The 72,089-nt window shown below is 41.1% G+C and overlaps 1 protein-coding gene across 1 annotated transcript; it reads left to right on the forward strand.

Annotated features, from left to right (window-relative positions):
• Positions 1-20,100: 20,100 nt before the first annotated feature.
• Positions 20,101-48,814, forward strand: HPCAL4 (hippocalcin like 4). The gene is made up of 4 exons (XM_075195281.1): positions 20,101-20,314; positions 39,804-39,981; positions 40,916-41,131; positions 47,345-48,814. The coding sequence occupies exons 2-4, from the start codon at positions 39,820-39,822 to the stop codon at positions 47,540-47,542; spliced, it is 576 nt and encodes a 191-aa protein (XP_075051382.1). The 5' UTR covers positions 20,101-20,314; positions 39,804-39,819; the 3' UTR covers positions 47,543-48,814.
• The last annotated feature ends 23,275 nt before the right edge of the window (positions 48,815-72,089 follow it).

Consider the following 72,089-nt stretch of genomic DNA (forward strand, 5'->3'; position numbering starts at 1 on the left):
TTAGTGCATTGTCTGGCAACCTGGATTGGTGTGTGTCTGATAATAGAATGCATCCCCGGTGGGGGGGGGGGGGGTCAGCGCTCGTTGCCATGTATAAGCTGTAGAATTACCTCACTTGTCCAAGAAACAGGTGGAGCGATCAAATGAACCATAACTGGTTTCATGATCCAAGGACAATTCCATCTTGCCCCACTTTTCTTTTCTGCCACTGCTGTGTGTCAATTTGTCCTAGATGTGGTAAGAAACTGCAATGTATTTGAGTAATTGCTCTGTCGCTTACCATCCAGCCAGATCGCTGCAGTATTTGTCCAAAAGTGTATGAAAATAATATTGTGATCTCTGAGGTGGTCAAATTGACTGCAAATTACTTTAAATTAGTGTTATTGAGGTTAATCATAACGTAGGATCAAAAAAAGAGCAAAATTCTGTGATTTTAGCATATTTTAGCAATTTTTTTTAAAAAAAAATACAGATCCAAAACCAAAACCGAAACACACGAGGGTGGTTTTGGCAAAACCAAAACCAAAACACAAAGCTAATCCAGATCCAAAACCAAAACCACTTCAAGGGGGTCAGTGAGCATCTCTAATTTTCGGGCACCCCCGGCTCAGAAAGCACCAGGGGCACATAACACCTCGGGCTCCAGGCAGACTGCCTTTTGGCCAGAGGACCAGGTGACGGCCCATCGCTTACAGGGGGCGCCTTTAAGCCCACTACTGTGTACATGGGCATCTATACCTGATCGTAGCCAAAAGGCCGAGAAACGAACAAAGACTCATGTTCTAGAGATGCCTCCTGTTCAATGCCCTCACCATCCCTCTGTCTTACTGACATGATTACATCAGGCAGAATTGAGAGCACACAATAGATTTGCATACTAGGCATAGATAATGATTGAATTGGAGGATCGGTCACAAATCAAATTTTATAAAGGTTAATTCATCTCAAAGTCCAATCTCCTTAAAAAATTTAAATAAAATTATGTCACATCAAACAATTTGACATAATGAAAAACTAGCGGTCCTTAAATTTTATGCACACATTTTTATCTTGTCATGTCTGAACAAGTTGCACTGTTTATGATGTCATTTCAATTATATTTATCATTTCATTTTATAGACAGTGATATTTTTCTGCTGGTTAGCTTTACATATTCATTATATAGTAATTATTCCTATTCCACAAAAGTTTTTTTTTTATTACATACTTATACTGTGCACAAGGGTACATTAGTTGGGGATGTTTATTTCCTTCTACTCGAGTCATGCCTATATAAAATTATGTCTGATGAGAGGGGGTTTCTTTCCACACCTCTGAGTTAATGTCATATGTAGTACTGGGCTTATTTTGGGTAGGACGCAAGTTTTAGCATAAAATACTTTTACAGTATACTGTGTATGTGCACCAAAAATGTGTATCCTTGATTCCATATTACGCTTTTTGCGTATCCCTAACTTTCGCCTTCTTGCATATGGAATGGCAGAACGGGGGAGGGAAGGGGTATTGTTCTATAGTTAAAGGTGGACAAAGCCGCTGATACACCTGTCAAGCGATGTACCTATTGTGAGTGCACTACTGTGATGATGATGAAAAAATAAATACATTAGCAGGGATATTTAAACTATTTTTTTTAAAAAGCTAAATTGCCATTCATTAACAAATAGATTAAATGTATCTAAATGCAGATGCATTTTCGTGTTTCTTTTGAATTGCACATATAAGTAAAGGTATATTTTTGCAACATACACTTTACACATGCAATTTTGTTGCTCTCTCTCGCTCTATAAATATGTGTATATACATTCAGTGGCCATTTTATTAGTTACATCTGCTTGTTAATGCAAATATCTAATCAGTCAATCAAATGGCAGCAACTCAATGCATAAAATCATACAAAAATGGTCAGTTATTGGTCAGACCAAACACCGAAATGGGTAAGAAATCTGATCTTAATGACTTTGATCATGGAATGATTTTTGGGGCTGACTGGGGTGGTTTGGGTATCCCATAAACTACTTATCTCCTGGGATTTTGACTCATGTTTACAGAGATGGTGCACAAAACAAAAAATATCCAGTGAGCGTAAGTTCTGTCAGTAAAAACACATTGTTATTGTGAGAGGTCAGAGGAGAATGGGTAGACTGGTTGAAGCTGACAGAAATGTGACTATCAAGGAATCACAAAGGAACGATAAGATTCTAAAGTCAGCTTGGTTTAACTCCACCCACCCCAGAGTCTAACGTGGTAAAGGTTTTTGGCAGAAACCCCCACAAGGAGGTTTGATATTTACTACTTCACCACACTAGGCGAGACTGACTGGAGAATAAGATGTTAAGCGACAAAGGGAGACCATCATCACCATCATCATCATTTATTTATATAGCGCCAGCAGATTCCGCACCGCATTACAATTGGGAACAAACAGTAATAAAACAATACTGGGTAATACATGCAGAGAGGTAAGAGGGCCCTGCTCGCACGCTTACAATCTATGGGATAATGGTTTGATACACAAGGGCAAGTGCTACATCATATTGAATATTTGTTTTGTGTTAGCTGTGTAGAGGGTGGTAATAGGGTAACCTAGGGAGATTAAGAGGGTGGTAGAGGAATACTATAAGCTTGTCTGAAGAGGTGGGTTTTCAGAGAATGCTTGAAAGTTTGAAGACTAGACGAAAGTCCTGTGGTGCGAGGGAGTGAATTCCATAAAGTGGCTGTAGCCGAAGAAAAGTCCTGTGACTGAAAATGGGAGGAAGTGATGAGAGTAGAAGAGAGACGCAGATCTTGTGCAGAATGGAGGTGTCGAGTTGGGAGTTATTTAGAGACAAGTGAGGAGATATATGTTGGTGCAATTTTGTTGATGGCCTTTTATGTTAGTAGAAGAATTTTATATTGGATTCATTGAAAAACAGGCAACCAATGTAGAGACTGACAGAGTGACTCAGCAGATGTAAAACAATTTGCAAGGAAAATCAATTTAGCCGCTGCTTGCAAAATAGGTTGTAGGTGCTTGAGTCTGATTTTGGGAAGACCAGTAAGTTTTTGAAAGATTGAGTTTGAGTTGGTGAGAGGACATCAAAGATGAAATGGCAGAAAGACAGTCAGTAACGCAGGACAACACAAATTGTGAGAGATCAGGAGAGGATAGATAAATTCATAGAGATGATACTGAAATCCAAAGGAGCTTATTAGTTTTCCTAGAGAAGTGGTGTAGATAGAAAATAGCACAGGACCTAGGACTGAACCTTGTGGTACTCCAACTGATAAAGGAAACAGAGTGGTGGTCGTTCCAGAGAAATTTTACACTGAAAGAGCGATTAGATAGGTAGAATGAGAACCAGGATAGGACAGTGTGAAGACCTAGGGATTGTAGCGTCTATATGAGGAGAGAGTGGTCACCAGTGTCGAATGCAGCAGAGAGATCCAGTAGAATTAGCAGAGAGTAATAACCTTTATTTTTAGCTGTGATCAGATCATTGACAACCTTGGTCAGTGTAGTCTCTGTGGAGTGTTGAGAGTGAAAGCCTGATTGAAGAGGATCCAATAGGTTGTTTGCAGAAAGGAAACGTGTGAGGCGAGTGTAGGCAATTCGGTCAAGAAATTTGGAGGGGCATGGGAGCTGGGAGATGAGGTGTAATTTGAGAGAGAGAGTTTGGGTCAGAATTTAGTTTTTTAGAATTGGAGTTAGAATTAGAATTGCACTGTGTGCTTGAATAGTGATGGAAAGCTACCAGTATAGAGAGATAGTTTACAAATTTTAGTTAGACGTGGAATGAGCACTTGAGACAGGGACCTACCAATTTGTGTGGGTATGGGATCAAAAGAACAGGAGGTAGAGTAGGAAGATAAGAAGAGAGTACAAACTTCCTCTTCATTTGTGGGATCAAATGAAGAGAGTTTTAGAGGATGCTGGGAAGGAATTGAGCAGATTGCTAGTTGAGGGAGATGATACCATTTCAAGTTTGATTTTATCAATCTTGTCCTTGAAATAGGAAGCAAGATCCTGGGCACTGATGCTAGTTGGAGGATTTGGGGTGGGAGGATTGAGAATAGATTTAAATGAGTTAAGAAGGTGTTTGAGGTTAGAAGCCTGAGCATAGATGATATATTGGAATAATAATTGTTTAGCAGTGTCCAGAGCACTTCGATAGGAGTGGAAGATAGCAGTATATGCGCTGAAATCATTAGCGGTACAAGATTTACGCCAGTGATGTTCGGCTTTATGAGAACATTTTTTGTAGATTTCAGGTTATTTTAGTGTGCCACGCCTGACAACGAAGTCTGCGTGGAGTATGAAGAGTCGCTGTAGCCACTTGATCAAGGGCAGTTGCTAGGTTTTGGTGAAAATGAGGAACTGCCATATCAGGGGACCATAATAGAAAGGCCAGGATACAAGTATAACTTGAAGGGTAATGGATAGAGGATGCCAGGATTAGCTGTATAGGAACAGATACCAGGATAAGCTGAGAAGCACTTAGCGCTGGATACCAGGATCTGCTGAATAGGAATGTATAAAGGATACTAGGATTATCTAAGCATATAACACTGGATACTAGAATCTGCTGAATAGGAATGGATACCGTAATACCTGAATACCAGGATTAGCTGAGACGCATATAACACTGGAGACCAGGATCTGCTGAATAGAAATGAATACAGGACATGAAGATCTGGCGCCATGTTGCCAGAACAGGTGCCTTAAAGTCGTGGAAGATGAAGGGGAGTGAAAAAAAATGAGCAAATGACAGAAGAGAGAAATGTATAAAAGACGGGAGTGCATGCGCACTCCCACCATCCAAGATGGTGGACATCATTGGAAGATGGGGCCGGCGCATGACAGTACTCTCCCTCTTAAGGGTGGGCACAGAACACCCTACAAATGGTTTATTCTGAAATTTAACATAGAATTTTTTCAGAAAAGTTGGAGCATAAATATCAGAGGAGGCAACTCAATGTCTGGAATCGAGGATCTGTTGAACTTCAAATCACATTAGACCAAACAGTAGAGAAAACCTGACACAAAGAAGAAGAAGGTAACCAGTTAGTGGGATGAACTACCTAGATAGTATTACATTTTTTACAGTGTTGAAGTTCATGGCAATGTGAGTAAATGGTCACACAGGAATAGGCAAAGGAAGAAGAGGGCCAAAGGCTGCTTGACGAGGGATCTTGTGTTGAGCAAATTCCCTTACTTCCAGACAGACGGTTGGCCTCCAAAAATTGCTTGATATGAACTCCATAGTTTTTTCGAGAACCAGCATGCCCAGGAAAGTGAGAAGATTGCACCCATAGTAAAAGTTTCTTCCAAACTTTGTAAGGAACAATGGTCTTGCCGGTATATGTCATCCACAAGGAGATCCACAGAGGCAGAGAGGATGAATTTGGGATCCAGAATAGGACAATACTCTGGCTCTTCATGATTCTGATCATCTTCAAATGCTCAAGAGAGTTAGAGAGCGAGAGCGCATCAGCTTTCTTGTTCCTTTCATCTGGTCTAAAGGAAATATGAAGATTAAACTGACAGAATAACAGTAACCAGCAGGCAGGGGCGGATTGGCCATGGCCAATGGCCTCAGGTGGCCGCCTGGAATCTTTTTAGAGGTTTTTTTTTTTTACAAAAAAATAAATAAAAAAAGTATGTGGGGCGCCCCCTCCCCACCCGGATCGGAAAGGGAGTGTGGTGCGGAACTTGCCACCCACCTTAATGTGGCCGTGTATCCCTCTGCTGATATGTCTCTCCCTCCTATCCAGGAGCGGGCTGGACCGGGGGGCAGCGGGCCGCACAGTCTAACGGGCCGGCCATCCGTCCCCCCCGTGGATGCAGTAATAGCTTAATTTTACCGGCGGCCGCATCACTTGTCACTTGATGTGGCCGCGTCAGCCCACAGGCGGCCGCATCACGTGACACGCGATGCGGCCGCGTCATAATGACCGCCTGTGCGGCCGCCTGTGTGCCCCCCGGGCTGAAACCTGCCAGCCCGCGCCTGCTCCTATCTCTGTGGCTGCAGTCTCCGTACAGTTGTCACATGGGACATGTCACACGACAGCTGCTGTCCCATGTGTGCAGTGAGCGAAGTCTGCAGCAGGAGCAAGGTAAGTGTATGACTGCTAAAGTGTGTGTCTCTGCTAAAGTGTGTGTGGCTGCTAAAGTGTGTATCTCTGATAAAGTGTGTGTGTCTCTGCTAAAGTGTGTGTCTCTGCTAAAGTGTGTGTGTCTTTGCTAAAGCGTGTGTGGCTGCTAAAGTGTGTGTGTGGCTGCTAAAGTGTGTGTGGCTGCTAAAGTGTGTGTCACTGCTAAAGTGTTTGAGTCTCTGCTAAAGTGTGTGTGTGGCTGCTAAAGTGTGTGTGTGTGGATGCTAAAGTGTGTGTGTGGATGCTAAAGTGTGTGTGTGTGTGTGTGTGAGGGGGACTACTAAAGTGTGTGGGATAGGAGTGGGGGTTGCTAAAGTGTGTGTAGGATAGGAGTGGGTTCCTAAAGGGTTAGTAGTAAAGGAGGGGGGGCTGCTAAAGGGAGTGTAGGATAGGAGGGGGGCTGCTAAAGGGAACGAGGGGGGCTGCTAAACGAATGGGAGGATCTTAATATATTGCATGATATGAGGGAAGGGAGGGGGGCTGTCTTAATAGTTCATGGGTGAGAAGTTGGGTATTAATTTAAAGGAGGAGTTTAGGTTGGGGCTAATTATTTAATGGGTGCTATTATTTTATATATTATATTTGTGGTGTGATGGTGGGGCAATTTAATTTATTGCTGGGGCAATTTCATTTAATACTGGGGCTTATTGAATTAATATGGGGTGAAGGGACCTTTAATGCTGGGGTGGTTTGGGGCTATTGAATGTGGGGCTGAGCTATTTATTAAATGTGAATATTAATGATTTAATGCTGTAATGTTTGTGGGAAATGGTTATATTAAACGTAAATGCTATTAATTTATTGCTGGGGCTGTTTGGAGGGAGGGACATAGGTTTATTTATTAAATGGGAATTCTATTACTTTCATGTTGGGGTTGGGTGAAGGGAAAAAGATATATTTATTACATTTATATACTATTAATTTAATATTAGGGCTAGAGGGAGGCCTTAATATTTAATGTGGGTGCTAATGATTAAATACCAGAAATGATTGGAGTTTTCTAAATATCATGTACCCATTTTTTTTTCCAAATAGGGCTTCCAACATTCCAAGATCCAGAGAAGCAGCAACTGATCCAGCTGCCACAAGTGGTGAAAGTGACAAGAACAGGTAGGAGAGAGCAGGATAGTCTGCGAACTGTCCTGAATCTGTTGGGGCAGTCCTGAATTTGGTTGACTGTCTCGCTTAGTCAAGATTTGGTCCAACTACTAGGACAGTTAAGAGGTAAGTCCTGCTTCACACTGTGCTGCTCGTGAAGGCAGAGCTGCGTGTAGCTAACAGTAGTGCACACAGTTTTGCCTGTGTATTTGTCATAAATGATAACCCATCTGTCTTAAGTGCCCCAGGCCCAGGGGCCTCATTCCAGCTCTAGCTATACTTTAGTGGTCCTTGCATTGATTCCATTGCCTGCCTTCTACATTGCATTGGTCCAATTCTCAGATCACTTTGTTGAACATATGGCCAGTCCCCATTGCACTGACAATATCATTAATCCTTCCTCCTTTGCACTTAGTATATCACCAGCAAAACCTTGGAATAGCTCTCTCCTTCACTTATACCATTGTCTGCCAACCCTTCCTGCACTGTTATTAAATCAAACCACCACCACCAATCACAGGGCACATTTAGGACTCATACACAATTGTTACAAAATAAGTGTTTTCTTGCAGATGCTTGAAGCATTTTACCTTTGGGGTGATCGCACTGAATAGCCATTTATTAGAAGGATTATTTTTATTTTTTTTAAAAGTTTTATTTTTGAGAAGGTCAATAATGAGCATCAGTCCAAGACAAAATCTGTTACAATCAGGTTATACACATTCAGGGACTAATACAAACATTGTGTATCATAATGAGAATATTGAGATTGACCAAATTTTAGCTGTAGGGATAGAAGAAGAAAGAAACAGAAAGGAGGCCAGTCAGAGAAAAGTGGGCAAAATAGATTAGGAGGCGGTGTGGCAGACCGCCAATAGAAGAGAAGAGAAAGAAAGCAGAGCAAGAAATAGAGAAGTGGGGGGAGGGGGGGGGAAGGTAGCGGGTTGAGGAGGGATATCAAGTGGAGTGTTTTAGAGGAGTCATAGGGCAAAAGGAATTTGGATTTGAAAAAAATGACATCCAAGGTTCCCAGACTTTATTAAATGATTTAGAGGTGTTGCGCAATATGCATGTCATAAACTCCATTTTGTATGAGTGCCAAACTCTATTAATAATTCTCTGCATAGTAGGTGCGGTGGGTTGTTTCCAATTAGTGGCAATTTGACATAGTGCTGCAGAAACTATGTGGCGGAACATTTTTGTTTGGTGTTTAGTTGCGGATGGAATTCTAAGTGGGAGAAGGAAAAATCTGGGAGAGACCGGGATGTCAATCTGCAGAATCTGAGATGTGAAGTTCCGTAGTTCCGACCAGAATGGGGCAATCTTGGGGCACTGCCACCAAATATGGAGGAAGGACCCTTCTGACGAGCATCCTTTCCAACATGAGCTGGATGAGTCCGGAAAGATTTTTTGTAATCTGGTCGGGACCAAATACCATCGATAAAGAAGCTTATAGGCATTTTCTTTCAGCTTCACACAGATTGAACTAGAGGCCGTGTTGGCTTTTATTTCATCCCAATCTTGCCCACCCAAGGGACCCCCCAGATCCTCCTCCCAGGCTCGCTCATGGGAATCCTGGGTGTCTGAGTCAGGGACTCTCAGCTCTCCATATAGCCGAGATATAAGGCCATTGGTAGAAGATCGCCGGAGGAAAAGTGACTCGAATGAGGTCAACGGCCTGATTCTTAAAGATAATTTAGTGGTGGAATGAAAGTTTCTTAGTTGTAGGTATTGAAAAAAAAAAGTGTTGGGAATATTGAATTTGGTTTTTATGTCTTCGAATGAGGGAAAAGAAGCGTCTGTAGTGATGTTATTAAGATAGTAAACATCGTTCCTTTTCCAAAATTCAAAGGACGAGACTATTCGACCTGGCAGAAAATCTGGGTTATCAAAAAGAGGAACAATTGGACTAGGAGCCGGGGCAAGATTAAACTTTGTGTTTGCTCGGTCCCAGATAGAGAGGGAATGCGATACAATTGGGTGATTAAGAGCGGACTGAGGACGTTTAGTGCGAGGGAGCCACAGGAGAGAGGAGGCGGAGGAAATACCCAAGCTTTCGGTTTCGATCGAGACCCAAACTCTGGAGGAGCCCGGGGAGTTCCATAAAATACATTGGGCAAGTTGCGCTGCCAAGAAATAGTTTTTAAAATTGGGGACTCCCAGACCGCCCTCCCACGTCGACCTTTGTAGGACAAGGAGCCGAACTCTTGGACGTTTTCTACCCCATATGAATTGTGAAGTGTAGTGTTGCAAAAATTTGAATACATAAGGGGGGATGCGTATGGGAAGGGCTTGAAAGAGATATAGCAACCTGGGCAAAATGTTCATTTTAACTGAATTGATTCGTCCTATCCAGGAGATAAGGTTTTTACTCCAGGTTTCTAAATCAGATTTAATTTGGGATAGTAATTTAGGATAGTTAGCTTGGAAAAGCTGACTATATTGTTTAGTTATGTAGATACCTAAATATTTTATCTTTTTATGGTGCCATTTGAAGGGGAATTGTTGAGTGAGAGAAGATCTCATACTTTCTGTAAGATAGAAATCAAAAGTTTCTGTTTTTTGTGGATTGATTTTGTATGCTGAGATGTAACTGTAGGTTTTGATGTCTGCAAGAAGGGGAGGAAGAGAAACAGCGGGATCTGAGAGAGTCAAAAGAACATTGTCAGCATATAATGATATTTTATGTTTGGATTTCCCTGTTTTAACTCCGCGTAACGCCCCGTTAGATCGGATTTTTGCCGCTAATGGTTCTATTAACAGGGCAAAGATTAAAGGGGATAGTGGGCATCCCTGCCGCGTCCCATTGGAAATTGAGAAGGGGGAAGAGGCGACTCCGTTGGCCACCACTGTTGCTCTAGGAGATTGATATAAAGCTAACAGGCCATCTAGAAACTTTAGAAGGATTATTTTTAATGCATTTTTTGAAACACACAGTATACATTTTTATATATTAAAGAGAGATATTTGACTGGTAGTTTACAGCTCATGATGTCAGAGAGAGATGCAACAGTGCGGTGAGGTGCTTATATGCTGACTGATCAAATAGGATTCTGCAAACAAGTTTCGTAATAGTTAAACTTATTATACAAAGTCAGATACGTTTCTATGAAGAGAATTTTGGAAGGATGTGTTAGTAGGCAACTAAAAATTTTTGCCCTGCTTTGCTTTAGAAGTGACCCGCTGTGTCTTAAGTCATCACATCCAGGTTTTCCTAAATGTTATTACAACTGAATTCCAGTAGTTCTAAATCCCGCCTACTTTTGTGTTGGCCCCACCCACAGTTGATTTGGACCCGTCCACATGAGGCCACATTTCAAGAATTTATTCTAGGGCCAGTTTAAGTTTCCAATCTGCCCCTGCCAGCAGGCTTGGGAGGGTTTAAATATTGTGCAAATTTGAGATACAGCAGATTTTTGTGATCAGGAAAGCGAGAACCTTCAATTAGATATCTCCAAGCAGCAAGGGAGAGTTTAATGGCCAGAAGTTCCTTGTTCACATTTGTGTCACAAATCACCCTACTAGTTTAGTTATTAGAAACTATTGTAGATGAGAGCTTCAGCTTAGCAACCCCCATTCCCATGGAACCAGATATGTTTGCCAGTACTTGATTATCCCCAGGACTTAATCTCGAGTAGTGATAACTTAAATCAGGTAGGTGAGCACCACAGAAGACTTGGTAGTGGGATGCAGAGCACCTGGACCAGGTTTAGAAAATATACTGAGTTGCAATAGAATGTAATACCAACTTCCACCAGCATAACAGCTTGGCAGTGTAGACTAAAGAATGGATGTGTCACGGTTGGCTATACTGGAAATAGATCCCTAGGCTCTGCTGAACATAGCTAGGCCCACCCACGGGCGCGGAATCTAATAGGTAGGTGGTTTTCACCAGGAACCCCCGCAAAGAAGTATGGTCTTAGCAACACCAATCCTGCAGGTCGTGGTCCCGTGAGTGAACAGCAGAACGATGTGGAGGAGCCAGGTGATGCAGGAAGTAACGCTGGAACCCACAGGTAAGTGGTAGAGACACAGGAGCAATAGTAATATATGCTGATGGTCACTAAGGGAAAGGGAACACAGGAGAATAGTGGTCAACAGCTGATGAGTCACTGGAGTAGTAGGTGCTCTGCAAGGTAGCGGTGAGAGAACCGAAGCTGTCTCAATGGTGTACTCAGTAGTTGGTAATAAAGATACTGGAGCAGCGGTAGTTCGACACAGGCCACGAGCTGAGAGCAAACTGAAGTAGCGGAGGTAACTCGGAATAACAGCTGAAGAATCACAGAAGTAGTAGCGGGTCTAAGAGGTAGCAATGAGAGATTCGAGGCTGTCACAGTGAAGTACTCTGGAGATGGTAATAGAGGTACTGGAGCAGTGATAGTTCAACACAGGCCACGAGCTGGGAGCAGACTGAAGTAGCGGAGGTAACTCGGGACAACAGCTGAGTCACAGACGTAGTAGCGGCTCTGAGAGGTAGCAATGAGAGAACTGAGGCTGTCACGATGAAGTACTCTGGAGATAGTAATAGAGGTACTGGAGCAGTGATAGTTCAACACAGGCCACGAGCTGAGAGCAGACTGAAGTGCACGCTATCCACAAGGAGAACAGGAACCAGAACCACAGGCTGCAGGAAGTGAGCTTGAAGAACCAGCATCAGACAGGTGAATCCAGGAGGTTTAAATAGTGCTCCAATAACACTTAGCCAATGAAAACTAGGGAGGAGGTCCTGAAGTGCAACAGTCCTTGCACCTGCGCAGATCTGACAGTAGCTGAATGAATGGAGTGAGCCTGACGCTACAACATGCCAGTTTCCAGATCAATGAGATGCAAGTAACGAGACAGGTACCCGTTTGCAGGACCGGAGTGTGACAGTACCACCCTTTAAAAGTGGCCACTGGACGCTTAGACGGAGTCTTCCGTGGAAACTGAGCATGAAATCTTTGGAGTAAAGCTGGAACATGGATGTCAGACCCATGGATGACCCAAGAGCGTTCTTCAGGACCAAAGCCCTTCCAGTCTACAAGATACTTAACAGTTCCTCTGGAGATCTTTGAATCCAGGATCTGTGTGATCTCAAACTCCTGCTGATGAGAAAATTTGGGTACTGTGGAGGTGGGTACCGGAACGGAGAACCTGTTGATAATGAGGGGTTTGAGAAGAGAAATATGGAAGGAGTTGGAAATATGAAGGGAAGCAGGAAGCTGAAGTTTATAGGAGACTGGATTGATGACCCATGGTACTTTATAGGGTCCAATGAAGCGAGGAGCGAACTTCATAGAAGGGACCTTGTGTTGAATATTTTGGGTTGATAGCCAAACCTTGTCTCCCACTTTGAGTGCTGGAACAGCTCGAAGCCTCCTGTCCGCAAAAGTCTTATAATGAGAGGAAGTCTTTTTGAGATGTGCAACCACTTTGGTCCATATGGCAGAATAGTCATGAATGGTGTCCTTTACAACCGGAACATGGGTCGGTGGGAGGAAAGAGAATTTGGGGAGCAGAGAATGAAGCCCAGTAATGGTAAAGAATGGATTGGCAGCAGTAGACTCATGAAAGAGATTACTATGTGCAAACTCGGCCCATAACAGAAGGTCAACTCAATTGTCCTGGAAGGCAGAAGAGAATAATCTGATGAATGTCTCCAGGTCTTGATTCATACTTTCTGTTTTATACGTATAAAAATGGTCAGGTTCTGGGCGCTTGTAAAGGAAAGATATATCAATTTAATATGGATAGGTCCACAATGCGCTCCGGCCGGGACGAAACTGCTTAAATGTGTTAAACAATAAACATGCATCAAATGACAATGCCAAACAATGATAATGATAATGGTGATAAAAAACAAACTCTGTATGATTGCAAATGGGGTTAGAGTGCACTTGCACGTTAATGTAATATGCAATGACAATTGATATGAACCGCAAAAAAGAAAATCAAAAAAGAAAATATAATGTCCAGAGTTATAAATCAAAAATGTTAGTGATGATGAAAAGTACAAGCAAGATAAAATTGGTAGCCGTTACTCACATGAAGCAGGAATGTCTGGCTGTCTGTGATGCAGACAGACACTTAGTAACGGTCCCAGAGTCTGTGCTGATGAGGTTAGATATAGACAGATCGTTGATTTCAATGATAAAAATGCACCCAGCAGAATGCCAATTGTTAAAACAAGAACGAAGAAGGTACTTCTAGTCCCTAAAAGGAAATCCTCTCCTTCTTATTGAAAGAAAAATGATCCCGCTCAAATAAGCGTGTGCACACTGCGGGATATCTCCGTGTTGAGATTAGGATGTATAGATATCTAAATGTCTCCAATAATGGACAGGTACCCAGCAGGATATAGATGGTGATGATCCAAATGTAATCCTCCTAATCCCCAAACGTAGTCTCTCTCTTTCTCATAAAGTTGAGGCTAAACAGGGGAAGCAGTAGTGCCGCTGCAGATGAGCGCATACAAGCTGCGGGCTGGTCTCCACCTCTCCAAGGTTTATGAACTTTGCATATTCCAAAAAACTGAAGTTTAGTGTGGTCATGGTTATGATGTTTAAGAAAATGAGATGATACGGTATGATTATCTGACTGATTAGTGATGTTAGAATTTCAGAGCACCTTCGTTATAGTAGAATAACCTTGGATAAATTGTCTGTAGTAGTTAGAGAATCCTAAAAAGCGTTGCACCGCTTTAAGGGTGACGGGACGTGGCCAATTCAGGATCGTCCAAACTTTCTCAGGGTCTATTTGGAGCCCAGAACCGGAGATGATATATCCTAGAAATGGCATGGAAGAGGCTTCGAAGGAGCACTTCTCTAATTTACAATACAGTCGGTTCTTCTGAGTCTGGACAGGACCTCAATGACATGTTTGTGATGTGAATTAACATCCTGGGAAAAGATGAGGATGTCGTCCAGGTAGACCACCACACATGAGTAGAGCAGGTCTCATATTTCGTTAATGAAACTTTGGAAGACAGCTGGGGCATTACAAAGTCCGAAGGGCATAACTAAGTACTCGTAATGGCCATCACGGGTATTGAATGCTGTCTTCCAATCGTCTCTGGAGCGTATGCGGATAAGGTTGTAGGCCCCTTGTAGATCCAGCTTAGAGAAGACTTTGGCCCCCTTGATGCGATCAAACAACTCGGTGATGAGAGGGATGGGGTAACGATTCTTTACTGTGACCACATTAAGACCTTGGTAATCAATACAGGGGTGGAGAGATCCATCCTTCTTCTTGACAAAAAAGAAACCCGCTCTGGCTGGAGAGACAGACGGCCTGATAAAGCCCCGATGGAGATTTTCCTTGACGTATACTGACATGGCCGAGGTCTCTGGCTGGGAAAGTGGAAAGACTCATTCTCTGGGAGAATTCTTGCCCTGGAGCAATTCTATCGGACAATCCCACGGGCAGTGGGGGGAGAAAAGTTCAGCCTGGACCTTATCGAACACATCTGCGAAATCTTGATACTGAGGAGGTAAACCTGGAAGGAAAGTTTTAGTAGAGGAGGATAGAATCCGTACCGGTTTGACTTGAGTTAGGCTACTGGACTGACAATGAGATCCCCAGGCCAGAATTTTAGAGGTATTCCAATCCAATATAGGGGAATGTGCACGTAGCCAAGGAAGACCTAGGATGACAGGAGTGGTGGAGTGCGGTTAAACAAGAAATGAGATTCCTTCGGAGTTGAGAACTCCAATACGTAAAGTGAGTGGCTTAGTTTGGTAGTGAACCACACTTCCAGGGAGTTGGGAACCATCAATGACAGTGATGGTAACAGGTGCCTCTAAGGGTAGAATAGGAATAGAACATTGAGACACTAGAGACCAAGAAATAAAATTCCCAGAATCCACTAGTGCTTGTGAGAATTTTTCGGAAGAATCCCATAACAAGGAGATTGTGAGAAAACAGGCGAGAGATGGGAAGGTTATATGTCCCCAATCTGACCTCCCTGGAGCAGACTAGGGCCTGGCATTTCCTGACCTGAGACAGGTAACGAGACAGGTACCCGTTTGCAGAACCGGAGCGTGACAGGATGTAATGCCAGAAGTGGCCTGTGTGGAGAGTAATACAGAGTGCAAGGGAAAATGTAGATCCAAGATTGCACTATAAATCTGAATGAGTATCACAGCCGACACAGGAAAGTCCAATGGAGCAGAGAGCAGGCACCATGATCATGTGGCTGGGAAGTGTTTCACACACAATAGGCAGTCAGAAACCAGGCAAAAGGGTCAATTCAGGCAGCAATATACGTATTCGGGAATACAAGCAATAAGGTCAATCCAGGCAACTATCAGGAGTAGTCAGGTCACAGGCACAGTTCAAAACAGAGTATTAGACAAAAGCAGAATAGCTGTAACAGGCAATGGTTCAGTGAACCTGACAAGTATTTAAAGCAGCAGTGACCAATCAAGGCAGGTTTCAGATTAAGTTGTGGGTCAGTGGAGTTCATGTGCCATCCTAAGCTATGAAGCCCTGTACCAGCCAAAATAAAAACAGCAATTACCTGCTGCTCCTAACGAATTGTATAATTTCTCTGGCTGGGAGGAATTTTTGAGAGAAAGAAACCACAAAAGTGCAACTTCCCCTTTGAAGATCTTTGAGATAGAACGACTCATACACAGACTGAGGAGGAATCAACTTCTAAGAAGAAAGGAAAAGAACTGTCCGGTTGTTTGAGGACATGAGCTAAATGGAATACCACTTTGAGGAAAAAGAACGCTTCTGACGCGCCTGTGGTCCGATTCTTAACGTCCACTTCTTTTATTAGTGAGAGAAGTAATGAGAGCGTCTAGAGAGGAGTATCCCTGAATAAACTGCCTGTAATAATTGGCAAAGCCAAGAAATAGTTGGATGACTTTGACGCCTACAGGTTCTGGCCATTCCAAGATGGCACAAACCTTTTCAGGGTCCATTTGAAGACCAGAGCCAGAGACAATATACCCAAGAAAAGGCATCTTAGTAAGTTCAAAGAAACACTTCTCTAATTTACAGGAGAGTCGATGTTTGCATAGACGAGATAGGACTTCCAAAAATTGAAGGCGGTGAAAGGCAAGATCTTTAGAAAAAGTTAAAATGTCATCCAAATAGACAACAGGAGTAAAGTAGATCTCTGAATATGTCAGACACATAGCTCTGGAAAACTGCCAGGACATTGCAGAGGCCGACGGGCATCACTTAATTCTCATAGTGGCAATCTCTAGTATTATATGTTGTTTTCCACTCGTCCCCATTTTGGATACGAATCAAATTTAGGCACCACAATGATGGCTCCTTGGATGTGATCAAATAACTCAGTATTGTGAGAAATAAGGTAGTGTTTAGGCCACGATAATCAATGCAAGGGTGAAGTGTTCCATCCTGTTTCTGCACAAAGAAAAATCCAGCCCAGGCTGCTGAAGATGAAAGTCTATTGAATCCCTGCTGTAAGTTCTCTTTGATATACTCGACCATGACTTGAGTCTCCAGGAGAGAGAGAGGATGAACAGGTACCCATGGAGAGGACTACCTGAAAGAAGGTCAAAGGTGAAGTCCCATGCCCATTGAGACGTCAAAGTCTTGGATTGTTGTTTGTTGAAAACGTCCTTGAAACTTGAATATTGCGTAGGAAGGCAAGAAGTAATAGCCGTAGTCTAGGTAGGTAACACTTGTAGAGGATTGACCTTATGTAGGCAGTGATACATACAGGAAGGACCTCAAGCCAACAGCAGGGAAGAAGACCAATCCAGATAAGGAGAGCATAGTTGGGACCAGGGGTGGCCAAGAATAACAGGACTGGTGTTACGAGGTAAAAAAAAAAAAGAATAGCTGTTCTACGTGTAAGGCTTCCACTTGACAAGTTAAAAGAGTACGATGATGAATACTAGAAATACGACTGCCTTCAATGGCGGAAAGGGACCTTCAGAAGAGAGGTTGGAAAGGAACACTGGTTCACAAGAGTGGAGGAGATGAAATACTCTGCTGCTCCAGAATCAATAAAAGCTGAAGTGGTCTGTAACCCAGAAGGACAATGGAGAATAACTGAGATGGAACAGTTGTTTGGATTGTGAGAAGTAAGAGAGTGCTTGGAGGAACCTAACCAGACCTCGAACAAGTTAGGATGAACACTTGTGGAAAGCCGCGTGGAGTTGACCTGATTCAGTACAATAAAGACACAGATTATTCTTCAATCTCCTCTCCCATACCTTGGGAGAGAATTGGGAGTAATCATAGCTTCCTCAGGGGTAACGGGGGTTTGGAACCATGGTTCTAGCCTAAAAAGTGGCCGGCAAGTTGGATTGTTCTCTAAGCTCTTTCATGAAACCAGATGTCCAACTGATTACAGAGAAAATTCAAGTCATCAAGGAAGGAAGGGAGCTTTTGAGATGCTAATACATCCTTAATGCGTGCCAACAACCCCTGCCAAAATGCTACCACCAAAGCATCATTGTTTCATTGTAGTTCAGAAAAAAAAGTGCGAAATTGCATCATGCATTGACTTATGGAGTATGAGCCCTGGTGAAGTCACAGGTAGTAATGGTCTTTTCGTTTTCCTTAGGGGAGAAGCCCAGGCTAGATCAGAGAGATAATCAAAGCAAGCGGAACCCTCTCAGTAGGGCAATTATGAGGAAGCAATTAAAATTGGATGGAGCAGTGATTCAGAAAGCCTTGGCAGGTTTTAGGATCTGCATCGTACTTGTCAGGAGAGGGACCCCTTAGACCAGAGCAAGATGTGGAAGCAGCCACTGCAGCAGGTGGTTGGGATACATCTAGAGAAGGAGGAGAGATACCAAGGATATTTTGGAGAGCATCTAGAAAGATAGACAGGCCTTGAAGGCACTGCACCAACTGGACTTGGGTAGAATCTTGTCTGTCAACTTTGCCCAAAAGATGTTCGAACATCCCCTTGGGAGACAGTTCTCCTGTAGAATCCATTATGGCCAGATCTGATTATCACAGAATCACACAGGAATAATGGGGTTCTGCAGTCTGCCCAGTTTAGCTCTACCCACCATGGAGACGCAGAGTTTAACATGGCGAAGGTTTTCACCAGGGACAACCTTAAGAAGGTTTGATCTTTGCTGATTCACCATGCAAGTCGCGGTTCTCCAGATGGGTACTAGGTGAAACTGACAGGAGAATAAGATGTTAATGTCACAATCACTTACCCTTCCTTGCTTCAGCGTTGTCCGTCCCGCTGTCAGTGCAGGCTCCCGGCAGTTCCAGGTATCGGCACATCACATGAACACAATTTAGAGGCGGGCAATTCAAATGTGCTGCACTATTCAAACTCACTCTGATACCAGCAGTGCCAGGGCAGCAAGTATTCCACCTTGTCTGACTCCCTGTTCCTGTGCATTCTCCCTGGATCCCTGTGATCTCTTCCCCTGTGTTAGCTGACGAAGCTGACAATCCATGTACCAGTTCCAACTCTGCTTGACACTCCTATCTGCCTACTGATTTGTATTACGCCTACAATCTGTGTACCAGTTCCCAGCTCCTCTTGACCTTTCTACCCACCTCCTGATTTTGTACTCCATTGACCACCTGTGTACCAGTTCTTGGCTTGTCTGACCTCATCACTACCTTCTGTATTCCATGAATGTGTGTGTATCAGTTTGGTTTGTTACCTTGCCTAGGCTTCACCTATCTCTAACTCTCCCACTTCAGCATTGTTACATCTAGTGGAAGGCCAGAGGACCGCGATTTATGAGTTCTCGACAGCAAACTCATCCTGCCTTGCGTTAGTTCTTAGTGAACACCGGGGCACTCATTAGACTCCATACCACTGGTCTGCAAGCGACCATCTAGACTAGCATGGTGTCTGAACTCCTGTGGTCTGTTACAGTGAAGTGACAAGGGGAGACTAGAATAGGAAGGCCAGGGTAAATTGAAAGGTAACAGATACAGGATACCAGGATTAGCTGAAAAGCATATAGCATTGGAAACCAGGATCTGCTGAATAGGAATGGATACAAGATACCAGGATTAGCTGATAAGCATATAGGCTAGATACCAGAATCTGCTGAATAGGAACAGACACAGGATACCAGAATTAGCTGAGAAGCATATAGTGCTGGATACCAGGATCTGCTGAATAGGAATGGACACAGAATACCAGGATTAGCTGAGAAGCATATAGCGCTGGGTGCCGGGATCTGCTGAGTAGGAATGGATACATGGTACTAGGATTAGCTGAGAAGCATATAGTGCTGGATACCAGGATCTGCTGAATAGGACCAGATACAGAATACCAGGATTCACAAGGAAACACAGGATTACAGTAGCCAAACAATTCAGCAGCCAGCCGGTTAACTGGACATGAAGATCTGGCACCAAATTGCCAGAACAGGTTTTTTAAATAGTCTGGAAGATGAAGGGGAGTGAAAAGTAATCAGCCCATGGCTGAAGAGGGAAATCTATAAAAGACGGGAGTACGCTTGCACATTTGTAAATGACCTTCAGAATGCTTGGGGTCCTCTCACTATAAGAGGTTAATAACTGACGCCATTACATTTATATTTAAGCAAGCTGGAGGTAAAAATGAAAAGCTTGTTAACCATAGATTATTGCTTGTACAATATATTTCCACTATTGCATTCATTTTTAAATTATAACGCTAAATGTATAAATATTTTATTTCAGTATGCAGTGCAGCTAGATCTGTGTATTTTTAAGTGCACGTATCTTTGTGTATGCACACATGTGCATATCAATTGCCTCATTCCATCAGAGCACTGCACATTTATCTTACAATACTGTTTCCATGGAAACAACTCAATGTGTGGAGCCATTTATTACCATTACAGAACTACACAATCATTTGCAAGCCCCTAGGCTACCACTAGCCAAACCTGCCTGTGTAACAGCATAACACTGAGCCACAAAAGCATCTCACCTGAATGATTGATTGTTCCACCAATGACAGAAGCTAATATTTGCAAGGGGTGTGTCTATGCAAATGAGTGACTGGGAAACATCGTGATCCAGGTTCTGCTTATTGCCCCCAAAATCATCTCATCGTGACCATCAGAGACAGCTCAGACACAAATACAGAGAACAGAATCAAGATTCTGGAAGACAATCAGACAGAAGACTAGTTACCATTTGTGAGGTGAGTACGTATTTACAGCTATACATAAAAGTGGTATGTAATAGAGGGTGTGCACTGTACCTTATGGTTTGTTCTGTAATGCTCTGCACAAGAGATTTTACACTGTAACTCTCCACAAACGTTGGCTATGCAAACAAATGCACACGGATTAAATTGCAGCTCATTTTATAAAATAAGGCAGTTAAATGGTTAGTTTTCTTTACAATATACAGATCATTTTAACATTCATAGGCTACTTTCCATTATTAGAGAATGAAAATGTCTTTTCACAATCTGTGCACGCAATAATGTATTTGTATCTCCAACAATTGAGCAACCAAGTATCCAACAGGTGTAAAAAATACCAGCAGAGGTAAATATATGGTACAGTTTTATTACTGGGTTTTAGCACAATACTATGCGTACTTATCTAAGCGCATAAGGAAATGCATGTGTGTCTAGACAAACAAAAGAAGATATATAAAGATATATAAAAACAGATATTGACATTACTATGAGCATAAATCCAATAATTTTGCTACATATACACAAACATGAGACAAATCCCTCCCTTCGCAGAACCGTGTGGGCTTTCAGTGTGATATCACAGTGAGGGGGGTGACAATGCTTTGCAGGGGAAAGTGAGGCATATAAACACCCTCAGAATGCACTCTGGGAGCTCTGTGTGTACCAGGCAATAGTTACCATGGAAACCACCTCAGCACCAGCTCACACTTACACAGGACAGAAGATGGGGCTGATCCTGCATTTCTGAGAAGGGGGAGGGAGGGGAAAAAAAGGGAAGATGGACAGTACGGAAGAAGTGCACTAACCCATTTAAATATACATTAAACAACAGACACAATAGAACTCATCTTGTAACTGCATTTGTGTACAACATTTGCACTGAACCACAGGAGCAAATCAGCAATTAGTCTTTATATGTAAAATTTGTATTTTAATATGTTAGTAAATGAGCCCTAATGATTTCCAAATGGTAATAGAGACAGTTAAACAGACACAACTTATTAAAGGTTATTTATTTTAACACACAGGCAGGAAAAGCTCCTAATTGTGCGCAAATACCCCTATTTGTCTACCTTGCGCATATATAGATGCATACCTACATTCTAGTTTTGGGAACTGTGCCTACTTTTTCTGGGTAACACTGAAAATGCACATGGTAGAAAGAGTGAAAACGTCACTTCAATGTCCAACCTAATACGACTTTATTACTCACCTTTTCATTAATTTAGAAATGAATGTTTTCTGCAAAAATACTGATAAAACATGATAAAAAACAATCCTCTTGCAGGACTAAAACTGCTCTGCAGGCTCCCACTAAGCAGCCCCCTGTAAATGCACCTTTCACCCCATTAAATCATAGCTAATTTTTGCATGAGGATGCATAACTAGGTGTATTCATGTCCTTATTCTGCATCCAGCAAGAAATGCCCCAATCTGTCTAGCTCCTCCCATCTAAAACCTTGGTACTCCTGTACACACCACAATTTTTATGTTCAAATTCTATGCATATAATGAGAACATTTTTATAAATGATCCTTATTCACTGACCTAATGTACTAGACACAGTTATTAAAACATATTCCACAGTGTTGTATATAGATTGTCAGACACATATATTAAGAATAAATATATCCATCTTCTGTAACCAAATCCCCCTTGTTCCTCTTTATTTCCTTCTTTGGACTAATACATTATTTACCTGTTAGCATAAATTGCATGAATAACTCCTGATAGAGTCTGCTTGACTCACAAATAAAAATTTTTGTTGTTAAATACACTAGTTTAAGTTATAGTTTAAGTTTTCCCTGTTGCATGGTTTTAAGTGTTTTTTATGACAATTTATTCTACTGTTGAAAAACAGTGCAATACAGGCAATAATGCATCCCTATCCATCTGTGTCATTCGGTGGTTAGTTTGTGTCTACAAATTAAATGTATAGGGGCATATTCAATTGTTGGCGAAAACGCCAAAAATCGCACGGTATTTATGCGTAACGGTAATAGTGTGCGTAAATACTGTTATTAAGGTAGTTTTCTCGCTGGATTTCGGCTCGAAGCTCCCTGAGCCGCGAGCTGAAATCCAGCTTACTATTACCGTAATAACGATAATAGTTTTAACGCCACAGGAATTCAAAAGAATTGAATATGTCCCATAGTATGCAAAGCATGGCTTCTTATTTTAGTGCCATCTTTGATGTAGCTTTTATTAGTATACTGATACCTGAATTTTTGTATCTCATAGTGCTCCAAGGTAAATGCATCTGTGAGTAAATTAAAAAAATGTTTGTAAAAAATATTCTAAATGTTGGGAGGTACAGTGCTACTGCTCACTTATGCAAAACTAGTGTTGAAATGGCCATACAAGTTACAGATGATCCTCCAATGGACTTTTAGTGTCAGGGAGACCCATGAGCATGGGCAACGCAAAAGCACAATAAAAGTGACTTCATACCAGACTAGTATCTCAAACAACAGTCCTAAAATATCCTTGCAGTGTGTAGCATTACATATCTAGAGCATCAAATGTTTTTGATTCTTATAATGGAAGTGAAAGCTGCTTTGGACTTTATTGAGTTAAAATTACGACACAAGCTATTGGGGAAAATGATTAGTTGTAAAAAGAGGGCAATCTTTCAGCTCCTTTTTGTAAAAAGTAAATATTAAGGAGAGGGAAAAGGCACCTAAGTGACTGGAGATGAAATGGCATTGGGACATAAATTTTAGGAGAGTGAAGTAAAGCTAGGAGGTGGGAATTACAATTTGTGATTGTGTTAATCTTGAGATTTAGGGAGAAAAGTAATGTGGAAAAGAAAAATGAGCCTGGGTTGGAAGTATTATTGCAGCTTCAGCATGTTAAATAGGACTTGGGTATACAGACCTAAGAGATGCATTGTAAGTAAGAGTTAAGTATTGAGTCACTAGGAGATAAATGCGAGCTGCACGAGAGAGGACTGCAGTTTGAAGCCTGATGCCATAAATTAGTGCTCAAGTAGGTTATCGAGAATTATAAATGTATCTGTCAATTAGAGCTGGAAGGATTGTGTCTTAATGATAAAAATTTGCGCTGCAAAAAGGTTATTGGTACTTGAAGATATGACTTAGGGTTGGAAGGGCCTATTGAGGCATGAGGATATTAAATTATGCTTATTGCTGGTCCTGAGTCTTGGAATATATATCCAGACTGGATTGTAGGTACCGTGTTTCAAAGATATGATCTGTGGCTTGGGCTGTGCAGCCAAGAAAGGTATATGTAGGTTTGAGGATACAAGTGGAATATTGAAAATATGAGATGATGCAATAGACTTTGTGCTGAACGTACTTCACTGTACTGAAATATGGGATTACTGTAGGAGATAGGGGATTTGAGTCTGTGTATGAACTATGGCTGGAAGATAAGAATTTAGGATAATTTTGTGGATAGGGAGGAAATGAGGGGTGGATGTAAGTAATTAAATTAATTAATGTGGCAAACTTTCAGTTCTAATGTTGTGTAACATACCAACTATTGTAATCTTTTAAATCGTAACGTCAAGCACAGTAAGAAACAGAATAAAAACATTGTAATAGTATTCAATTTGCAACTATGCAATAAGCATTTTGCTAGTAACACTGAAAAACTATGTTCTTTATGGGTCATTGGATATATTGCAATGTATTCCAAGTGCCACTTTCTGACCCAGTGCCCATACTTTACATGTAGAGATGTTTACTTGATTTATGAGACTCTGGCATTATTGGTGCTGAAATTAATGATTTTGTTAAGTATGTAAGTTCTACCAAAAGGTTCAGTTAAAGCATTAGTTTGTAGTAAACCAGAGAAAACATCACATGCATTAACAAGTTATATACTTACAAGTATAATAATTGAAAACACGTTTGTTTTTACTGAAAAAGTATCTTTATTTTGTATAAAGGTACAAAAAAACATACGATATATTACGCTCAAGTGTACTGCATTGCAGCGCAGCTGTAAGCACAATATACTGTGGAACATAATCATTGATACTTTTAGTACAATACAAGACATACGGTACAAGATATTACCATCCTACACTATACATCAAGTACTGCAGTAACCTTGCATCACTTAAACAATGCAACACATTCAAATAAGCAGTGGTTGTGAGGGGAAGGTAGGTGAGAGGGGTAGGGGGAGATCACAGGCCTGAAGCTTTATTGAGAACAGACACAATTGTAGGAGGGGGGGTGCATAAATTTAGGCAAGACATTACAACAAAACTTCAAACGGTGATGGGGGAATGGGATGGAAGGGGTAAGAGAGGGGGAGACACAAGGCCAAAGAAGCTTAATTGAAAAAACAGACACAAGGTGGGAGAAGGAGAAGAGGGAGGCAAAAATCAATAATCTTCCTCCTCCACATGACTGTCAATTTAGTTATAGTCTCTTAAAAAGCTGTGGATCAGCCTGCGACAGTTTTGGATGGTCATCTTTAGCCTTTTCAAAATTAGGTGATTCCTGTGAAGCCATATAGCATCCTTAAAACAGGTCATAAGGCACCAGTCCTACTGAATTGTCCCAGTAATGTGGGTCCCAGGAAATAATCCATAAAATATCGAATGGTATGAAAGGCAAGTCCTGGGAACACTGTCCTTAAGTTCATGTTCCAAGGCATCCAACAGTGCCTGGGCAGTGGGGCAATCCCAAAAAATGCTGTGCTGTTTCCCTTCTGGTGATACAGAAGGGGTAGTGGACATATCTGTACCAGGTGTGCATAAATGTCCTGAGAGGCAAACCCCCATGGATAGCCATTCATGTAATGTCTTTATGTCTATTAGTCAACCTCTTAGAGGCCACATTCTCCTACATATGTTTTGCTGTAGCAGCAGGGCGCCCTGGAACAAACTCCATAACATCTTTAGCTCTGATGAGCTTGTGGACAGTTTTTGACTTCCACAAATCTGGTTGAAGTCCCTCCAGATGGTGCTCCCTCACAAATTGTCCAACATCCAGGTAAAATCAAGGTATAGTCCAGCCAAGAACCTTCCAAAGAGGCAGGAGGAAAAAGCGGGACATGGACTTCACAGCAGATTAAGTGTTATGTTCAAAGTCCTGCGGATACTGGTACAAACAAAGAAGGCTTGCAAAATGGTGGGGACATCTGGTATCCCTTTCCCACCTTTAGGGGCTCCTTATACATAACCACCCGCTTCATTCTGTTCAATTATTACCAAAATCCAGTTTAGTTTTGAAATGGAGTCAACAGAAGTCCCCTACTCCATGGCAGCCTCCTCCACTACAGTTAAATGGTATAATTGGCATGAGTTTGCTACAGTTGGAGCGGGCTTCCTGCTTCTCAGTTCTGTAGACACTCGACATCTTATCTTGAATAAATCGCCTCAACATCTTCAACTGTTAACATTGAGATGGTAGTGGCCTGACAATGAGTATACTGCACAAAATGTAATGAAGAAAAATGTCTTAAAAATATTTTGCATTGTCGAATCCACACTATATAGCCCCTCCTTTTTCTTTTGTAACCCCCACCCCCTCTTGAAAACTCTCAAATGATACCTAATGATGTTAAAATGAAACTGCTGTTAGCTGTAGGAGTATTACACAGAGTAATCAAATAGGTATGCAAAGCAGATCAATAGAAACAGATCCTACTTACAGGAAATAACTGAAAAAAGAATATACAGAGCCAATAGTTTTTGTTGCAAATAAAACATGTATCATTAATTATGTTGCAGAAAAAAATAAAAACTAGTTGTAGTTCAAGCCAAAATGTACCAAATTTTTTTTTCCAAAGAGATGTAAAACTTGTAAATTAGCTCTACCCAGTGTCTCCTCAGGCTCCTTCAACCACATCTGTTATTCCAATCACCACATCATCAAGTTCACATATACATGTTTAATTCTCTTACATCATGCTTTGTTTTGCTGTCATGCCCATATATTGAGAGTAACTGTCTTCTTTACAGCCTCTCCCATGACCAGTTGTTTCACCATTCATCCTTTATAAAGTTTCCTATCTAACAGAGACATAACAATGAACATTCTGTATTAGGAAACTATTTACATTACTAGCTATTAGCTTGTATTTCTTTCTAACTTATTAGCTTGTAAAATATAAATGATGTACATATTATTCTATGCTCCAACAGAACATACAAAATGCAAATGTTTGTTTGCATGCACGTACCACTGCATATATTTGGGTACAGATGAAAAAAATAAATAAATACAAAGTTACAAACACAAAAACACTAACCCTCACAATAAATAACATGGTTTGATGGTTATTTACATTTGACCTTGACTATACATTTTTTAAAATTCACAATAAAATAACACTAAAGTAATTTTATAAAATAATCTTCCTGCTTCTTATAGCACTTGATCCACTTCTTTTTTTTTTTTTTTTTGTATATCAGTTTCAAATATATAATTCAGTCAATTTTGAGCTTTTTGACTCATGTCAGAGCTTTACTTTCATCTTGTAAATTTATATAAAGTTCTTGCTTCTAAGTGTTCTATTAGAGGCCCAAACATTTGTGCTGTCATGAAAATCACAGGGTGACAAGGCTATAAATCGGATGGGTAAGAATGCACCCAAACCAGTTAAGTGTATTCACACTCATACAAACTGTATGTAGCTGGGCATTGTAGTGGAGAAAACAAACCTTTGCACAGACAATCTGATCACTTTTTCTACTTTCATTTTATGAGAGCCACAGCCACAATTGTACAACCTAGTTTCAGAAAAGCCACGTGAATAAAAGCCTTGTCATTTCATATACACAAACTAAAACATTTGAATCCAGAAGTAAAATGATGGACCAATCATCATCATCATATATTTGTAAAGTACCACAAAACTCTGCAGCTTCTCACAGAATGACAATCACAGAAAAACACGTAAGAGGTTTATAAAGGAGGTGCAGTCATCATCATCATCATCATTTATTTATATAGTGCCACTAATTCCGCTGAACAGAGAACTCACTCACATCAGTCCCTGCCCCATTGGGGCTTACAGTCTAAATTCCCTAACACACACAGAGACAGACAGACACACAGACTAGGGTCAATTTGTTAGCAGCCAATTAACCTACCAGTATGTTTTTGGCGTGTGGGAGAAAACCGGAGCACCAGGAGGAAACCTACGCAAACACAGAGAGAACATACAAACTCCTCACAGATTAGGGCATGGTTGGGAATTGAACTCGTGCTAACCACTACGCCACCGTGCTGCCCCATAAGACAGAGGGTAGATTGCCCTCCTTGTGAAAATGCACACTCTAGATGGATAGGGTAATGCTGGGAAAATAGCAGCTAGTGGTAATCAGAACTAGTAGTAGAACATACAAAGGGAGAAGTAATAGTTGGGATAGGATATAGAGGGGAGACCTGTTTTGAGTAAGTGCTTCAAAAATTAAAAGTTGGAGAAAGTCTAGTCAGGGAGGGTAGGGCTTTTCATAAGTGGAGAGCAGCATGGGAGATGTCTTATAGATGTTAGTGCTGGCTATCAAAAGAAAGGTCAGGAGCAGATATAAGAGGGTAATAGGGAGTATATTTGGAGGGCAGATATGTATAAAGGGGATGATGATTTTGAAGGTGAGCAGCTTGAACTGAATTCTGGAGGAAATGGGGAGCCAGTGTAGAGCATAGTGGTTTAGTGGATGTGGAATATCGAGAGGATAAGATCCATCTCGCCGCAGCATTTAGGATGGATTGTAGAGTGGAAAGATGATGAGAGGAAGGCTAGATAGCAGAAGGTTGAAGTAGTCAAGGAGGGAAATGAGACAATGGATAAGGGTTTTGGTAACTCCCATTAGTAAGGGACTGGATGTTTGGAGTGTAGCTAAGGATGCAGCGGAGGATGACACAAAAGCATCGTGCTTGGAGAACTGTGAAGAGTGTGAAGTTGTCAATCATGAAGGAGACTAGCGGTAGTGACACTAGTATAGGAGTTGATGATTAGCTCCATTTTGGACATGTTGAGCTATAGGTAGTGTTTGGACATCACAGTGGGCATGGTGGAAAGGGAGTTGGGAACACAGGATAAAAAAGAGGGCAAGGGCAGGTAGAATTGGGTGTTGTCTGCATAGAGGTGATATTGGAGGATTATTAGTCTACTGATAGAAATGGTATAATGAAAGAAAAGCAGAGGGCTGAGAACAGAGCCTTAAGGGACCACCAAACATACAGAGGGAGTGGAGGGGGGGAGCATAAGTGAAAATATGTCAGAAGTAAAGACAATGAAGAGCTCTCAGAAAGTTATGAGGTGAAAAAGAGAGAACAATGAAGAGTGTGAAGGACGTCAAGGAGAAGAGGGTAGTCAACTGTATCAAAAGCAGCATGAATATGGAGAAGGGACCTTTCGACTTAACTATGATTAGATATGTCTTATAAATAGCATTTTCATGCATTCATGAAAATGCCTAACCAGTGTCTACTGTAGATTAGGTGCATCATATGAACATTATTTCCATAATCTTTTTTTGCTGAGAAGATGCACCTTAGGTGCTGTTCACTTGGTTTTCCAACATTATATTTGCATACTATTACCATTATTTAAAAATACAATTTTGTTTGAATTCAAGAATAATATTACATAGTATACATTGAAGCAATAAACATTTGAATATCTGGCAAATGCTTGAAACCGTACAAATGGGAGTAGGTACAGTGACATTAGAAACAATGGGTTTCAATGTCACCCCTCTTCACATGCGTTGTACTTGCATTAAAAATGTTACTAAACACATGGATTTTAACACCAGTGGATGAAAAAATAATTACATTTTAGATACTCCATGGCTCTAACTTGGAAAACTTGAACTGACACTACATTTTAAGGTCAGTTCACAACTATATAAACAATAGTTTTATACATGGTACAGTATATTGCCTTTTATGGTTTAAAAGAATTTGTTACATGAACTTGTAGCAGATTTTTTTTAAGCAGGTACTATCTAATAATGCAGTGAGAATGTGGCAAAGTGCCATCTAGTGGTTGGAAACATTATTTCCTCATATTGGGCCTGCCCCAAGACATTATGGAGCGCAAAGCATAAAAAAGAGTAACTTTGCACCTGGGGGACTTAAAATGTGGGGACAGATTTTTAGTTGGGATAGGGCATATCCTAGTTCAACTTTAAATTTCAGTGTACAAATAAAGCTATCAAGTATTTGTGTGCTGCATGAAAAAACAGCTAGTATTTAACTCATGTGCAAAATAATAAACTAATTTCCACCCCTTGCACTGTAACATGGTTTCTTTCAGAGAACACTTACTCCTTTTTTTGCCATATGTTCCTTAATGACTCAGGCCCATTTTGTAAACGTGAATCAATACGGTTAGGAGTTTTTTTGTAAAATGTACTTACCCTGTTGCATTGCTCACAAGATGTGCTAGTTGAGATGTCTTCCCAGCTAACTTTAAATTTAAAATGTTATTTAATACATTTTTAATTTGCTAAGTCAAACATAAAAAAAAAATTGATTTTGCAATCACATGACATAGTCTAATAAGCTATTTAGGGTGCTCACTACACCCAGGGGCGGGCTGGCAAATTTCAGCCCGGAGGGCTCACAGGCGGCCGCATCACATGACACGCGATGTGGCCACGTCATCAATGACACAGCGGCGTTGAGTGTCATGTGATGCGGCTGCCTGTGCGCCGCTGCTAATATTCAGTTTATGCGGACGGCACCGCATGCATCCACAGGGGGGCGGCCGGCTCAAACAGCGGTTAGACTGAGTGGCCCGGGTGGTAGATGCCCCCCTGCCTCCCGGCCCAGCCCGCCCCTGACTACACCCTAAATAGCAAATTAGACTGTATAGACATGTATACGCAATTCTGACACAACTAGAAGTATATGCATCAGCAGATATGCCTTTTAAGAGGCATAGCTCTTGCAGGTGCTAAAGGTGGTGGTGCAACCATGATAATGATAATCTAACTGCTTCTAATTGCATGTTCACCTTAGATCATTAGCGTTGCAGCTATATTATATAAAGTCACAGCAGTTAAACAGCATTTCACTAATATTTGTGAACATTTGTTTTGCATAAGTTTCGTATGGATTTATATCAGCCTGTGACCCAGTAATTTTGTAGGATTGACATAATGTGTCTGTGTTCTTTAATTGGGAAAGTAGGTATTTGGCCATGCAGTCTGAGTCAGGGGTGGATTCAGGGGGGGGGGGGGGGGGCGATTGCCGCCCTAGCACACTGCTGCTTCCAGTATTTTAACAAAAATCCTGAACAAAGTGGAAAAAAACCGGAAAGGTACAAACCGGAAGTGACATCAATGTGAAAACCCTCTATACAACAAATAGAGGTCAGTTGTGATACTAGAAACAGCAGGCAGACATTACAAATGGTATACTTTTGTTTAGTTTTATCACCACAATTAGCTTCTGTTGCTTGTACACCTGACAATAACTTTGGACAGGTGCAAATATTTTATATATGGATAATTGGATTTCCTTTTTTAAGGAGAATTTCCAAGGCTAAATATTGCCATTCATTTTGATTAAAGAAATACTAAGCATTTGTTCTATTATTAGTTTTTAAATAAACTTAAGAAATCCTATAGCAATACAAATCTACAATACAAAAAAAAAAAATTAAATGTAGAATATGGAAATAATGTATATCTGAGGCTCATTAACATATATCCACAGTGCTTTTGCCATCCAGCACATAGATTTTAACTTGCATTTGACCTATTTGAAATAAAAATTTGATGCATTAATAACGTATTGAGAGCACATTTTCAGTGCATTTGATGGGACCCATGTAACTTTGGTGTGACCTGCAGACCTTGGCAGATCTTGGCTGCTTATTACCAGAGAGAGCAGAAATACAGCTCCTGGATTTGACTTGCCTTAATTGCAATATTTAATAGCCAAATAGGCATCGATAATACAAGAAAATATATATTGGTGTGGCCGCGCTAACTGATTAAAGCTGCCCACTGTTAACTTACATACAACCCATCCAAGTATGACCACAAGCAATAACGTAAAATACAGTGAATAGATGTGGCGCTATTAATCTCATGTAATCTCAGAACAAAAAAATCCCTGAATCCTCTATATATAATAAAATCACATGCAGTATATTCATATGAGTCCAAGATCACAATGTCCCAAAAAATAGATTTTTAGTGTTCATCATAAACCTTCAAAAAAGTCTCTAAATCCTATTTGATCAGTGTGCTGTGGCAGACCGATCAAATAGGTTTCTGCCAAAAAGTTTTGTAATAGTTAAACTTATTATACAAAGTCATATATGTTTCTATGAAGGGGATTTTGGAAGGATGTGTTAGTAGGCAACTAAACAAGTATGAGCACAGAGGCATAAACCAGTTGCAGATAATGTAAAAGGATTCATGTATTTTTATAGCACAGGACTGGCAGCTTTTCCTCTGCTTTGCTTTCAAATGACCCATTGTGTCTTAAGTCATCACATCCAGGTTTTCCTAAATGTTATTACAACTGAATTCCAGTAGTTCTAAATCCCGCCCACTTTTGTGTTGGACACACCCACAGTTGATTTGGACCCGCCCACATGAGACCACTTCAAGAATTTTTTCCAGGGCCACTTTAAGTTCACAATCCGCCCCTGATTGTTCAATAGTTTGTTTAGGGGCTTCAGTTTCTCAATGGGCCTGATTCACTAAGGAAATTAGACAAGAAGTTGAGTAAGTTTTCTTACTTAAATTTTCTGAACAAAACCATTTTGCAATGCGAAGGGTGAAAATTAGTTTATTATTTTGCATACATGGAAGATACTGGCTGTTTTTTCATGCAACACACAAATACTTGATAGCCTATTTGTACTAGAGATGCTCAGGCTCGGTTTCCCGAAAACCGAACACACCCGAACTTAACATATCTGAGTACCGAGCTGGCTTGGCTCGTTACTTTCGCGCTTTTTCAGAATTGAAAACAAGACAAATTGTCATTGTTACGTTGTTGGATCTCGGTTCTCGCAAGTTTTGAAATCTATAAGATCCGCCCTCAACGGTGATCTATCTCCATTTCACAGAGGGACACAGAAGGGGTAGCACAGTCTGTAGAGCAGTTGGGCAGCAACATAGATAGAATAGAAAGAGGAGGGGTTAGCAATGTTAAACAAAGTCTACAGTGACATTCAGGAGAGCCCATTGCTCCATTGCTAATTGTCATTGCTGAAATACAAATCCTGGGGCTGGCAGGCTTGGTGTAATTCTGCAGTCACATTCTACTGTGTTATATAGGTAACACACAATGAGGAGAGCTCCATTGCTCCATTGTTAATTGCCATTGCTAAAATAGAATTAATATGGCAGGCTTGGTCTTCTAAATCTGCAGTCCCATAATGTACAGTGTTATATAGGTAACACACAAAGAGGAGAGCTCCATTGCTCCATTTTTAATTGTCATTGCTGAAATAGAATTAATAGGGCAGGCTTGGTCTTCTTAATCTGCAGTCCCATAATGTACAGTGTTATAGACGTAACGCATAAAGAGGAGAGCTCCATTGCGCCATTGTTAATTGCCATTGCTGAAATAGAATTAATAGGACAGGCTTGGTCTTCTAAATCTGCAGTCCCATAATGTACAGTGTGTTATGTGCGTATTGTCGCTAACCAATAACGATTGTCGAACCTCGATTTGTGTTTCCAACGCACAAAGATTTATTCGCAAATAGTAGAATAATATGCTCAAGCGAAGTGATAATAAATACAGTCGTTACTTATTGCAGGCGCTCTGGATCCAGTGCAGTCATTCAATCCTGAAGTCTGGGGACAAGATGTCTGCACACTGGATCACAAGCTGCTGCTTATATACACACAGAAATACAGTAATACAATGAAGGTGGTATAGCTTGCATCTATTGGTCCAGGTTTCAGGAAGGTCTCAGGGGTCGTCATCATTGGCTAGTTCATACAAAGGAATCCAAAGGAGGGGGTCATATCTACAGGGGGTATGCTCTGCTCTTCCCGCCAAGATTCCTTAGTCTTAAGTAGTTCATAATTCCCTATCATTCATAACTTGTGTATGCACTCTGTGATTCCCTCGCAGAGTGAACCAAACAGTAGGATATGTAACGAGGTTCATTATGATACCACTCATGATGTGATTCCTTCAACCTGTTCCGTGTATTTCATTAATATGCATGTAACTCTGATATAACCTATAAATACTACTATATTTCGACATAACTGACTATGTGTTGCAACTACCATTAATGTGTACTATTTTATTAGTATGCGTGTTTGTGCGAATGTATGGTAAAAGACCAATAATTGTTGCTGCCACGTGTAGTGGATGCGTACGCCCTTTCACGCCGTAGCGTGCCCATGTATGTCGTAGCGTACCGTACGCATCTATTCAGACAAAGACAACCAGGTTTGCTCGACTTTAATTGAAATGACTTTATCCAATTTGCTGACTTCGACAAGTGTTATAGAGGTAACACACAAAGAGGAGAGCTCCATTGCGCCATTGCTAATTGTCATTGCTGAAATAGAATTAATAGGGCAGGCTTGGTCTTCTAAATCTGTAGTCCCATAATGTACAGTGTTATATAGGTAACACACAAAGAGGAGAGCTCCATTTTTAATTGTCATTGCTGAAATAGAATTAATAGGGCAGGCTTGGTCTTCTAAATCTGCAGTCCCATAATGTACAGTGTTATAGAGGTAACACACAAAGAGGAGAGCTCCATTGCGCCATTGCTAATTGTCATTGCTGAAATAGAATTAATAGGGCAGGCTTGGTCTTCTAAATCTGCAGTCCCATAATGTACAGTGTTATAGAGGTAACACACAAAGAGGAGAGATTCATTGCTCCATTGCTAATTGTCATTGCTGAAATACAAATACTAGGCCTGGAAGGTTTCTCTTCTGACTTTGCAGTCAAATTGTACAGTGTTATATAGGTTACACACAAAGAGAAGAGCTTCACTGGTCAATTGCTAATTGTCATTGCTGAAAAACAAATACTAGGCCTGGCAGGCTTTTCTTCTGAATTTGCTGTCAAAGTGTACGGTTTTATCAAAATGGATTCACAGCAGTACACAGAAGAGCAGGAGCACCAAGCTGATGCTGGCACCAGTCATGATGATACTAATCCCTCTACGTCATCTGGTAAAGTCTATGTAAAAGTGCATAGTGTTTTTAAGTCAGGGAAACACAAATGTAAAAAAAACACCTTTTACCTTGGTCAAGAAAAAATGACCTGTAATCCAGGCAAAGTTGGCTGCAGAAAAAAATAAAATTGCCAACATGCCATTCTACACACGCAGTGGCAAAGAAAGAATGAAGCCTTCGCCTTTCTCTATGAGTGTGAGTTCTGCAACTGTCACTGAAGCATCTTCTTGTAAAGTCGGTTGTGACCATGGAAGACCTTGTCATTCGGACTCCAAAAGTGGTGTCCAAATACTTTTACGTGTAAAAGCCGAGCTGGAAGAATACAGTAAGGCATTAGAGGAAAATGTATGTTCAGATTCAGAAATTACAGAAATCTCTGAGGAGCGTCCATCCACGATGCTGTGTGTAATCGTGACCATTCTGATAGTGTACCCATAAAGAAGGCCCCTTTCAGCATTTCTGCAGATGTTTGCCTGAACAGCCCGAGTGTAGCCGGGGATACACAAATTGAGGATGCCACTTTGGAATTGCAACAGGATGAGGGGGATATTTGTGTAGCCGACGAGGGCGATAATGAGGATATTGATGATGATGATGATGTTGTTTGTGTAAGTCCTGCACTGGTGGAATCAGTTCTGGCACGTGATAAGAAGAAGGCCATTGTCAAACCTGGACATAAGACCAAAAAATCCACTTCTTATGTGTGGAATTATTTTTACCCAAATCCTTACAACAGTCGAGGTAGGGACCTTAACCACCTAGGAACCTCATCCATGTTATGCCATTTGAAGCGAGTTCATGACAAGCTGTTGGGAAAATCAGAAACTTATGCTAAAAAAATAACAACAAGCAGTCCATCATCAGCTAGGACCCTTCTCTCACCTACATCCCGACACCTGCAATCTACACCCACAATACCATCCTCATCAATATCCTCAGTAGCGATTGGAGTTAGTCCTGCATCCAAGTTGCTAAGGCTAGATGACTCCTCCACTATCCTGGATTCCTCAGATAAATTTTTGCGCGTTAGTCCCACTGCTGCTGCTGCTGCTGCTGGAGGTGAATCTTCATCCCAGAAGCAGACCAAGAAGAAGACTACTAGTAGTTTACAACAAATGTGTAATGGATTGGCTAGATTTGATACTAATCTTGGTTATCACTGGCTTACCAGAGGTGCGGGGTCTAACAAACTCCCCGGTGCTCACCAATAACCACAAAAGGCGTGATGGGCTTCGCTGCCGGGAGCCGCAGGTCGCCATCCTCAGGCTAGCCCCAAGATGTAGTACAGCAGAAGAGCAAAGAGATGGATGAATCTATAAGCCGGAGCTGGTGCACAAGTAACCGACTGGTACAAAATCAATGAGCTATCTCGGAGTGAGGAGAGTCCGGGTTCAGTACACGGTTGATGGCAGACGTACAAGGCAGAGGCAAAAGGGGCATCAGGCAATCCGGGTCAGGGTCACAGGAAAACAAATAGAGTCAGCAAGACGAGTCGGTACACAGGGACAGGAGATCCAGAGTAATGATAAAGGCAAGAACTGTTATGCAGGTAAGCACATGAAGTAGCAGCAGAACTCACGGGAAGCTCAGGAGTCAGGAGCAGGTAAGCGCTACAGGTTCACAGGAGTCAGGAACAGGTAAGGTTGCTCTGACACTCATAGAGTGTCAGAGTGAATGTTAAATACAGACAAGGATTCAAAATCCCCTCCCCCGGGGTTGCAGTCATGTGACCGCCGAACCCGGAAGTGCGGCTTCCGATGGACGGAGCGTCAGGGAACAAGATAAGTCCGTAACAAATTGACTCTTAAACAATCCTTTGCAAGTATGAAAGCTGTCTCCCAGTCGCAAAGATCACAAACGCCATGGCGACTATGCTAGTATGAAATCTGCGTCCAATATACACTATTAATGCAGCTGGTTTTAGACAGTTTCTTGAGGTCTTGTGTCTCCGTTACCAAACTCCATCACAACTCCAATTCAGTAGAAAAGCTATTCCTGACCTCTACCAGAAGGTTCATAAAACTGTAATTATTGGGCTACAAAATGCCATTCTACCCACTGTACACTTAACCACAGATATGTGGACAAGGGGAACTGGGCAAACTAAAGATTATATGACTGTGACAGCCCACTGGGTTGGTGATTAGCCTTAACCAGCAGGAACAGCAGCAGCATGTACCCAAGTACGTCACAATTGTCAGAAGCAGGCTACTCTGTGTATCACTGGCTTCACTAAGAGGCATACAGCTGACAATCTGTTACAAAAACTAAGGGATATCATTGCAACATGGCTTATCCCGCTTGGTCTCTCCCCAGGATATGTTATTTCTGAGAACGCCACCAATATTGTGAGAGCATTATAGCTGGGTGAATTCCATCACATTTCCTATTTTGCTCACACAATAAACTTGGTGGTGCAGAGCTTTTTAAAAAATAACAGGGACGTGCAGGACATGCTGCCTGTAGCCTGTAAAATATCTGGACATTTCCGGCATTCGGCAACAGCGTGTAGGAGATCGCAGCTGCTACAACAAAAATGTAATTTGCCTTGCCACCAACTGAAGCAAGAGGTGTTGACAAGGTAGAATTCCAACATGTATATGCTTCTGTGGATGGAGGAACAGCGAAAAGCCATCCACGCTTACTCGGCATGCCATGACATTGTGAAAGGAGGGGGGATGTATTTTAGTCAAGCTTCCGTGTTGTGCAAGCATTTGAAGTAGTCACCTGTGAAGTGAGTTCAGACACTGCTAGCTTGAGTCAAGTGATTCACTTAATTAGACTTTTGGAAAAGCAGCTTGAGAAACTGAAGGAGGAGATGAAACAAAGCAATTACGCTAAGTATGTTGTAGATCAAGTACTTTATTCGCTTCGCCAGGATCCAAGAGTTATCAAAATCTTGAAATCGGACCACTACATTTTGGCGACTGTGCTTGATCCTCGGTTTAAGACGTATGTCTTCTCTTTGTTTCCAACTGACCCAGATCTGAAGAGATGCAAGGAGCTCCTGGTGAGCAAGATGACAGCTCAAGTGTTATGTGACAGGACGGCGTCTCCTCCTTCAGTTTCTCACTCAACTGCTGCTAGGAAAAAACTGACCCAGGGATGATGCAGATGACTCAGCACCAAATTTTGACATCTGGTCTGGTCTAAAAGAATTGACCAAAAAATATGACACCTCTGCCATAACTCCACCTGATCCTACTATCAGTATCCAAAGGATGGTGGAGGATTATTTTCACAACAGCATAGAAATAAACACATCAGACAGTCCCTTTACATACTGGAAGGAAAAAAAGGGAATTTAGAGACCCATGTACTAACTCACTTTGCACTGCCTAAGTTGCCCAACTTCCAGTGTGTACTTGGAAAGAGTTTTCAGCACAGTCGGAAACCTTGTCAGTGATCAGCGTAGGAGGCTACTTCCTCAAAATGTGGAAAAATGATGTTCATAAAAATGAACTTCATTTTCCACGAGGAAGGCCTTTCCTGCCAATTACATCAAAATGCTGAGACTTCTGTAATGGATTGCAGTGGTGATGAATTAATAATGTGTGGGTATAATGTACACACTGATGAGAGTGAGGCTGAGGATGATGACAGCAAAATCTTGCCACAGTAGAGTGCATTAACAGCACTGTTACCTTAGGTGCCTTAAGCCCATTGTTAGCTAGTTTTGTGGGGGCTCCACTTTTCTTTTCTGCCACTGCTGTGTGCCAATGTGTCCTAGATGTGCTAGGAACTGCCTTGTGTTTGAGCTCTGTCGTTTAGCATCAAGCCAGGTCGCTGCAGTATTTGTCCGAAAGTGTATGAAAATAATATTGTGACCTCTGAGGTGGGCAAAATTGACTGCAAATTACTTGAAATTAGTGTTTTTAAGGTTAATAATAATGTAGAAACAAAAAATAGATAATTAGGTGATTTTAGCATATTTTAGCAATTTTTCTAAAAAATACAGATCCAGATTAAAAAGATTTAATCCACTAGATCCGACCCTTTTATGTTTTTTGGGTTTCGTGGAAATTCGCCAATTAACTATTTGGAGGCTGACCATCGGAAGTGATGATTATATCTGAAGGCTTGAATATATTGAAAGGCTTGAATATATTGAAAATCTTGTAAGCATATACCCATAAGGGTTGTGAGTGTGTGATGATCACGGGTGATATATTGAAAATTTTCCTCACTTCAATATCGGATGGTGTTTAAGCAATACTACACTATGTTAGGATGTATGTATTTTGTAGGTCATATTCTGTGATATTATTCAAATCAATTTGTCATTCAAATTAGGAGACCTTATAGAGTTGGAGAAGATCACATTCCTATGTGTTTTGGAGGGAGCGCTTGATTTATGTACATTAATTTTTTTGTATTGTTATGGGATATAGAGGGATAGTGGACCTTCACTACACATTACAGCATACCAAGTGAAGCGCCACAGTTACATTTCCAATATATTGTATTGCAAAAGTAGGATTATAGGTGATTGGACAAGGTGTCAGGACCTCACAAGATCTCGTAGTCCCATAGGTAGCAAAGTCTCTCTTTGTGTCTTTAGATTTCAGTTGGTACTCCTAGGATTCCTGCGTCCGAGCCTTCAGGCTCCCACCACTGAAGGGATCAAACATACTTGTGAATTATACACTTTATTACTGTATTATTGAAGAATAATAAACTAACTTATCTAAACATCCCAACAATTCGACATACTGCTAACAGGTCACAAACTTACCAACTTACCATCTACGACCGCAACTTATAATACGCTGCATATTAGATACAACTGCGAACAGCAATACTGTACAGAAATTGATGTTTGTTTCATATTTATTGTGCCTTATATCTTAGTAGCAGGTATCCAGTATCACCTGCAATTGAGGATGTTTATATCCCTAGATCTAAATTTTGTTCAGCACATAAGTCATCAAAATTAGCTAAAAGAGGTGGAAATAGGGCACCCTGGAAGGCTTCCTCAGTTTTAAAACACCCTATATATTAAGTTAAATTGGAGAAAAAGTGACTATCAAACTGAAAAAGGGGAAAGCTGAGATATAAAATTAGAAAATACTACCGTATGAAAGCTTGGCCTGTCCACACTGCAACAACAGTTAACAACCGCAAAGAAACCTATGCAGACAACAAACCATTGATAAAAAAAAAAGGGCCTGACTAGCTGGAGAAATTGGTCTTTATCTGCTGTCAATATTCTTTGTTTCTATCTTTTACATTCTGCTGTCAGACGCCACAAATTTAATTTGTGACATTTAGCACTGACAGGCAGGAATTGTTCACCTAGTGGTTGACCTTCACAAAGCAGTCACATCAACAAAAACCTAAATACATATTCATATTTAATTTTGTTTTTAGCATTACCTTTATAGAAATGGGAAAACCAAACAGTAAGTTGGCGCCAGAGATGCTACAGGACTTGGTTCAGAGCACTGAATTCACAGAACAAGAATTGAAGCACTGGTACAAAGGATTCCTGAAGGACTGTCCATCTGGTATCCTCAACCTACAAGAGTTCCAGCAGCTCTATATTAAGGTATCTATGGCCTTTTAGAGATCATATCCATAATAATAATAATAATAATACTGCTGAAAGTTATGTTTTCAGTTTAAATATCAATCTACAAGGACTAAATTACAGGTAAAAATATTAATATTTTAAAATACGTTTCTCACAAGACAGTCTGCAAATATAATCAGCTTTTGACAAGTGCAGCCACTGCAAAGAGATGTGTTGGAAGGGGTAGTATATACAGTGCAGTAAGCAAGACCCATTTCTAGGCATTATGGCATCCAGTGGAAACTCAATGTATGGTGCCATTTTGGAAAGCAGTGTAATATAAATAAAAGATGATTATAATTTTATAAGGCACCACAACACGTCTGCAGTACATGAAATTTAAAATAGTATAAAATACACAGACAGTAACACTCTGTAATACATTACATAATACATTGTTAAACTATACATAATTATACAAAGACCAGCCATATACTAATTAACAGATTACACACAGATAACATGATAATGCAGATCAAGTTATTTACAGGACTGTGAGTGAGAGTGATGGTAATGTTGGAAGTGAAATAGGCCTGGTCTTAAGAATACAGGGCTAGGAAAGGAGACCTGGAGGTACAGAGGGTGAGGGAATAGTAGAAGGAGAACACAAGGGAAGAGGGCCCTGTTTATGAGAGCTTATATCCTAAAAGGAAAAGGCACAAATAGGGTGGAACCAAGGGTAGTGGAGGTGATAGCAGAGACAAAGAAATTAAGAGGATGGCTGATAGGATTAAATAAAGAAATTAGTTTTAAGGGCAAACTTGAAGCTTTGGAGAGTAGAGGCTAATCTTCCAAAAGAACTACATTCATGTTACATAAGCAAATAATTAGTGCATATTAGTGAACGATAATTACTTTCACTTATTAAAAATATATTTTTTTCCTTTCTCTGCTTTTATTATTCCTGCAGTTTTTCCCATATGGTGATGCATCCAAGTTTGCTCAGCACGCCTTTCGCACATTCGACAAGAATGGGGACGGAACAATCGATTTCAGGGAATTTATTTGCGCTTTGAGTGTCACATCACGTGGAAGCTTTGAGCAAAAACTAAATTGGGCATTTGAGATGTATGATTTAGATGGAGATGGGAAGATAACAAGGCTGGAGATGCTGGAGATAATTGAGGTATGATGAAAAACAGAAGATTCTAGGATGCAATGAAGTGGTTTTGGATGTGAATGAGTTCTCTATACAGCGCTGCGGAATCAGTGGCGCTATATAAATAAATGGTGATGATGATGATGATGAGAGTTCAAATGATTTGTATTACTTATCCAACATGCTTCTACCAAGAAAAAAACAGTGGATCTGCAGATATGTCTAGACTCTTCACTACATAATGGGAACAGTATGTAAGTCACATGATTTGGTTAGGGGGGGGGTTACCATCAGGCGCGGGGTGTGGAAGGCGTGGCCGGGGGGCACACAGACGGCCGCATCATATTACAGGGGATGCGGCCACGTCATTGGTGACGCGGCCGCATCCCCTGTCATATGATGCGGCCGCCTGTGCGCTGACGCGGCCTCATCTGATGACATCGGATGCGGCCGCTGGGGGAGAAACTATTTTTTTGCATCCGGGGGGGCGGCCGGCCGGCCTACCCCCCGGCCCTAATAGGCGTCTAACACAGCGGCCCGGGGCCGCTGCCCCCCTGCCCCCCGGGCCAGCCCGCCACTGGTTACCATATGCTGGGGTAGAAGGCTGCACTTAACACGTATCAGCCAAATATATCACACCAGTCCAGTGCCTTTGTTCAAATATTCTCAGCTAGTATTATTCACTGGCATCAAAATAAAACAAACAACATCCTAGCCTCTCCAGCTTCTAACTAATTCACAAGGAATACTTTCTCTAGTGAAACATCTGGGGGTAAATGTATCAAACTGAGAGTTTTCTGGCAGGTTTGAAAAGTGGAGATATTGCCTATAGCAACCAATCAGATTCTAGGTATCATTTTGTAGAATGTACTAAATAAATGACAGCTAGAATCTGATTAGTTTTTCAAACCTGCCAGAAAACTCTCAACTTGATAGATTTACCCCCTGATGTCTCACACATACAAAATAACACCTCCTCTTGTTGCAGTACCTTCTTTCTCTTGGCCTCTATGGCTCTGTCTTTGCTTGGTTCACCTTCTATCTCACCAACCACTCCTTTTCTGTATGCATTTCTGGTTCATACTCCCCCACTCTGCTCTCCCTGTAGGAGTTCCTCAGGGCTCGGTTCTTGGACCTCTACTCTTTTCACTCTACGCTACCTCACTGGGTGATCTCATCAACTCTTTTGGTCTCCAATATCACCTGTACGCTGGTGACATTCAACTTTATATCTCTTCTCCCGATCTTTTCCCTCCTGCTCCTCTCTCATGTATCTGACTGCCTTTCCGCTATCTCCTCTTGGATGTCTTCACGTTTTCTCAAAATTAACATTGCTAAAACTGAGCTCATTGTCTTCCCTCCTTCTAAATCTTCCTCCCATCTTGATCTCTCTATCACTGTTAACAATACCACCATCTCATCTGTTCCCCTACTCCACTGCCTGGGCATCACCATTGACTCCTCCCTCTCCCTTGCCCCACACATCTAATCTCTCGTCCAATCCTGTTGCCTTCAACTCCGCAATATCGCCTGCATCCGGCCCTTCCTATCTCAGGATGCCACTAAAGCCATTATCCACGGACTCATCATTTCTCATCTTGACTACTGCGACCTTCTCACCGATCTCCCCCTCTCCCACCTTGCCCCCCTCAGGTCTATACTTAATGTTGCTGCGAGACTCATCTTCCTCTCCCGCCGTTCTTCCTCTGCCTCCTCTCTCTGCCTTGCCCTTCACTGGCTTTCTTTCCCTACAGAATCCTCTTCAAACTCCTCACCCTCATCTACAAGGCCCTCTCCCATTCCACTGCCTCCTACATCTCCAACCTCCTCTCTACCCACACCCCATCCCGTCCCCTGCAATCAGCCAATGACCGTCACCTCTCCTCCACTCTGATCACCTCATCCCACTCCAGAGTCCAAGATTTCTGCTGGGCTGCCCCCCTCCATTGGAATGACCTCCCACGCTGCATCCGACTTCCCCCTAATTTGTGCACCTTTAAATGGTCACTTAAAACTCACTTCTTCCTCAAAGCCTGCCAGCCATCCACCTAACCTTCTCTCCATGCCTGTTTTCCTCACCTCTCTTCCTCTGTCCCGCCTCTCACTTCTCTTGCGATTGTTCCCCTCTGACTCCCCATTGTGCCTCCTGTGCATTTGCCCTCCCTTTAGGATGTAAGCTCTCACGAGCAGGGCCCTCTTCCCTCCTGTCTCTACCTATTCTTCTGCTCCATCTTCAATGTGTAAGCTATGTTTGGAGCTTTGAAGTCCTGGTACTTTTTGTTTATTGTTCTGTATGTTTTACCCTGGATGGTCCACTGTTTGTATTTTGTACAGCAGTGTGGAAACCTTGTAGCGCCCTATAAATAAAGATTATTAATAATAATAATAATAATAATAATAATAACAGCACTTACTGTTAGCAAATTGCATTGTCTGTCTGCAGGCATCTGAGCTGTTCCCCATATGGTGAGAGACTGATGAAACAAACTCACAGCTTTTTATCAGCACCTTACAGATGCAACTACTGATTACCAGTGTCTGGTATGTTGGAAGAACCCGGAATGGGCCCGATGAATGGAGCCCACCCTTCTCTCTCCATTCATAAACCCAGGGACCCCTTAGGAACTATTAACTGTTCCACAATATCGTCTCCCTTTTTGGAAAATTGATACAACAATCTTTTACTCATTGCCACGTGAGGGAATGACAACCTACTATCAGGCTCTAAGGGATTTCCATCAACGACTTTAACATTTACCAGAGTAGGGTCTTTTACCCGTTCTGGGGAAAAATATCAGGCATACAGTCAACTGGTTCAACAACATTTCCTACTTCAGTAGGAGGTACACCATCCTGTGCTCCAACTGCTGCCCTCGTCATTTTCTGACTCCCCAATCATGTTTGAGAAAGGGAACACTTCAGACTCTGGGAACATTCCCACCGTCACTGCATCAATAACACTACCAAACGTGTCTGGGTTATTTACTTGCATAACCAGCTGGCTTCCACAAATCTCTCCCCAATATTGCATTAAACCCCATACAAGGAACAAATCCAGTGTAGTAAGTAGGTCCTTATCCATGTTACATCTGTTCAGGTTTGGGCAAAAGGAAAGACTTGTAATTATTTATGAGTCACAACCCATATCCTACCATTTGTGTCCCCAGTCAGAGTGTGATCTCCACTTACCTGGCCTGCATGTCTGTGTGAGTGATGCTGTCACAGACATACAGGCCGGATCAGATGGACACTGTCACAAATGTATCTGCTCCCCACTCTTGTGCTGTTGATCCGACTGCCTCTGTGTTCAGCTCAGCACTTCCTGATTCGGGCAGTTACATAATCATGGCTGGGAGTCGGCATATTCAATCTGCAGAGGATATAAAGCTCACCTGGACACTACAACTGTGTCAGAACAACAGGTTACAACCTGGCGTCTGGCTTTCCATGTGTTCTTTCTTGGTGTATTCTGATTATTCCCTGTGTACTTCTGGCTTGTTAGACCTCTGCTTTTGGATATCCACTTCTGTCTGTGCTCCTGTGTATCCGGCCCGGCTATCCATACTCACCATGTTGCTGTCTGTGCTCCTATGTATCTTACCCGGCTTTTTTACTGACCACACTGCTGTTTCTGCCCCAGTGTATCCAACCCGATGTCTTTGTGATTACGATTTTGGACACTTCTGTGTGCTGTTTCTCCAGTGTATCCGACCTGGTGCTCCACTGATTATGGCTAAGGTCTGTGTGTGCTGTATTGTTTCAGTTAACTAATCCTGCTTGCCCCGCTGTACTACACCACCACTACAGAGTCTGCTCTTCTTGGTCAAGTCTTTGTTCTTCTACCAACTGTCTATTACCTATCACATCAGTGGGCTAGCCTAAGGGCCATGACCTGCGGGCCTCGGGCAGCAAAATCTATCCCGCCTTGCGGCGGTTCTTGGTGAAGACGGGGGGGGGGGGAGAAGGCCAGCGCTAAAACTGAAGAAATCAACTGTGAGATGTAAAAAATACAGTGAGGTGAAGAGTGAAGAGTGAGTGTGTTGTCGGCAAGCACACATGTACACTGATGATGTCACTGTGACTGAGCTGAGTAGCAACACAGTGTCACGTAACCATCCTCCAAACCCATTCTCGGTAGGGATAACGGTTAGGAAGAAGCTGCCTCAAAAATACAAACATTCTAAAGTCAAGAAAGTAGGGTAGACAAACATTCAAATGTTTGGGATATGATATGTCTCTTCATGAACCTAACTGGCTTACCTCTCAAGGATGTCAAGGTGCCTATAGTTATGGTTAGTCCTTTCTAATAAATTGCAGGAATAGTAGAGTTACTGTACTTCTTATAACTTCTACCCAGTGGCAGAACTCAGTAGAGCCTTCTTGCTTTGATCTAGCAGATGGCCTGGGAGGTTAGAGCAGCATCACCAGGCTTGTACCCAAAATTTGTTATGGAGCCCGGTGATGCACTACTCTGCCCCTACATCTAGTAATACATGCATCTTTATTAGAGAAATATTGCAAGAAACATACAAAAGGTTATTTACTAATATTGCTTTGTTTGTAAATGTCCAGTGACTCATTGCAAACAATTAACAATTGCATCTGCCTAATGCAAGTTCTTCAATGAAAGCCAATGTCTGATTGGTTTATTCAGTTCGGTGCAAATTCGCACGATTGAAAGTTAGTAAATAACCTTATCAAAAACTGGGAGTGTGTTTGAATAAATATGGACATGGCTTTTTTATTCAGGGTCTCCACTCACCATTTGATCAGATATATGGTCTTTTTCGGCCCATACAAGTTATAGTTTGCAGCTAGCTACGTCTAAATCTAACATTTGGCTGTCAAAATTAACAGCTTATGGGCATGTATATTATTTTTTTGTGCCATTTTGCTGTTATTGTATTTTTTTGTATTATATATTTCTTGTCCTCTAGAGTTAGGAAGTTTGGCTACAGCATATTTTGTGTTTTTTCCACACAATTGTCTACATACACTGATCAGCCACAACATTAAAACCACTGACAAGTGAAGTGAATAACATTGATTATCTTCTTATAATGGCACCTGTCAAGGGGTGGGATATATTAACCAGCAAGTGAACAGTCAATTCTTGAAGTTGATGTGTTGGAACTTGGAAGCAGGAAAAAATGGGCAAGTGTAAGGATCTGAGCAACTTTGACAAGATGGAAATTGTGATGGCTAGAGAGTCTTTGCAGAGAGCAAAGACTAGCCTGTCTTGTCCAAACGCTATTGAACTGCCTTAGCACAAATTGCTGAAATAGTTAATGCCGGGTTATGATAGAAAGGTGTCATAACACACAGTGCATCTCATCTTGCTGCGTATAGGGCTGTGTAGCTGCAGAGTGGTCAGAGTGCCTTAGCTGACCCCTGTCCACTGCCCAAAAGCGCCTACAATGGGCAGAAAGTGGCCTGGTCAGATGAATCATGTTTTCTTTTACTTCATGTGGATGACCGGGAACGTGTGCATCATTTATCTGGATAAGAAATGGTGCCAGGATGTATGGGAAGAAGGCAAGTCGGCGGAGGCAGTGTGATGCTCTGGACAATGTTCTGCTGGGAAACCTTGGGTCCTGGCATTCAAGTGGATGTTACTTTGACACGTACCACCTACCTAAACATTGTTACACACCAAGCACACCTCTTAATGGCAATGGTGTTTCCTGGTGGCGGTGGCCTCTTTCAACAGGATAATCTAGCCTGCCACACTGCAAAAATTGTTCAGGAATGGTTTGAGGAACATGACAGAGTTCATGGTGTTGGCCTCCTAATTCCCCAGATCTCAATCCGATCGAGCATCTGTGGGATGTGCTAGAGAAGCAAGTCCAAGCCATGGAGGCCCCATCTCACAACTTACAGGACTTAAAGGATCTGCCGCTAACGTCTTAGTACTAGATAACACATGACACCTTCAGCAGTCTTATGACTTTCATGCCTTGACAGGTCAGAACTGTTTTGGCGGCACGAGGAGAACTTACACAATATTAGGCAGGAGGTTTAATGTTGTGGCTGATTGCTCTATATTACATAATGCTAAAGTTATTAATTTGTGTAAACAATATCAGTGTATCATTAGAGTAATACAAAGCTATATAGAAGACTGATTTATACAGCACTGTATTATTTTAAGGATAAATAAATATTGAATAATAATAGGAATAATAATAATAGAAGACCAGACTTCACTATTAACTGTGTTTTTTTCCTTTAAACCCCTAGGCAATCTACAAGATGGTAGGCACTGTAATTATGATGCGCATGAATCAGGATGGTCTAACTCCACAACAGAGAGTTGACAAAATCTTCACAAAGATGGACAAGGACAGAGATGACCAAATCACCCTGGAAGAGTTTAAAGAGGCAGCAAAGAGTGACCCTTCTATAGTGCTCCTCTTGCAGTGTGACATGCAGAAATAGCAAACCATCTATTCTGACAGCTCAACTGAGCATCCCGCATGCACCTCACTACCTTTCCCATCCCACAGTGTCCTGGGACCATTCTCCTATTCAATAAGAGAACATCTCACACAGTACTGATCTTATGTAAGTGGGAGGTGGTAAAAATATGATTATTTCTTCAATAATGAGACTGAAAAATACTGGCATGTGGAACATGCATGCACATGGAGTTACACACAAAGCCACGTTGCAGGGTGATTTGATTCAGTACTAGATTTGAGCTCTTTCCCATCATCTTTTTGGATTTACAGTGTAGATGTTATGAACAAAATGATGCATATATGTATCTGCCTGTCTCTGCCATTGCCTAAGGAAAATAATGTTTTTATAGATCTTCACAGTGGTATTGTTTAATATCCATTATTTGGTCTGTCATAGATTTTATGTACAGTCGTTTGTGCTATGCTTGATACATGAACAATGTCTCTCACATAATATGTAATGCGCTTTAGAGCTATGCACAGGGATGGCTACAATCATTCTGTTTCTATTCACCTTTCAAATTAATCAAGTTAAAACTAGTGGGGAAAAAATGCTCTCACAAATATGCCCCAAATTCTATTGCCTAATAGTGGCCATACCAGTGTAACTCATTATAAGGCTGCCTCTGGATTTGCAGTGTATTGCATGTGCTTTATAGCTGTGTATATGGAAATATTTGCATGTGATCTATATAGCATACCTGTATGCTGCTCCCCATTCTCTGTTATATATACAGTGCATTGTCTTGTATGTATGTGTTCTTCAATGTGCGTTAGTAGCAGAGGCAATACAGTGCTCTACAACAAACTGTTTTTATCGTAAAGAGCTAACAGACCCCCAGCGCACTGCAGATATATGTTTGTAGAAGGAGTACTGCAATACTAGGTGTTTGGAGAGACAGGTTCAGAGCTTTTGTTGTAACAAGTTTCATGAGGAAACAGTGATTAACTGCTGTCCTCAAATGTGCCAAATAAAAGGGTGAACAAGCAGAATTCTGCCCTGTGTTTGGTTTGCCATAGCTAAAATGGGGGAATTCTCTCAGGCTATTCTTCCTCATACAGAAATTTTCAGATATGCACGAGAACCCCTTGTCAGCACTTTAGGGCCTGTGAGCCCCAGCTGTCTCCATCTCTGTCCCAGCAGAACGTCCCCAATCCCTCACCTGCTGTGTGTGTGAGCGTATAGTCTGAACAGTACAAGTGGACTTGGTATATTTTTCTAATTGAAAATAAAATTCATTAAACACTATACAGATTATTTTGCATTTTGACTTCAAAACGTTTAAAGAGGCTCGCACTGTTGTGTAAAAACACAGAAAATCATATTACTATACTAAAGAGCAAATGTAGATGTACAGCTGTATACTGTATGTTGTTTGATACATGCGTCTACAGTTACTTAGCTGTGCATACAGATTTTTTTACTTTATTTTATTAAGGTTATTATTTTAAACAACAAGTTAAGAAAGCTTAAAGACAAACTCAATTAATAAACTTAACTAAAAGGACAAAATACTTAAAAAGCTTGCTCTAAGAAAAATTACAGGTTGATGTTTTTACTAACACTAAAACAGCCAAAAGCCTTGCCAATAAATAAACATTTTAAACATACATCTCCAAGACTTTCCTTAAAGAACCACTAAACTTTAAAACTGTCTAATCCATGAGCTAAATTACCAGAGCAACACTGGTGGTATAACTACCAGACTCTCAATTTAAGAGTGAAGACTTCCAAAGCTTTCCTGTGTGGCTGTGGCTTGAGCCTACCTGGCACTGAAGGTATATTGGACAGAGTAGGGTGGTGGATGGCATGGGTACAGAAATAGGAGATGCATGGTCAGAGAAGCGGGAAAACAGAACAACATCAGAACCGACGGGGGTGAGGCAGTGTCAGGTGGGGGGGGGGGGGGGGGGGGGGGGGGTCATCAGGAGAAGTGTTGTAGGAACCTGTAGCAAGGCTGAGGACAGTTTTAGCTGAAATCGATTGTACATACATTTTTATGTGTAATTGCCAGGGGATTATCTGTTTTGATTGAAGTGTGTATGTGTTTGCAGTTGTGTGTAGACATAGTGAGTGTTGTGATTGGTTTGTGTGGACAATGTCCACAATCTGGTTTGTACCCATCACAAATCTTCTCTCTCTGACACTTGATTTTCATATTATGATTACCAATTGTAAAAATGATAGGTGACATCTACAGCATATATTAAGTAGAGAACAGAATTCATTAGACTACTAAAGCAAGACAAAACTAGCAGCAGGAACGAGTAGTTTTAGAAATCACTAAATGATCAGGTGTAATTGGTGGGATTCTCTGGTTGTTGCAAATGATTGGAATGGGCTACATAGTGTTTTCTTTACAAACTTAAGGACTGAGCTGTTCATATGTTTGTGGTAATGTCTGGTCTGCCAGGGTACACCTGCAACTGGGAAACCAGATAATGCATTCTGGATTTAACAGTGTCTGTCATTGTTAAAGCTGTACTATGTATGCAATCAATCTAAGCATTTTCCTACACTAACCGAAGCCTATGGAGCTGCTCCATGCAAAATTAATTCCGCTCGGGCACTCTAAAGTGTCGGTGGGATGTGTGAGGACGAGACGTGTAAAGTGAAGGGCCAACCTCTTGATTGCTTGTGATTGGTAATAACCTTTGCTTATGTGACATATAACTACATCATACTGCAAATGCAATAATTATGTAAACTTAAGAATGGAAATAAAGTTTCAGATATTACTTCCCTGTATAATGTGCTTAACATAAAAAGATATTTAATTCTATGTGCTATCTAAGAAAGCCCTATCTATCCCGAAAGAACAAGGTAAATTCACTTGTGTGCAAAAATTGCTTAAAAATTATTCTCAATTTAACTGATAATCAAAGTTTTAAAATATGGTCTGGTCATGAGAATAGGAAATATACCCATACTGAAGGTGTTAAAGAGCAAATCAAACTGCTGTATATATACAGCAAGGATGTGTACTACTGACGTGATAATGCACATTACATAACATACATATTTACATTTAATGAGATATATCCATCATGTACTTCTTTACCCAGTCCCAGAAGATTGCTAAGTTAGAAGAGAGGCACTTTTCTATACGAGCGAACAGAGCACAGTTGAAAGAGGCACCAAACAAAATCCTCTTTGATGGTGCTGTGCACCTCGATTTCTGTAGTTGTGCCTAGATGTTTCCCAGAGTTCAAGGGTTTGAGGAACAAGGTGGAAGTTGCTGCTGCGAAGGAGAAGAAGTTTGCACTGGCACGGGGAAAAGTCATTCCTTGCTACGTTGGGAGTAGATGCATTGGTGTGTCTATACTTTAGCAGAATAGTGCAACAACGAGATTTTAATTTTATGGACTGATAGCGATAAAGGGATGAAGAGGGTGTCTTATTGGTGGCATTTCTGGCTGTGCAACCTTTCTGCATCAGCTCTGAGCTGGTAGAGATCAGTTCTCATCCTATACTATTAACAGGACGCATTTTGCACTTTCCATTTGCACAGCGGCAGAGAAGGGCAAAAACAGCCATATTGTCCCCTCAGGGTCTAAACTGAGCAGTATTTTTGAAGAAAGTTTAGTTTAATTAAAGGTGGTACTAAAGTGGTTAGATTTGATGTGACAGTTTACACTTTGCACAATGCACTTCTAGATATTTTTCCATGCTTCTGCACACCCACTAACAATTATTGGTTGCTGAGGCATCTCCTGAGGGCAAAGGGTAGCCGTGCACCTTTAAGTGTGCAGAGTGCGCCATCTTTATACACTGGTGAAAAACCAAGGCATTTTGCAATGAGTCTCCTCTGATTAATGCTGAGAAAACTATTTTTTTTTATTTTTTTGAGCTGGTAAGATATCTCTAGTTTTCTTACAGTATTGGTTTGATAAATACATGTGCCTGGTTTCTCTTGGCTTTCAAAGATTTGTATTACAACAGCAATTTTTAACGCATCTACTGTCCCATTCAAATGATCACTCCTAGCCTGGGTTAAACATGGCAGCCCATTGATTTCAATTCATTAACATTTGGGTAGAGCATCCTAAAGATTCCCCAAACTCCATTTATTGCTACTCCCTCCATTCAGTTCTTATTAAGCTGCTAGATACATGTTACATAGCTATTTCAGCAGTTAGGGATGTGTAGAGGATTAAAAAAAACACATTTGCATACATATAAATGCAACATGTTTACATAACTTAAGCAGGGATTCTCGGCTAGAGTATCTATATTTTTCAGTTCTCATGGTAACATGCTGCTATTGTGCAAGAAAAATTCTGAAAAGCAGTGAAACAAAACTCAGTGAATATAGAAAATACATATAAAATCAGCTTTGTCCAATTCAGAAATACATAGATTTCCGCACACAAACACTTTAAAGTACAGTTTCTTTAATTGAAGCATAGATGTATGGTGCAGTGGAGTAAATAACAAAATAATGGTTTAAAAATGAAGAGACAGGATTTATGCCAGAGATAGTAAATTTATGGAATTCTAAAAATTGTATAAGCATCATTAGACAAGTAGGTTAAATTCACTGTGACCAGTCAGGCTTAAAAACTTATGAGTCAGCGAGTTAACACAATAGAATGATCAACCACTTGATTGGTTGGCTCAGTGCTGTCTCTACCAGATTGGCCAGCCTGATGAAACATCCACTAGGATTGCTGTTTAAGTGCTTATTTAAATTTATGGCAGGGGTGGAGACTGGTTTTGGCTCTATATAAAGAGCATATTTTGCTGTAATAAGTGTGTAGATTCTTGCATTTCATCTGGGTGATCAATCCTACAACATATGGGTATGTAACTGTCCTTGTAAAGACTATTTATGAACAATACGCTTCTTACAAGATCCTGCCTGGCTCCTATTATCTGCTGTAATCCTGTAATTTACAGATAATAGCTAAACCTTTAATCTGTTTCCCAACTGTCCTGTGTTGAACCCAGTGCCCTGAGTCAATGCTTTGCCCGCTAACCTGCATTCCTTATCATAATTAATCCATCCGAAGAAACCACACACAAGTCACCAGCAAAGAGGTGCTACAGCAGCTATACACAGCAACCAGAAATAAGCAGTTCCAGGTGCTGTTGGTGGCAGCTACTTCTCTCCTACAAATTTGTGTGCAGCTAGCAATTACAGTCGGTGAGTGCCTGGTGGTCTAGTAAAACCATTAGGAGTAGTCAGTAATGGCTGTGTCACAATAACGATCTGAAAAGGCCGCTAGCTGGTATTAGCGCAACCAATCAGAGAGGTGCAGTGTCTAATGCACCAGGGACCCCCACAATGAAGTATGGACTTCGCTGCAAAAGCATAGCGACTGACTAGACAGGAATGGTCAAACGAATACGGGTCAGAACCAAACAGTAGCGAGGTACACAGGGAAGATCCGTACAATGGTCAAGGTTAACCAGGAGTCAGACCAGACTAGTAAGGTGCCAAATCCCTATCCAAGGAAAGGTCAAGGGTCAAGCCAGATCACAACAACAATAGTAGAAGCAGACCCAACAGGAAGCGCTGGAGCAGGTAATGAAGCAATACTCATCATCATCATAATTTATATAGCGCCACTAATTCCGCAGTGCTGTACAGAGAACTCATTCACATCAGTCCCTGCCCCATTGGAGTTTACAGTCTAAATTCCCTAATATAGACACACACATAGACATATACATACAGACAGAGAGGTAGAGACTAGGGTCAATTTTTGATAGCAGCCAATTAACCTACCAGTATGTTTTTGGAGTGTGGGAGGAAACCGGAGCACCCGGAGGAAACCCATGCAAACACAGGGAGAACATACAAACTCCACACAGATAAGGCCATGGTCAGGAATCAAACTCATGACCCCAGTGCTGCGAAGCACAAGTGCTAACCACTAGGCCACTGTGCTGCCCAATCACCCTAGTGGTGCCAGAGGCTCCTGTAAATACATATGGCTTAGCCCTGAATGGGCAGAGACGATTCTGCGGTCAGACACATCTGACCACCGATAGGAAGCACCAGGTAGCATCAAATTTCCTAACAACGGAACGCAGCACGAACTGCGCATGTGAGCGCAGCGTTCAACCAGGGGAGAAGGAAGCAGCGTCCCGTTGCTAAGCAACGGGACATGTACACACAGAAGAGTCGGGCACCCATCCTCGGCACTTAGTGGCAGAGTGGGGATGGCACCTGACAGGTTGGTTACTGACGGTAAAGGAAACCCTAAAACATCCTGTCACATTATTCATTATGGATATTGAACCCAGAGATGATGTGACCTATTTGCTAATGATATTGTGCTGATTACCCTTTATTAATCATCATAATAGATAGAAAGAAGTTTTGAATCTGCACTAGGAACAGAACTCCCCTCTTTTTTACACTACCACAGGATAGCTAGAGGATGGCTCTTCCAACTAGATACACTATTACCACTCAAAGAAATGGACAAAGACATGCACTCTGGTCCACTAGTTTATAATTCTTGTTATTAAAAATTCACTTTTATTTATTAGTCTTACAATTAAAAATAAAATTTAAAAACAATTTGGTATATTTCAGGTATAAATTGGCAAAATATTAAAAAATAGAACAATAGAAGTGAAACAAAGAATATAATGTGCATAATTAAAATTATCCAACCCTTGAGCACAATTTGGAAAAAGAGGGTCTGGTAAACACTTTACTGTGCAGCAATTATAACATTAGGATATTCAGGGAGTGAAAAATATTTATATATTTTCTGTGTGTCATACTTCATTTCTTATATCTCTTATAACTTGATAAGTAAGATATACTTATTTATGATATGTTTTTCCAACCCTATTCCAATTAGTAAGAAATTGTATTCTATTTTATACATTTGTGGTTTTGCACTATATATTACTCAAAGGGTATTGCTCTTATATACCCAGTAGTTGGATACTCCTCACTATAGACAGGATACCTAATGTCACAATTTTCCCAGAATATATTTTTTTATATTTTGCATCAGGGCAAATGCTCAAAGGGTATTGCTCTCATATACTCAGTAGTCACTTTTCTCCTTACTATAATAAGGATACCTATTGTCACAAAAATATAAGCATATTTTATTCATACTGTATATTGCAAGTTGTTTCCAAATTTCAGATTTAATCCCATCCAACAACAACATACAGCAATAAGGAATTTGGTGTAATTTATAACCATGCAGAAATAGGTGGTAACAAACAATCTATTATGTTGTATAGCGATGGTTTCCCTGCAGAAAATTACTTCTTACTTATAGGACATGATTATGCTTTATTTGTGTGTAAAAGAAAGTTGGTTATTTAAAACCAAGACTTAATTCCAGTCGATGCCGTTTCTGTAATGTCTCGTAACTATTACTGACCTGATTTGGTGCTGCATCTGTCTCACTGTAGCTATAACAGGCTTGACCCTAGCCCTTGCATTTTGTGTCTTTGAATCTCTTTTATCCCTGTGGTTAACTAAGGTCTGGTACACTGTATCCTTGTTAATAAACAACTCTGACTTGTGCATAAATTCTGAGACACACAAATACTTGCAAGACAACTCTTACGGAGACTGCTATAAATGAAGAGCATATTTATCTGGTAACCAACAGGGAATGTAACAAGACGTTATACACAACAGGTCTGTGCCTAGGGCAGTGTAAAGTGAAAGGTGGTTTTATCTCTATAATTTTTATCCTCTGCAAAAATAGTAAACTGACGGAATGAGAAAAATCTACTGACATGTATTAGAATGATATGTAGAAATGTTAAATAACATGGGTAAAGGCAGGTTTACATGAAGAACATTATTTACCCTGCAAATTATAAGTAATCACAATTATTCTCAGCTGGTAATGTACCCACCTACCACTATGAAATTCAATGAGTGATTAAAAGTCTGTTTATATTGAATACTATAATTGGTTCTTCTCAATTAAATCTATTGTTTAAGACAAGTTAATATAATTAATGTTCTTTATAACTCAAAAAAATCTATATGAAATTATTTATAATCCAATAGAATTCAGACTGTGGATTTAAAAATAATTGAGTTCAGGATTATGTTGTAAAGTTATGCTATTTATTTTTTTAACTCAAAAAGGTTTTTATTAGATTTTCCAAAGAAAAAAACAAAACAAAAAATAACACAAGTAAAATATGACAGAGTAAAACACAGTAAATATACCTATACATAAATAATCAAGGGTCAAGTGGCATTTACAAGCATCAGGTATTGTTAACACATATAAGCATATATCAAACCAAAATGAAAGAGACATGGGTATAGTACAAGCTAAAGGATAAAAGTGGGAAGGGTGGGGGTGGGGGGTATGAAGGATAGAGTCAACTCATGGAGCTGCTATAAGTTGATAGTCAGATGGGGTACGCAGTAGACCACTACAGAAGGGGTGTCAAGAAAATATGATCCTAGTTGGACCCAGAGGGCGAGCATGCAACCCTATGAGTAGGAGACATTGGTACCAAGCAGATATGCCCCCAGCATGGGAGCGTGAGTGTATCAACCGCTTCATGAGCGGCGGGGGGACGGGTTTTACGGATATAGGCAGGATTGCTGCAACTGGATCCAATGACGTACCCAAAGATATTTGTAGAAGTCCGAAGTTGGATTTGGCAGCGCTCATGGAGAGAGGATAATGGGACCAACATACCCTGCTCAAAGAGGTCTGAAACCTTAGTGACTCCTTGGAACCAGTCGCAGGTCGGAAATTAATGTCATCATCATCATCATCATCATCACCATTTATTTATATAGCGCCACTAATTCCGCAGCGCTGTACAAAGAACTCACTCACATCAGTCACTGCCCCATTGGGGCTTACAGTCTAAATTCCTTAACATACATACACACAGACATACACAGACTAGGGTCAATTTGTTAGCAGCCAATTCACCTACTAGTATGTTTTTGGGGTGTGGGAGGAAACCGGAGCACCCGGAGGAAACCCACGCAAACACAGGGAGAACATACAAACTCCTTACAGATAAGGCTGGGAATTGAACTCATGACCCCAGTGCTGTAAGGCAGAAGTGCTAACCACTATGCTACCACCGCAAAAAGAGATAGATGGGAGAAGGGGAGAGAAAGTCCTGAATGACCTTAACCATCTTATCCCAGTTCGCCAAGGATTCCACAACACTAGGCAGAGCAGCCGCTGTGAACGGCCTAGACCTCCCATCTAGCCACAAGGCCTCTATCGGGAGCGGGTAAACCGCTTGGCTGTCGATAGAGACACATGGTTTGCGAGGGTGGGGAGCTGTCAGGCCACCTCTTAATTTAGGCTGAAACAGAAGTCAACGAGCCATTTTGGGGCACTTCCTCTCCGCACAAAACGCAAGGTACTCGTGTAAAATTTGTTGAGTATTTGGTGGGGGACCAATACTGGAATGAACCTGAACAAGTACAAGATTTTTGGCAAGAGCATCATTTTGAGTGCAGCTATCCTACTATTAAAGTAATTCTATCGTTTTAAAATAAGCATCGCCCAATCAATTGTATGTGTGTCCAAAGCACAAAGTAATTTATTTTAGCAGATGTAATAGTCAACATTTTCAATACATTATTATATTATGATAAAGAACAGTACAGCACAGCCAATACCAAAAGATAAGTACATACCAATGCAATCGCTTGCGCACGCTGCGCACCCACGGGACCCGATGGACAATATTCTGTATAGAATATTGTGTCAGAGTTGACTGAGGCCCCAGTGAGATGCAGCTAATATATACACAGTCAGTGTTTCATTGTGAACAATAGAGATGACGTAGATGGTTTCTATAGGTCCAGACGTTGGGGTGGGTCCAGGCCAGACAGGTAATAGGTTGATTCAATCTAAGGAATCCAAAGGTGGGGGTCTTCTCTCCAGGGGGGTCTGCTCCTTTTCATAGCCAGTATCATACAAAGGTTTACTCTCTAATATCAATAACTAAAGTATGCAATGTGCGATCTCTTCGCCGACTGCACCGGACAGCTGCTGATGATTAGGGCTTCAATATGATATCAGGCATGACACCTTTCCTATTACCTTAACCTTTAATAACACTACAATGTACATATAATCACTATATATATATATATATATATATATATATATATATATATATATAGACTAATAATAAACCGAATACTATCTGCTCCTGAATTACAGTGTATCAGAACCAATATGAAATTATATAAATAACTAACTGTTGTAATGCGAGTGTGTGCGTGCGTATTTTACTATGCGAACGCACCACGCCACGTAACACGTGGCTTACGCTTCGCAATACGCACGGCAAACCAATATTAAACCAATATACTTTCGTTCATCCAATTATACGACTTTGACACTACAGAGCCATAAGTGACGGGGTGAGGCTGAGAGTTGTCCTGGCAAAGATTATAAAGCTGCACATGGTAAGCAATGATTAGCAATGTCCGGCGGGTTATAGATACGGGATCATCGAGGGCCTGCAAGAGCTTTAATATGATTAATGGTGTTCCCCTAAGTTTACGAGCCAGAAGTTTACTCACCCTATTCCCCAATGTATAAAACTTTTGATTTAACCTGGCTAAGGCGTTGTTCACCTGGAATAACATGATGGAGATTCATTTTTTCCGGAGGTCAACCGAAGATGTTTTAATGGCATGTCAGAGGGGTTGAGCTTATGTTGTTGCACTAGAGCGATAATCTGGGCTTCATAAGATTCTATCACTTCCAAGTGGGTGCGTCTAATCCTAGCAGCAGCCTGTATACTCACTCCTTTCATGACCGCCTTCAAATCAAAGTGCACCAGTGAGTTTATTCTGAGGTGTCTTCTGGGGCATTAGTCTTTAGGTAAGAATCTAGTGCCTCACTCAGGACCTGTTTTCCAATATCCTCCAACAGGACATAGTCAGCCATGCGCCAGGGGCAGGGGGGAGAATCTCTAGCAGGGGCCTTTAAGCACCAAGTTAATGGGACATGGTCTGACCATGTAATAGGCATAATTGTAATGTTGGAAACTCACTAAAGAGACCATTTATCGGAGAGGAGATCTATACAAGAAAAGGAGTTGTGCATCGGGGAAAAGAATGTATAATCCGGTTCCCCCGGGTGTTTTGCTTTCCAAACATTGTATAGATCAAATTCAGAAAAAAGCTGAGCAAAATTCTGGGCCAAAGAGATAGCAGGAGCAGGGACCCAGGCAGCAGTGGAGGTAGACTTGTCTAATCTGGGATCCGGAGCTATATTAAAATCTCCCATGTAAGAGACCATGACTTTCTTAATCTGTTGGACATCTTGGAATGTGCGTCCGAAAAAAGGGATTTGTTGGGAGTTAGGGGCATATATGGAAACTAAGGTGATGGGCTGCTTGCCCAGGGTTCTTACTAGAATGACAGAATGAATTATCAGTTACCCGCTACTCCAATTTAAAGGGACAGCCCGCTATCCTATTTATTTTAAAAAAAAAATGATTATAATGATTCCAAACTTTTTATACAGAACTCTCTTAAGGTCTTGCTGCGGTATTTTAATGGGTTTGAAGCATGGGCTTTGACTTGAGCATTCCAACTTAGTTATTTAAGCTTTGACTTGGTTAATTTAATTTCAGCAATTTAGGTCTGCATTTGCTGGTGTGCTTAGGATAATTGTCCCGTTGTAAGAACTAATTCTGACCAAGTTTCAGTTGCCATCTTGAAAACTTTTGTCAGATACTCATGTGTAAGAAAGATTTCAAGATATACTCAATGATTCCAAGGCACTCAGCTCCTCTGGCTGCAAAACAAACCTAAACCATCACCTATCCACCACCGTATTTGACAGTCTTTATGAGGTTTTTATGGTTTTTTGCTGTGCTTGGTTTTAATGCAGAACACCATGTGTAGCAAAAAACAAACAACCTCACTTTGGTGCAATCTATCCAGAGGACATCTGCATGCGCAGCAGCTCTCTCGCTTTTTTTTTTTGGGGTGGGTGGGAAATCCCCCCTAAAAATCCTGTGTGCGCCCCTGCCACCATCCCCTCATTCACTCGACACATAATATAGCACATTTTCTGTAAACTTTACTCCTCCTTGCCAACTTTCTCCATACCTCAAAGCAAGAGAACTGTGAGGAGAGGAGGAAGCCAACCCAGGACACTCCATAGAAAGCCTGAAGCTCTACTTGGAAACCAAATCAACATATCCGCTTTGCTAAATACAAAGTACACGAAACACTATGTAATGAAGAAAAACAGGAAACTTAGAACATGAAAAGGTTTTCTATAGATAACAAATAATCTAGAATATCCATCATTGGTCTCATACTAACTGCGGAATATGTGACATAACCTCTTAAATAGGCTGAGTGAGACAAATTGCAATGTCTGCCAAATTTACTTTAGATTATTAAGATAATAAAAGCTGCACAAAATATTTAAAAAGCAGAGGACTGCTCACTGCGAAAAGACACATCACAGAATATCACATGCAGGGAGGGAAACAGGGGTCATTGATGTCATTGGATTTGATTCAACTTATTATGTTACGCAATCCACTTTAAAAAAAGTGGCCAATGCTCTTGCAGGATGTCCACACTTGATTTTAAATAATTTTAAAGTACCTACAGATTAACACATGGATCATTCAGGAGCTACAGATATCTCATGCTCCTGACAAAACAGACATTGAGTAATATTCCTTGTAAATAGTATGGTCATGGCTGGATTAACCCAAGTTCTAACTGGGCTAGAGCCCAGGGGCATCGGGCGTCTGGGGGGCCCTTGAAACTACTTTATTTTATTTTTTCTTTGTGGCTGTAGCGCTGCAGGCGGCATTATTCGGCGATAGTTTTTTTCCGTTTCATCCTATACATCAAAGGTTTATTGCCATCGATAAACCTGACGGTGGTAAGATGCGCCAGCTTTTAGCATCATTTTTTAGATTAGCAGACTAGCTGCTGTATTGATAAATTTTAGCTGATTTAAAAACACAAATAATCAATAAACATTGTTTTAAGTGTTGTTCTTGTGACAGGAGACTTTATTAATATAGTGAGAGACCTTAAAACATCAGATTTGTGATTACATAGCATATATACTTTGTATAGTGATACAAGCTTCCCACATGAAAGGACTACACTCCCCTGCACTGCTCTGGAGAAGCTACAGAGGAGAAGCAGACAAGCCAGAATACCAGCTGCAAGGTAAGTGGGCCATCAGTCAATGACTTTTATCAGTGCCTCTGGCTCTTCAGCACAGCATGCCCTACCAGAGGGCAAGCTGGAACTTGTCGTTCGACAAAAGCTGGAGAACCATAGTTTACACTGTATCCAGCTACCCACATAATACACTTGTGGAACTTTGATCACAGAGATGAGCCGCGGTGGTGCAGGCTTGTTTTGTGATTGCTAACATTATTAGCTGTTAGAAAGTTTTTTGTGCTTTTCTTGTTTTGTTTTTATTTATTATACAAATTGGGTTTGTAACTAGGGCAGTGTGACCTCCCAGGGCACAATACCGAGCTTCCGTCACGGCTGGGAGAGACCAACTACACCTACCAAGAAGGAGGGGGAGCGCCAGGGCTTTTTCTCATCCAGGGCACTAAAATTTCTAGTTACGGCTCTGTCTGCATCATTTCTGGGTCTCTTGGGAAAGCTAAGTTTTTTTCCTAGCAGAAGTTGAGTTGAGTGAGAAGAAGATGCCGTCCTGTCAAGTAACACTTGAGCTGTCATCTTGCTCACCGGGAGCTCCTTGTATCGCTTCAGATCTGGGTTGGTTGGAAACAAAGAGAAGACATAGCTCTTCAACCAAGGATCAAGCACAGTAGCCAAAATGTAGTGATCCGATTTCAAGATTTTGATAACTCTTGGATCCTGGCGAAGTGAATAAAGTACTTGATCTACAAGTCCGACATACTTAGCATAATTGCTTTGTTTAATCTCCTCCTTCAGTTTCTTAAGCTACCTTTCCAAAAGTCTAATTAAGGGAATCACATGACTCAAGCTAGCAGTGTCTGAACTCACTTCACAGGTGACTGCTTCGAATGGAAAGTATTTGGAAAGTATTCTCCACTGCGCTTCAGTAAAATATATCCCCTCTCCTTTCCCAATGTCATGGCTTGTGGAGTAAGTGTGGATGGCTTTTTGCTGTTCCTCCAACCAAAGAAGCATATACAGGGTGGAATTCCACCTTGTCACCACCTTTTGCTTCAGTTGGTGGCAGGGCAAGTTAAATTGCTCTTGTAGCTGCTGTAATCTCCTACATGCTGTTGCCGAATGCCAGAAATGTCCAGATATTTTACGGGCCACAGAAAGCATCTCCTGCACGTCATTGTCATTTTTTAAAAAGCGCTGCACCACCAAGTTTATTGTGTGAGCAAAACAGGGAATGTGATGGAATTCACCCAGCTGTAATGCTTTCATAATATTGGTGGCGTCATCAGAAATTACATATCCTGAGGAGAGTCCAAGTGGAATAAGTCATGTTGCAATGAAATCCCTTAGTTTCTGTAACAGATTGTCAGCTGTATGCCTCTTAGTGAAGCCGGCGATACACAGAGTAGTCTGCCTCTGACAAATGTGACGTAGTTGGGTACATGCTGCTGCTGTTCCTGCTGGTGAAGGCGAATGACCAACCCAGTGGGCTGTCACAGTCATATAATCTTTAGTTTGCCGAGTTCCGCTTGTCCACATATCTGTGGTTAAGTGTACAGTGGGTAGAATGGCATTTTGTAGCCCAATAATTACATTTTTGCAAACCTTCTGGTAGAGGTGAGGAATAGCTTTTCTATTAAAATGATGTAGTGATGGAATTTGGTAACGGGGACACAAGACCTTGGACGCCATGGCGTCTGTGATCCGCTTTGCGACTGGGTAACAGCTTTCATACTTGCTTCCTCTTGCAAAGAATTGTTTAACAGTCAATTGTTGTAAACTGCTAGTAGCCTTCTTCTTGGTCTGCTTCTGGGATGAAGATTCACCCCCAGTAGCAGCAGCAACAGTGGGACTAACGCTCAAGAATTCTTCTGAGGAATCCAGGATAGTGGAGGAGTCATCTAGCCTTAGTAACTTGGATGTAGAACTAACTCCAATCGCTACTGAGGATATTGATGAGGACAGTGTTGTGGGTGTAGATTGCAGGTGTCAGGATCTAGCTGTGAGAAGGGACTTAGCTGATGATGGACTGCTTGTTGTTATTTTTTTAGCATAAGTTTCCAATTTTCCCAAAAGCTTGTCATGAACTCACTTTAAATTGCGTAACATGGATGAGATTCCTAGATGGTTAAAGTCCTTACCTCTACTGACTGTGGCTTTACAAATGCTAGAAATGGCTAGACAACTGTTGTCAGGATTTGGGCAAAAATAATTCCACACATAAGAGGTGGATTCTTTGGCCTTATGCCCAGGCATGACAGTGGCCTTCTTCTTATCACGTGTAAGAACTGCTTCCACTGGTGCAGGATTTATACAAACAACATCATCCCCATCAACATCCTCATTAGAGCCCTCGTAAGCTACACAAATATCCCACTTATCCTGTTGCAATTCCAAAGTGGCATCCTTTATTTGTGCATCAGCGGCTACACTTAGGCTGTTCATGCATCTGCAGAAATGCTGAAAGGGCCCTTCTTTATGGGTATACTATCAGACAGGTCAGGATTACACGTAGCACTCGTGGATAGACTCTCCTCAGAGATTTGTGTCATTTCTGAATCTGAACATACATTTTCCTCTAATGCCTTACTGTTTTCTTCCAGCACGGCTTTTACACGTAAAAGTATTTGGACACCACTTCTGGAGTCCAAATGCCTCTGTTAAGAGCGTTTTGTCGAATCTCGATTTGTGTTTCCAATGCACAAATATTTATTCTCAAAAAGTAGCAGAATAATTCAAGCGAAATAATAATAAGTACAGCAGTTACTTATCGCAGGCGCTCTGGATCCAGTGTACAGCCATTCAGGTCTGAAGTCTGTGGTCAAGGTGACTGAACACTACATGAGAGCTACTGCTTATATGCAAACAGAGATACAGTGAAACAATGCAGATGGTTTAGCTGGATTCTATTGGTCCAGGCTTCAGGAGGGTCCAGGGAGTTGCACATCATAGGCTGATTCAATCTGAGGAATCCAAAGGTGGGGGTCATCTCTCCAGGGGATGAGCTGTTCTTCCCGCCAAGACTCCAATTACAATCAGTCCATTAGCATTTTACAGTCAATATCATATTAAAGGTTTATTCCCTAACATCAATAACTAGAGTATGCAATGTGCGATCTCTTCGCCGAATGCACCGGACAGCTGCTGATGTAAAGGGGATTAATATGATATCAGACATGACATATTTCCCTTAACCTGAACCGTAGGATTCACTAGTATGCATATACCTCCTTTATTAAACATGAATTCTACTATATTTCGACATAAATGACTATGTGTTGCAACTACAATTAATGTGTACTATTTACAAATGTTTATGTTTGTGCGAATGTGTGTAAAAGTGTAGAAACTGTTTATTGCCACGTGTTGCGGCTGGATACACACTTTTACGCCGTAGATTGCTCTACGCATAATTTCAGACAAAGACAATCAAGTTTGCTCGATATTAATTGAAATGACTTTATCCAATTTGCTGACTTCGACAGCTCCACCCTTTGATAGTGTTATAAACTATCACCTAATCACCGTCTCAAGTTCAGGATTATACAACACTTCCTCACAGACCATGATCTCGGTATCTCTCACCAACCTTTCAGTCTCGTTCTCAGTGTTTCTCCCAGAAGACTGTTTTCCACACTTAACACAGTAGGAACACATTTGACACATAAACCAATTGCTAAGATGACACCCAGTATAAGGAGGAGCTTACCTACACTAGCAACCATTTCCTGTACCCACTCCCCCAAACCAGAGAACCATTTCACAGGGTTCAACCACGAGAACCAACCTGCCACCTTTTCCCCGACCTCATATAACGAAGAATTATGGTTCCTTCGAAATTCCCATTTCAGTTGCAGAATTTCATCTATCTTCTGGTCTATAACCTCCTTAGGGTCATCCGTATTATTGGTGATGTACGTGCAACATTTGACACCGAACTGGGTGGCCAGTGTCACACAGTACCCACCAGTAATAGAGGTGAGATAATTTAGTACCAGTCTATGTTGCACCAACTCCTTCTTGTATGCTTGTAGCTCCCTTCCAGTATACCTGAAAGTGTCATCATAGATCTCGGTGATATTATCTATGAATTTAGCTAGGTCTTGAATATATTTAAAGTTCAATGTTCCCCGAGCGGTCCTGATGAGATCTAGAGCAACCATAACTTGGAAACCCGTGGTTTCACTAATCAATTTTGTAGCTATGGGTTCCTCACCAGGGATCATATTTCTCTTGCCACGGTGTTCATACTGTGTGTGTATGTATGGTGGTGATGTAGTCTTGTGAATACCAGCCATTATATCATGAGTAATAGTCATGATTTCAGGAACCAGTTTAGCTAAGAAACACAAACCCTTGGAACTCGGAGTCACCCAGGAATAAGCTTTCCTTCCACAAACAAAGTACACATCATCAGGGAGAACATAAGGAACAGTATGCCCATTAATTATATCACATAAGGTTTTGACAAAACTACCCATGCCTAGTGCCTCCATTTGTTCGAGACACGTGTCAGCATGGATGACATTCTTACAATTACCTATAGAGACCTTTCCAATGGATACTTTCTTATGTTTAGATACACGCCCTAATTTGTGATGTCCATCAACAGCCTTGCCTATTGGTGACCTTACAAGTCTCCCTCCAAAATGAGTGTGGCGAGCCATTGTCTGATCGGATAGGTCAGCTTCCCAATTCTCCAGACGCTTTGCATGAGAGATGTTTAGGCACAGTAAGGATCTGTCTAAGGAGTATTGTCGAAGCTTCAGACTAGGGAACCTAGTGTTATTGTACCTCCCTTCTATGGGCCTCCCTCCCTTCAATTCTAGTACCTCAGAGAAGTTTAGTGGGAATGGTACTAGTCCTATGTTAAGCTGTCCCTGAGGCACATGTGAGCACACCCAGCACTCAGTTTGATTTAGAACCTTACCCACTAAGGAGTGATAATCCTCCAGGGGATGCCCGCCCTTGTCCAGGGTACTGGTGGACTGGCATCGCTGGATGCACTTCTCTTTAACTAGGGAGTCACAGAACTTACAGATGAAATACTCATCAGACAATAACCCCTCACACTGTCTCCGAGTTCCCGAGCTAGCAGACCTTTTCATAACCCCTGGACTAAGCTTGATAATGGGCTGCTCTGGGTATTCTACTAACTCCATCTCATCCGTATCACTACTAGAACCTGCCTCTGTCCTCCATCCTCCTTCGCAAAAATTGAATGTCCTATAAAAAGTGAAAACAATGAAAATCCTGGAACAAAAGAAAAACAAAAACCGCCACTCCATCGCTGGAAAGATAGTTCTGCGGCAACGTCTCTGGTTCAGGTGTCTTGACTGCAGGCTTTAGGTCTATCGGAACAGGTTTACGAGTGACAAATCAGTGTAGTCGGTCTCTGCTTTATCTCTGCGGGTTACTGACTCTCCTGCAGTGGGTGGAATGGACCCAAGTGTCTCTCTCTGCAACCTTCAGTGATGTGGTACTGGTCAGCAGCACTTGGTACGGGCCTTCCCAACGGTCTGTTAAACAACCTGAATGTAAAAAAATTGCGGATCATAACATAGTCCCCAGGTTCAACATCATGACAGTTCGTTTCTGGCATACCAGGTGACAGCATTTTGAGTTTTTGTTGTTGTTGTTTCAGCTGTCTGCACATTTTTATAAGATATTGCACAGTCACTTCATTATTACACTTTAAGTCGTCTTGCGGACTAACAATCAAATGAGGTTGTCGGCCGAACAGTATCTCAAAGGGGGATAGATTAAGAGGAGGTCTAGGAGTGGTTCGGATGCTATGGAGGACTAGTGGCAAAGCTTCAGGCCACGCCAACCCAGTTTCAGCCATTACCTTACCAAGCTTGTTCTTAATGGTACCATTTACTCTTTCCACCTTACCCCTGGCTTGTGGTCGGTAAGGGGTGTGAAGTCTGCTACCGATTCCCATGAGTTTACCCATATTTTGGAAGATATCACCAGTAAAGTGGGTACCCCTATCACTTTCAATGATTCTAGGGATACCGAACCCACACACAAAATCTTGTACAATTTTCTTTGCAGCGAACACAGCAGTATTAGTGGCTGCCGGATATGCTTCTACCCAACCGGAAAACACATCAATACATACTAACACATACTTTAGATTCCTGCAAGGTGGTAAGTGGATATAGTCAATTTGTATTACCTGAAAAGGTCGGTCTGTAGGAGGGATGTGGGATGGCTCAGTTGGAATAGTTTTCCCGACATTTTTCCTCAAACAAGTAAGACATGACATTGCTTTCTTACCAGCCTGAGAGGAAAATCCAGGAGCACACCAGTATGCTCTCACCAGTTTGCACATACCTTCTTTACCCAGGTGAGTCAGACCGTGTGCTGCTTCAGCCAGGCTTGGATAGTATGTTCGGGGAGCTACAGGCTTACCTTGTCCATCCCTCCAGAGTCCTGAGGACTCTTGACCACATCCCTTTGCCTTCCAGACAGCTTTTTCCTGCAGGGAACACAAATCTTGCATTTCAATTAATTTCTGCATGTCTAATGTCTGAAAAACCATCATAATCTCGGTCAATACAGTCATAGGTTGCCCTGCCACCCATTTAGCAGCTTCGTCTGCCCTGTTATTGCCCAATGACACTGGGTCTTCTTCAGAGGTATGGGCTTTACATTTTGTGACGGCTACTGTCCTGGGTTACTGTATCGCTGTCAAAAGTCTTTTTATGTTTTGTGAGTGTGCCACTGGCGTGCCTGCTGCTGTTGTATAGTTTCTAAGATGCCAAAGGGCCCCAAAATCGTGCACTACCCCGAAGGCGTACCTAGAGTCAGTATATATATTAGCTGATTTATCTTTTGCCAACTTACAAGCTCTCCTTAATGCTACTAGTTCAGCCACCTGGGCTGCGTGAGGTGGGCCATGGGGTTCAGCTTCTACAACATCCTGATCATCTACAACAGCGTAACCAGTACATAGTTCTCCCGTCTCTGTCTGTCTATGACAACTCCCGTCTGTATAAAACGTAAAATTGACATTTTCTAAGGGGGTGTCACGTATGTCGGGCCTGGCAGTAAAGGTCTGGTTCAGGTATTCCATACAATCATGCGTATCAGTACTCTTGCCAAACTCATCATCACCCAGGGTCTCCTTACCTCCCACCCTTTGTGTCTCTCGAGACACATATGGAAGGTATGTAGCTGGATTTAAGGTGCTACATCGTGTTTGAGGGTGCCATCAGAGCTAGTTCCCATTTTGTGAATCTAGCTGAGGAAACATGTCTGATTTGAGCTGGATTGAACAGAGCTGATACAGCATGGGGTGTATAGACAGTTGAATCATGTCCTAATACTACGTCCTCGCTCTTACTTACCAGAAGAGCAGTCGCTGCTACACTTCTGAGACATGTTGGGAGTGATCTTGCCACAGTGTCCAATTGTGCGTAGTATGCTACCGGTCTGCTAGCGTCACCATGTTTCTGTGTGAGAACACCTGCTGCACAACCATCAGCTTCCGTACAGTATAGCTCAAAAGGCTTTTCATAATCAGGTATTCCCAATGCAGGTGCTCTAGTCAGACTATCTTTGAGATTAAAGAACACTTGCTCTGACTCTTCTGTGTGTACGACACGTTCTGGTTTCGAGGAAGAGACTAGGTGCTGCAATGGTAATGCCAGAATAGAAAAACTTGGGATCCAGGATCTACAGTATCCACACATCACCAAGAAGGTACCTCAGTAACAGTTGCAGAAGTAGCACTCATAGAGAAAGGCGAAGGCCTCATTCATTCCTTGCCACTGCGTGTGTAAAATGGCATGTTGGCAATTTCATTTTTTTCTACAGATAACCAAGATAAAAGGTGCTTTTTACATTTTCATTTACCTGACTTACAACCAATATGCACTTTAACATAGGCTTTAGCAGATGACATAGAGGGATTACTATCATCATGACTGGTGCCAGCAGCTGTTTGGTGCTCCTGGTCTTCTGTGTACTGCTGTGAACTCATTTTGATAACACAGTACAATGCGGCTGCAGATTTAGAAGACCAAGCCTGTCAGCCCTATTATTTCTATTTCAGCAATGACAATTAGCAATGGAGCTCTCCTCTTTGCATTTTACCTATATAACACAGTATAATGTGACTGCAGATTTATTAGACCAAGCCTGCCAGCCCTATTATTTCTATTTCAGCAATGACAATTAGCAATGGAGCTCTCCTCCTTGTATGTTACCTATATAACACAGTACAATGTGAGTGCAGATTTAGAAGACCAAGCCTTCCAGACCTATTGCTTCTATTTAAGCAATGACAATTAGCAATGGAGCTCTCCTGAATGTCACTGGAGACTTCGAAGAACACTGCTACCCCTCTTCTTTCTTTTCTACCTATGAGGCTGCCCAACTGCACTAGAGACTGCCAAGAACTGTCACTACTTGACCATCTGCTTTCTACATTTACCTAACCTCTTGATGACCAAGGGTTACACGGAGAGGAACTATTTACTAAAATGTATGGCTTTGAAGTTGCATGTTATCTTTCTCTCTGTAATTTGGAGCACTGTGCATAAAATATACTAAATTGTTTAAAAAAGACCCATCTTTCCCCACTCCGATTAAGTGAGATATAGTAAGTAAAATTTTCCTGAAAAATAAACTTTTACTATATTAGGATTACAGTCTTTGTAATAATATTTCTGAATAGGATTTATTTTTTATTTAATTAGAATAGCTGTATTTATTGATACTAAAGTATGAATCTTGTATGTATTGTGTACAAAGCACTAAGATATACTATATCCATAAAATTGTTGAAAATTACAGATTAAAGTTAGCACTAATCTTGACCTAGGAGGGAAAGCTATATAGGTGAAATTTTAAAATTATTATTACATATCACATAACAGACCAGGGACGTTATTTTTAATTATCACAATAATATCCACTTTTCCCTATTAAACGTTTTTATATTTTGTGGTATTTTGTTTTGGCATATGAATTAAATAAAATTAAATCCCATTGATTTTAATATATTTTAAATAAAGAAATGACTTTTAATTTTGATAAACTGGATAAAATTATAGCTCCAGTGAAGGACTTTTCCTTTTGTTTACCCATACTGCTCCTGGCACTAAATGGTTTAGCAGTTCGCTTCACAATGGCTGTAGGAGGAAATGCTTGGTGATCATTTGAGTGCAAGTATAAATGTACCACAGAGCACCAGTGATTATTTACATTTCTTTTTTTTTTCCTTTTGGTTTCTGGAACCTTCTAAATATGAAATCCCATATTGGTATTTCATATCTTAATTACAACACAATTTTCACAGTTTTTCTGTGCCACTTAAAATTAGATTTTTATTTTTGACAGTGCACTTACTGCTAAATTTCACATATTTCTTTTCAGGACAGATACAGCTGTCTTTTGATAGTATAGCAAAATAAATAAAATACATTTAAGTTCTCCATTTTAGGTCCTATTAACAAAGAAAGATTTTATTTTTTCAGATTTATTTACTTTATTTTATCCAGGAGGCCGCATAGCCTTGATCTAACTACAGATGACATGTCAGCCACTTTAGATCTAAGTTACAATGGATCAATCACTGTGGACAGACTGGGGAGAGCCGAGACAGCTTATATGATTGTGAGAAAACAACAGAAATTTAGTAGTGGCATGTATGTGATGCAATTGTTTTGTTAGTTATCAAAAACAATGTAAGTTTTTAGAGCCATGTAGCCCATTAATCATGCATTTATATATAGAATTTAGGCCTCATAGTACTGGATTCATGTGTTCGATTCTGACCAGGGGGTAAATGTATTAAACTGCGGATTTTGCAGGTCGCCGATTTTCGGTGACTTTGCAGGGGAAATTTAAAAAGGCAATGTCTTTACAGGCAAGTTTTGCCGTTTTAAATTTAACCTGCAAAGTCCCCGAATATCGTCGACTTGCAAAATCCGCATTTTAATACATTTACCCCCAGGGCTTTATCTGTGTGGAGTTTATAAATGTTTGTGTGGGTTTCATGCGGTTGTGTGTGTGTTTAGATTGTAAGTTTCAAAGGGGCAGAAACTGATGTGAATGATTACATGTTCACTATACAGAGCTGCATAATATGATTGATGCTACATAAACCACAACAACAATAATAAAACTAATAATATTAAAGTTCACACATTCTTCAATACTAGCCTCATTAACCAGGTTGAAAATATCCTACTCTGATTGGTCACCACGTGGCTCTAATATCTTCAGCCCATACTTCCTTTCATGTCTTAGATGTACCTATAACACATCTATTCAACTTATCCCTTTCTCAAAGTAACGTCCCCAAACTGCAGACTGCACGTTACCATGTTGTTTAAATCTGGACACAAGATCTAAACAACTAAAGGCCTTCCTTCTCACAGTACTGTCAAAACCTCTGGAAAAACGTCATAAACACCCAGAAGAAATTCTTAAAATATGATATTAATCTATTAGCCCACTAAACCCAATTCGATCTGGCTTAAAAAGTGAACATAGTAGAAAAATGGCCCTGGCCATAAATAACAAAAAGTTTGTCTGTGCTCTTTTTCTAGACCTAGGTAAGGCCTTTGACACTATCAACCACAGTATCCTCCAAAAACTTTTGGTCTAGATTCAACCTCCTTCTTTTGGCCAAATAGCTCTCTCCCGAATAAGCACCAACACGTAAAACCTAATGGAGGACTTTCTACTTCAAATCTGCTCATTGTAAATGAGCATGCTTAATGGTGTTCGCTTGGATAAATAATGTGATTGAAGGATTTATTGACTTGACAAACTATGATTGCTTCTTGTTGCACTTATAGTCCATCAACTCCTGGGAAAAGTTTGTTTACTGACATTGTATTCACTTCAGAGATCAATTATTTGACTGTTGCACAGGTTACAGATACTGCAAGAGGATTTGGACTGTAACTATAGCTAAACATCACAATTTAGACCTTGTTGCTTAACTGGTGAATTTCTGTACCTATAATGTCATATAAATTGCAGTGCATGTAACCCTTGCGGGACAGGCAAGTGGGGAGGCAACCTATTGCAGTGGGTTCAAATAGATGGCATTCACTGTCACTGGCTTAATTTTAAAAACAAAGAATATTGAAGAAATGGAAAACAATCACCAGCCTCAGTGCTGCATTGATAGAAATGAAAAATAAAAGACTAAAATGCTCACTAGCGACATTAGCTTCCACAGACAGCAGGGAACTAATAATAGCAGCGTGAGTGGTCATCATTAAATTGTGCTTGCAAATGTTTTGCTAATTCCATTTTTAAAAACCTTAAAAACTATTCCTTACTACCTCCTTACCCCAATTACGGTGTCTCATCGTCTCTGAGCTTTTTGGGGTACACGTTTATAACAGATTATACAACGAAGGGCTCAATGCTCAAGGGCCCTATGTGAGCCCT

Source organism: Mixophyes fleayi, chromosome 2 (genome assembly GCF_038048845.1).
Source record: "Mixophyes fleayi isolate aMixFle1 chromosome 2, aMixFle1.hap1, whole genome shotgun sequence".
NCBI classification, from domain to species: Eukaryota; Metazoa; Chordata; class Amphibia; order Anura; family Limnodynastidae; genus Mixophyes; species Mixophyes fleayi.

Coding starts and splice junctions, on each gene's coding strand:
- HPCAL4 (XM_075195281.1), top strand. CDS start 39,820: ATGGGAAAACCAAACAGTAAGTTGGCGCCAGAGATGCTACAGGACTTG. Junction 39,982..40,915: donor TCCAGCAGCTCTATATTAAG/GTATCTATGGCC, acceptor TTATTCCTGCAG/TTTTTCCCATATGGTGATGC. Junction 41,132..47,344: donor AGATGCTGGAGATAATTGAG/GTATGATGAAAA, acceptor TTAAACCCCTAG/GCAATCTACAAGATGGTAGG.